The sequence below is a fragment of the Neolamprologus brichardi genome, chromosome 7 (assembly GCF_056152115.1).
Source record: "Neolamprologus brichardi isolate AB-2024 chromosome 7, ASM5615211v1, whole genome shotgun sequence".
Classification (NCBI taxonomy): Eukaryota; Metazoa; Chordata; class Actinopteri; order Cichliformes; family Cichlidae; genus Neolamprologus; species Neolamprologus brichardi.
In genome coordinates this window covers 14,802,776-14,859,180 of record NC_142110.1, presented here as the reverse complement: position 1 = coordinate 14,859,180, position 56,405 = coordinate 14,802,776, and the positions used below count along the sequence as shown (strand labels likewise).

General features: G+C 42.0%; 4 protein-coding genes across 12 annotated transcripts; 2 read left to right on the top strand and 2 right to left on the bottom strand.

Annotated features, from left to right (window-relative positions):
* Window positions 1-825: 825 nt before the first annotated feature.
* Window positions 826-21,330, bottom strand: zmp:0000001167 (protein phosphatase 1 regulatory subunit 12A). Of its 7 annotated transcripts, none has more exons than XM_006789210.3 (25): window positions 20,980-21,329; window positions 15,283-15,413; window positions 14,805-14,923; window positions 13,510-13,666; window positions 13,211-13,355; window positions 13,041-13,115; window positions 12,831-12,910; window positions 9,950-10,158; window positions 9,692-9,801; window positions 9,400-9,597; window positions 9,155-9,237; window positions 8,957-9,046; window positions 8,708-8,809; window positions 8,516-8,617; window positions 8,350-8,440; window positions 8,147-8,266; window positions 7,956-8,058; window positions 7,726-7,829; window positions 6,370-6,429; window positions 6,257-6,279; window positions 6,116-6,179; window positions 5,873-5,977; window positions 4,691-4,741; window positions 4,421-4,471; window positions 826-2,107 (listed from the first exon to the last, which is right to left on the bottom strand). In XM_006789210.3, exons 1-25 carry the CDS (start codon window positions 21,253-21,255, stop codon window positions 2,021-2,023), a joined length of 2,736 nt encoding a protein of 911 aa, XP_006789273.2. In that variant the 5' UTR covers window positions 21,256-21,329; the 3' UTR covers window positions 826-2,020. The 7 variants fall into 7 exon arrangements, with proteins under 7 accessions (XP_006789273.2, XP_006789274.2, XP_006789276.2 ...); XM_006789211.3 differs by having other exon boundaries at window positions 9,400-9,594; XM_035907122.2 differs by lacking the exon at window positions 826-2,107 and adding an exon at window positions 2,145-2,621 and having other exon boundaries at window positions 20,980-21,330.
* A 1,679-nt stretch (window positions 21,331-23,009) lies between these two features.
* On the bottom strand, window positions 23,010-30,483 carry pnpla2 (patatin-like phospholipase domain containing 2). The gene is made up of 9 exons (XM_006789216.3): window positions 29,853-30,483; window positions 28,787-29,019; window positions 28,278-28,343; window positions 27,252-27,461; window positions 27,047-27,107; window positions 26,469-26,672; window positions 25,317-25,449; window positions 24,903-25,025; window positions 23,010-24,357 (listed from the first exon to the last, which is right to left on the bottom strand). Exons 1-9 carry the CDS (start codon window positions 30,037-30,039, stop codon window positions 24,024-24,026), a joined length of 1,551 nt encoding a protein of 516 aa, XP_006789279.2. The 5' UTR covers window positions 30,040-30,483; the 3' UTR covers window positions 23,010-24,023.
* A 2,054-nt stretch (window positions 30,484-32,537) lies between these two features.
* Window positions 32,538-43,010, top strand: pidd1 (p53-induced death domain protein 1). The gene is made up of 15 exons (XM_006789220.3): window positions 32,538-33,517; window positions 33,659-34,072; window positions 34,183-34,335; window positions 34,451-34,502; window positions 34,619-34,820; window positions 36,018-36,167; window positions 36,279-36,452; window positions 36,536-36,683; window positions 36,769-36,904; window positions 36,987-37,137; window positions 37,277-37,400; window positions 38,326-38,441; window positions 40,322-40,429; window positions 40,625-40,821; window positions 41,766-43,010. Exons 1-15 carry the CDS (start codon window positions 32,941-32,943, stop codon window positions 41,998-42,000), a joined length of 2,937 nt encoding a protein of 978 aa, XP_006789283.2. The 5' UTR covers window positions 32,538-32,940; the 3' UTR covers window positions 42,001-43,010.
* Window positions 43,011-43,228: 218 nt separating this feature from the next.
* slc25a22a (solute carrier family 25 member 22a) lies at window positions 43,229-55,691 on the top strand. Of its 3 annotated transcripts, XM_035907228.2 has the most exons (12): window positions 43,229-43,474; window positions 44,774-44,960; window positions 49,547-49,724; window positions 49,825-49,950; window positions 50,076-50,131; window positions 51,089-51,179; window positions 51,796-51,850; window positions 52,535-52,595; window positions 52,787-52,931; window positions 53,019-53,173; window positions 53,259-53,334; window positions 53,451-55,691. In XM_035907228.2, the coding sequence occupies exons 3-12, from the start codon at window positions 49,705-49,707 to the stop codon at window positions 53,602-53,604; spliced, it is 939 nt and encodes a 312-aa protein (XP_035763121.1). In that variant the 5' UTR covers window positions 43,229-43,474; window positions 44,774-44,960; window positions 49,547-49,704; the 3' UTR covers window positions 53,605-55,691. The 3 variants fall into 3 exon arrangements, with proteins under 3 accessions (XP_035763121.1, XP_006789280.1, XP_006789281.1); XM_006789217.3 differs by lacking the exon at window positions 44,774-44,960; XM_006789218.3 differs by lacking the exons at window positions 43,229-43,474; window positions 44,774-44,960 and adding an exon at window positions 43,484-44,359.
* The last annotated feature ends 714 nt before the right edge of the window (window positions 55,692-56,405 follow it).

Below are 56,405 nucleotides of genomic sequence, written 5' to 3'. Positions count from 1 at the left end.
ACCGTCAGCTGACATGCAGCATTGCATTACTCGCACCTCTCGGTGGCGCCAGGGAGCTGCCCGTGCAGCATCTGGCATCATGCCGGGGGTCAGAGCCACAAACCCTGGGAAAAGCAGTGCTTTGTCCATATAAGGCTGCAATCCATCCGCTTCCCTCTTCCTCCCCAGCTCCCTTCCTCTCTCTTTCTCAGACCTGAGGGATATTTAGAGAGAGCGCCTCAGCCAGCCTGCCCTTCCTTATTAGGAGCTCAGCTTGTTGTCAGAGGTTCTAGCCTGCAGGACAGTGGTCCATCTTTCTACTCTCAGATGAGACAAACAGATGGATGGCTCGTGTTAACTACACTTTACTGTAAGTGGGAAAGAAACACTGGGACTCGCACAGCTTCACCCATATGTCTGAGCACTCCAGCATATGTAATGACACCAGCTTCTATCATGTCAAGTAGCTCTTGATGTATTGTCCACCTGGGAGCAGAAGCAGATTAATGCAGCAGCACAAACATACTTTAAATACATCTGTGTTGGACTGTTTCCTCTTTTAGGCCTCTTGGTGTGTTCCAGCTGTTCAGTTTCTCTCTTTTTCCCCCTAGTGACAGAGGACATCTGGCTACCAGCAGACAGACTAACAGACACCGTGCACATGGATGATACAGTATAGTGTGGGAAAACAGAGCTAAACGCAAACAAACAGGTGACCGCAAAACATAAAAGTGAGCCACTCAATGACTAGAGTTACAAAAGAGGCAGGAATCCATCTGGGAACTGAGTGTTGTGTACACTGATAAGACAGAGTCTGCTTGAACCGAGGTGGATAATAACCAAGCATTTGCTACAAACACACTTTTATTAGGGTGCAGACATCCATTTAATATATTAGAAAACCAACATGTGAAGCAAGGCTACATGGAATTTTACTTCAAAGGGGTATTGTTCAAGGCTAACATTTATACACAGATTGTACATAACCATGCTCCTGTGTCAGAGGAATTGACGCCGAAAAATTATGAAAATATTTAATCCGATGATAACCAAAAACCACTCATAGCATAACAGGATGTGCAATGACCTCTGATATTCACCCATTGGTACTTTCTAACTCTACTTGCTTAAAGGCAAGCAGTCGTGAGGTGGTAAACTGAAACGTTTTCTGTCTGGAGGACGGGCAAAGCCTCGCAGATCTTTATCGCTTTGCAGAGAATAAAGTGCTGCGGTCGACTGACCAGTCAGTTTTTGTGTGTGTGCGCTTTTCTTTTTTTGTTTTTAAGAGCATGGAGTGTATCTGTGGTCACAAAAATATAAAAATGATGTGGGGAAGTGCATTGGTGGAGAGGTAGGTGGCTTCAAACACTTGCACATGGAAAGACAACAACCCAACAGACCTTCATGGATGACTCCCGTTGTCAGGATGATGCTGAATGTTTAAAAAAAGAAAGAAAAAAAAAAAGAAAGAAAAAAAAAAAAAAGTAGGATGCACTGAAATCTTTCCTGCCTGACAACACATTACATTTAGACTGTGAGTAGGATGAGGGGATTGGGGGGGATGGAAAAAAAAAAAAATTGTGAATGTGTGTTGTGAGATGTGTTCGCAAAAATAAATACTAAGTGGGAACTTTAAGGCCCAGACTGTCTTGTGTACGGATAGGAGTGCACAGGAGTGCGTTGGCGCTCACCATGACGCACAGTTTTGCGTGTTGCACCAGACACAGAGTGTTCTGGCTGTTGTCGGGTCTCATGATGCTACTGTGCAAGCCTCTGGCCGCAGCCACGGGGTCTTTGCTGTGACTATCCGGCGTTAAGGCACACAAAAGACACTCCAGCTGTTCGCATAGAAGCAACACAATCCAAGTCATGCTGTAGTGCTCATGTACGAAGGACTTTCTGCTGCTTCTCTCCCCTTCTCTCTCTCTCTCTCGCTCTCTTTGGCACTGGGAGGAATGTACGGCAGGGAGGGATGGATGGATAGGTGGGTGGAGGGAGGCGGCGGGATCCCTGCTCTTCATGTCACTCTCTCTCCCTGCATCTATTTGGAGAGTTTGCTGATGACACGGATGAGTGCTCCATTTTCATCTTTAAGACGCTGGTTGTCTGCCTTCAGGTCAACCAAAACCTGGTGGTAAAGATTAAACTCACTTTAAAACAAATTCTTTACACAATATAAATGCAGCTTTTATTTTACATTTGTCGTGGTCACATTACTGGATCAATGAGTTGTTGGATGTTAAGAGATTAATGTAGTCAACAGGTTTGTGACTCTGAAGCAAAACCCATAAAGCTTCTTTCCCAGGAGTCGCAGCGGCAGATAGATCTGCACAGATTTGACGTCGGATGCCCTTCCTTCCTTCCTGGCACAACCTTCCCAGGGTTTTCCATCTCCTCCCAGTCTTGAACCGCAGATTCGCATTAGGCGAATGTGTTAATCTGCACTGTAGAGCCAAAAACTATGCACAATATAAATTTGTCCAATCTCCCCTACAAGGTCATCTCCATCTCACCGTCCTGCTATTTTTACATCTCTCTCTCGCTCCCTCTCTGGAAGTCAAGCTGACCTCACTTTCACGTCGAAGGATCGGAACTGGGTCTCTGGCTCTGAAGTCCACAGTGTCTAAGCCCAAAGGCAATGCCTGAGGTCAGGAGCACAAACAGAAGAAAGCTAGTGGTTTATTTTTTGACATTCATGGGCTGAGCAGTGAATTTGTCCCCCATGGTCGGGTTGTCAGCATAAAGTTCCGCTGTAACATCCTGAGGTGTTGGAGAGAGGACCTCTGGCCTCGTGTGCTGCCTCACAGTGCATTGAAGGCTTATTTATTTTGGCCTCTGCTCAACAACCAGCCCAACTTGCCAGATTTTTGCTTTCTGCAGCTTCATCCTCTTCCCATAAAATGAATTTAAAGTTGTAGGATTGCCATTTTGTCAAGGCTTTCCATCACAGATGAAAACGTGGTTGAAATGAGATATCCAAGAAGTGATTTTGATTTTGAAAAACAAAAAAAAGCAAACAACAACAACAAAAAAAAAAGGCCCTCGGAGCTGTTTGGACGTACACAACACAGTGACCTTGAAGAGGAGAGGAGCCTAAATTTATTCGAGTATAGCTTTTGCAGTTTTTTCCAGCAGGCACTGTGACCCGCTGTAGCAAAATCAACACATGAAACTAAACCACATCGTTAATGACTTTGCCATTAACTTGTAAATCAGCAAGCTCAATATAAAGAACCAGTAAACAGCACTTCCTAAAGTAAAGTAACAGCTATCAGTGTAGTTATGTGTGCTTTGTTTGTCTGATTAACTACAGGGAACAAAAAGGCTGATATAGATAACAGTGCCATTTAGTATTTCTACTTTTACATTAACAGTACAGAGAATCGACATCCTGTTGATAGGCTGGTTATTAATAAGTCAGCAACTCCTTTTAAACCAAAGGGTTGATTAGAAATTGCTGCCTTAGCCTCCAAGCCATCAGATGTGTGATATATACATCAGGTGTGGATAAACTAAGCATTTACATGTTACATGTTGCTCCTTCTACAGTTCACTGAGGCTTTGAATATCAGAAGTGGAACTAATAAACCAACTTGATAGCAGAAAACAAAAAAAAAAGAAGAAGACAAGAATAGATTCAAACCTGGATCTAAAGAGCTCATTGAATTTGAGTGTGATACTGTAATAAGATGTAACTGTTGCAACAGTCACTTGTGCCCCTTCTTCCTTTCTAAATATTCCACAGTAACCTGTAAGTGGAATTACTAGAAAGTGGAAGTTTTAGCCACAAAGTTGCCAAGTCATAAACCCGTCTGCAGACTAAATAACTGCAGAGCTCCAAACCTCCGCTGGCATTAACATCAGCACAAAAAACTGTGCTTTCATGGCCCAGCAGCTATGTAGGTGACGTGTAGGTGGCCCAGTACTTTTTTATATATTGCACATAACTAAACACTGGATATACAGGGAAGCAGCGAGCCTGCCTCAGTCAGGTTACAAAACGAAATATCATCTTGTTAATTTGACGTTTTAGAGTGGGTGACACGATGAGCTTTGTGTAGTTTTTACCTTACTGAACTGAACCATTTAGCTTTTATCATTTTTAGTTATTGATCTACAAATAGAACTATTCTGTTAAAAGCCATGCTTAATCATTTGTTTGCTGTTACACAGAAGTTTATTATCTTTCGAGAAGGCAACAAAATAACTCATTCTGTTCAGAGGCACAATGGAGACCGCAGAGACATAAGATGCCTCAAGTTGCTAAGCAACTAAATGAAGAAATTGGCTCCAACCCTCGTCACACCACCTGGACACGGTGCAAAACAGCTCTCTACCTTGTGCTCTCACCACACTGCTGGACAGCACAAGCGAAAGCCAAGCTAATCGAGCAGAAGCATGCAAAAGTGTCCGTGGGCATGATAAGATTCGTTCTTCTCACCTTTAGCTCCTCCTCCAGCTCCGCCATTCGCCGCTCCAACATCCTTCGATCCTGGCACCGGGGAAAATACGACGTGGGAGGGTGGGGAGCAGGTAGAGAGAGAAAAAGAGAGAGTGACGTAGAAGGAGCACAAAAGTTGAGCGAAAACAAGTGAGGAAGTGGTTTGAGTGAGTAGAGAATAGAAAGCGTCAATAGGCAGCAAGAGTGGCTGTAGTGTAGCAGATGAAGCAAAAACACAACAAGTAACATCATCAGCAGGGGATGCATTACCTTCCTCTCCCGCTCCAGCAGGGCTGAACAGTCGGTCAGACGCTCCTGTCTCTGTTGAATACAATAAACCACGTTTACATAACCCGCAATGGTATTTTTACATGATCACATGCAGGCCTGTATGCAAAAAGACATCAAAAAGGTACACCCTGGAACCATGGACACAATAAGCCTGCATGTAAAACTGGGAGCTCACTGCTAGTGGTAGCAATCCAGAATTGTATTTGAATTCTGCCTCCTTACACGTCCTGAGGATCCAGCCCCGTACACAGCATTTAACTCTCACAGTGCAGGCTTACAAGTGATTTACTAGAGTTTTCAAAAGTAGAATAAGAGGCAGGGCCTTCAGCGTTCAGGCACCGCACCTGTGGAACCAGCTCCCCGTTTAAGTTCAGGAGACAGATTACTTTTTTTCAGAAAACTTAAAGTTGCGACAGGATTAGGTGAACATGAACAGAACTCACTCGTAGGTTCAGGCTGCTGGACTACACATCACTACTGCCATTAACATTTGTCTTCTCTCTCCTGTAGTTTGTGCTTTGCACTGTTTTTCCCCCTCTATGCTCTCCTTTCATCGACCAGTCATGGTAGACTGATACTGTTGGACTTCTCTTGCTGCTAAAAGGAAGTTCTTCCATCCCACTGTTGCCAAGACCCTAATCACAAGGGCTCATCAATGGGGGCTCTCTGTTGAATATTTTAAGGACTTTAAATTTACAAAACAAAAACCATAGTTGTCAATTGGTGCTATATAGATCAATTTTAATTAGGGGGAAAAAAAAGTAAAAAATAACTAAATAAATAAAAATTAAAAAATCCAAATACTAAAAACCTTTTTAATCTAGTAGCGGTCTCACTTTTCCCTCATCTGGATAGAGCATTTGAAGGGTTGCTTACGGATCACTGACTGTACAATACACTCCCATTGGAGAATACAAAAAAAAAATGCAGAAGGTATGAAACCAGGATTCAAATGCAGTCGAATGCTTAAAACAAAGGGAACATTATATGGGTTTCTATATTTAGCAATAGTATTTGAAATGAGGTTGAAAAAAAATCATAAGCAGTAACAAAGAACCTGCCCTACTAGTTCCACCACTATGAGTTTCTTGCTTTGACTCTGCGTGGTGAAAGACGACAAGAACAGTTTCTGTTTGACTTTTTGTGCGTATTTGTCATCACCTGCGTGGCCTTTTCCAGATCCAACCTGGTCTGAGTGACACTCCTCTGAGTGTCCTGGAGCTGTGACTGGAGCTGGCTGTTTTCTCTGGAAACCTCCTCAAACAACTGACAAACACCACACACACACACACACACACACACACACACACACACACACACACACACACACACAATGACAAGTTAGGACAAATAAGGTAAATGTATCGCATGATCTCAACAGCGATACATTTGCTGTCGGTTCACCTTCTTAAAGTCCTTCGTCTCAGATCCTCCTCCTCGTGTACGGTCGCTATAGGATGAGTCTGACCTGGTTATATGAAAACAAAAAGGTCATCCACACTGTGAATGGAGAAAATTCAGATCAATCAAAAGTGGAATTCATACCTGGAACTCAAACGTTGGTCTGTCTGTAAACAAGAGGGGGGGAAAGCAAATACCTTACAGCTCTTTTCTTAAGTTACAGTCTAATGAGATCACAAACAAGAGTTCACGCAGACCTGTGAATTGAGCCCACTGGTGGAAAACTCTTCCTCTCCACTGGGATCATTGTCTTCACCCTGCAGACGACACAGACAGAACAATAGGTTCTTACAGGCATTGGCCCACAACAATCTACTAACTTTGTGTTGCACTCTGTCTCCATTTTTTTGCAAAACACGGAAATGCCTAAAGGCTGCCGTGTGGTGGGAGATACTACTGGAGTACAGAACCAACACTTATGCAAGCTCCCGAACCAAAAAACAGAGACAGACGGGAGTTAAAGGTGGTTAAGATGAGATGCATGAGCAGAAATATTACAGTACTGTGCAGAAGTCTTAAGCCACCCCAGATTTCTTTATATGTTGGTAGGAAAATGGTAAATAAATGGCATCAATTTACTGTCCAATTTCTGCTATTTTTTTTTTTTTTTTTTTTAAAAGAACACACTTCACACAGTACTGACATAGGCCAAGGTTTGAACCAGTAGCTCTTTTGGAAATCAACAAACAATAACATTCCTTTCAACATGGTCAGGTACAAGGACTGGACTGGACTTGAATGAGTGAAAAATAAGCCAATGTCCAAAGCAAAACTTTGAAAGACTTTCAGAAAGTCTGGAGGACTATTGGATGGCTCATTGGAAGCGAAACCCAAAAGAGTTAGGGGTGGCTCAAGACTTATGCACAGTACTGTATGTTTAGCTGCAATGCAAGCATTTTGTCGTTGAGCAGTCCAATAATCAGATATAAATTTGTGTCTACTACATTTCTGTGAGTTAACTCTTTTCCTACAAAGACGACCTCCCTGTATCCTTAATGGCTTCTGATGCAAACCCAGTCATTTTGTTACATAAGCTGAAGTATGACGACCTGCTCGGTTCAGAGAAGAGCTTCGAGAGTTATCTCTAGTAGGCTTTCAAGGGGTAAACAGTTAAGCTAAATCAATTTGATAGTCTGCAGTTTTTATTAGACTTGAATGTGAATAATTCACAAAGCCAGGAGTAACGTTACCATGTTTGTAACTTGTTTAGCCAAATGCAATAACAAACTAATGCAAAGCTAACATTAGATTCTTACCAGAAAAATAAACAGAGCGCCAAAAAAAATCTTTTCACTTGAAAACTAAAAGGTTTTTGGCCAGCTAAAGGCACTTTAAGAGTTTTAGCTCTCTAGTGAATATTAGAGTGCCTGACTGTTTTTCCCTTCAGTGTGACGCGTTGTGCTCCTTCTTCATAAAACCCTAAAGTCGAGTTTTCCCCTTATTCCACCTCACTGTACACATCTTCGTTTTCTATTTTCTCTCGCCAAATTTGTCTCTTCTTATGAGCATATCTATCCTGCATTTCATTTTTCAGATTAATAAGCAGAATTTACCTCCCCGGTCCTCTGTGCCTTCCTCCTGGCTCGAATTTGCCTCCTCTCATTGCGCTCCCTGGCCCATCGCTCTGTCTCGCTCTCCCCTGTGTTGGCCTCCACATCTGGAACAAAGCCAGACAGCAGCCTTTTAAGACCAAACTAATGTTTGCGAGCAAAAACCACACGCTGATGAGCGAAGGAAATGTGAAAACAAAAACCCAAACAAGCAAACAAGGGAGGCAGCCTACCTCTTCTGTCAGAGGTCTGAGGTCTAGGTGTGCCAGCAGGTTGTGTGAGGCCCAGCAGGTCTGACTTCTGCAGGCTGGCAATACGAGACCTCCAGCTCAATTCCTGTAAACACAGCATCCCCTGCTTTGTGACGTCACATGGTATTACATAAGGACAGCAGTCAACAGGCCTCTAAAGTGCCAGCTCTCACCCCTTCCTCGCCCTTCTTCTGCTTTGCTTCCTTCTCCTCTTCCTTTTCTCTCCCTTTGTTGTCCGTCTTCATGGTCTGTATGGTCTTCTCTGCCTCCTGCAGATCTGTTAGCGTTACCCCCTTGAGGTGAAAGAAAACACAGTCAAGCGCCAAACTGACACAGCCTCTATCAGTAGGGCGAACATCTGAGCAAGTATCCCCACCTGAGTGGAGCGGCGGGATTGCCGTGCATGTCGGGAGCGAGCTTTCCTCTGCGCCTCTGCCTCCTCATCCCGCACTGGTGTCAGGTAGGACCTACATTAGCCGAAACGCGAGTTTAGGAACAAAGTGGCGCCCTTCGACATCCTCAAAGACACGCTTATCACTCACTTGCGCCTCTGCTTGGCTTCCTGTTCGCCTGCGGTCGTGCTCTGAGAGTTGGAGGTGGTAATTGCTGGTTGATCCTTCTTTTCCGTCTGTTCCTGAGGAAGTCTTTTCGTAGAAAGAAAGATGAAAGGTGACTCATATTGATCCAGAGGAAGAAAAAAAAAAATCGTACATGCAGTGTAAAATGAAAAATACCTCTGAGCCAAGACACTATTAAGGCGGCCGAGTCCAGCAGAGCTCGTTCCTGTGCTAGCTGAGGTCACGGTGGGGTCATCCAGTCTCTTTCCATAAGATGAGCTGGAAACAAGACAGAACCCATTGGAAACTCAAAGGCACCTTTCACAGCCGCGCACAAATTAGCATTTGCCGTTAGGGGACAGCAATAAGCTGTGACAATTACACACAAATAGCAGAGTTAGACGGGCAGTGAGCAGCATGACTGACCTGTGAAGCAAAGACGGGGTGGAGCTAGTGAGATCATTTCCTGACTGACTATTGAAGCGTCGGGTGTAAGAGGAGCTACGGCTTAGCCAACTGAGAGAGACACACACACACACAGACACACAGGGTGACAAGGGGACATATGCAGGGATTCGGATTCTGGCTTCACAAACGCAGACGCGTATGAGAGTTGAGGCCCACCTGTTGGAGTTGTCAGCAGTGTTATCTGGAATACTGAAGAGTCTCCGTGTTGGATTGGGCGGCACTCGAGCAAGCCTTGGCTCCTGAGCGCGAGGGGGAAGAGATCAGTTTGTCATTTATTTATGTGACTCAGTGAATGGAGGCAGTAAAGAAGCCTTTATTTGGCCTGTCAAGCTAGATTTATAGAAGTACGACTGTGGTTTCATGAGTGTATAAACCTATGAATCACGCGAGCGCCTGCGTACCTTGGTGTCAGCCTCAGAGCTGAGGCGGGGGCTGGAGGCAGAGCGGCTCATGCCGAGGCCGGACTCTGGAGGTCTGCTGGTGTCCTGGCTGGGGTCGGATAGCCCAGCTGAGCCCAGAGTCACAGAGCTGCCCGCCTTCCTCAGAGATGTTCTCCATGACCCCGGGGCTTCAGTGACTGGAGGCTTGCTTAATTCCTGCTACACACACACAGTCAACATTTTTATTATCCTGCCTTGCTGTCACACAGTCGTACATGCATCTCATGTTCTCCAAGTCTTTTTTCCCGTTTACCCTTTTCACTTGGCTCGCAGTGGTGCTTGTTGACATGGAGGTAGGAAGCAGATTGGTGGTGTTGCGCTTGTTGTTCAAGTTGTTTATGATTTCTCGCTTTTTCGCTTTCTCTGCAAGAGTGCAAAGGTTATTAAAAACGCTCTTTTGCCTTCTTTGTATGAGCGCAAAGGTCATTAGGATTAATCAATAACAATAACTCTGAACTATAAAAACAGCCAGCAGGTACTTCAAAGCAGAAACAACCACAGCTTCTCTCACCTGACTCTGCATCGCTCTCAGACTCGCTCTCCTCCTCTGAGCTGGAGCTGCTCGAGGCTTTCGCCTGGCCCTGAGACTGGTTCTGTCCCGCCTGGCCTTCCTCCTCCTCGTCCTCAGCCGGACTGCTCTGCAGGGCAGGAGGAGGAGGGTGCTTCTCCCGCTCGTGGAGGCAGATCTTCTCCTTGCTGCTCATACGAGAGATAGAAGTCCTGCAGGGGCGGGGCCAAGGTGGGGGTGGGGGGAGGGGGGGGGTGGAACAACAGGTGGCATGCAGGGAGCTGATCAGTGAGGGTAATCATTCCATGTGCAGCCAATTAGAGCGAGCATGCATCAATCAAGACCTCAGCAGGTGAAACAGTGGGTCATTTTCTGTGCCGCCGTTTCTGCTTCGTTTGTATTTGTGGCCAATTGCTTTGCACCAATTCGAGCCGTTTCCTTAAAGTGAAACGTTGAATTCATTCACACAGATTAAGGAGCAGCCACAGAATGAAAAAAACAAAAGACAAATGCTGTCTCTCAATGCCACACTACATATTAATGGTAAATAATATGATTTACATGCACATTTGGCCCTATTAACAAAGACATCAACAGCAAAGCACCCATCCTCTGAAAAGAATTATACTTGTTTTTACTCGAGAAGGAGAAACAGTGAAAAATGGCATTCAAAGATAAAAGAAGACATCTTTTCATGGAGAAACAAAGTATGCATTTAGATCTTCTATATCTTATATGTCAACAACACTTAGAGGGCAATCATTTTATACTACCTGAAAACTTAAAACATCCTTGCTTAGTTCTACATGACTTTTCAATTCAACATTACAGAGAAATATTTATGCTTTAGTCAGTTTCTGTTTGTTTTACCCGGCTTGGCCAACTTCTACCGGTTTTTGCAAAGTTTTGAAAAAATCCTTTATTTCTACTGTCTACTGCATATTGTTAGCTCACAAAGAAACATGCTGGGATAACAACAGGACACCTTGGGACACTCTCCAAAGACACATTGTTAACCTTTAGAGTTTCCTCGTTAAATTAATGTTTAAAAAAAAAGGTGTGGAGTAAGAATAACTTTTAAGTCTTTATAAAAAATTTATATATTTTTTCTTTTTTTGTGCAGCTTTTAATCAACTGCTTGCAAACGCTTGCACTGCTGCATGAGAAGTCACAAATTTGAAAACCTTTTTCTGACATTACATCATATCCTGTGCATCTACTGCTCTTCTATTCAACTCCACCCTTTTGGCCTGGGAGGCCCTTCGTACTAAGAGCAAAGAGGATCCTACAAATTTAAGACTGTTTAGTCTTTAATATCTAACGTGAAGGAATATGACAGCATTATTTGAATGTCTTTAAGTCACATGTTTTCAGTCACTGGCATTTTTTCATCTGTAATTTTGTTTGTTTTTGTTCTTGGAATCTTTCATGTACAGAAAAAAAAAGAACCCATCTACCTAACCATCTCAACCATCTTTAAATGTATGAAATACATCTTTAACACTGTTTTCTTAATCCCCTGTTTACATGAGCACATCGGATGTTCTGTGAGCGAGCACACCAACCTTCACTGTAGTTTTTATGCTGCATATACTGCGATGTTGGAATTTACTTGTATCACCCACCATTTTATTTTACTGCTAATATTTTTTTTCCTTCTAGTGTTTGATGGCAAATATAGTCTCGCTAGGGGGACTTAATTATTTGTTGTAAGCAGTGTTGGGTAAGTTACTTTAAAAAAGTAATTAATTACTAATTACTTAGTCAATATTGTATTTAAAATACTTATCTAATTACTGAGTCAGAAAAGTAACTTAATTACTAAATAAGTAATTTAACTAAATACTTCTTAAAATCCCTATAAACCTTGAGTGGACAAACAATAGAAATTAAACTCTTTAAATAATAAATACATTTTTTTAAAGACGGAGACTCTACAGTACGCAGCGGTAGCATCTCTTCCACAATGTAGCCTGCAATCATTTTTTAAGATCTGTGCTGCTGAAGTAAAATCAAGTTTTGCCTGCTTAGCAGGAGTTGCCGCGGTGTTATCCATGGATGATGAACAAGGATCACTCAGAAGTGTTCGTCTATGCTCTCGTGTCAGGCGCTTCAGTAGATTACTCGTGCTATTAACAGCAGCCGATAGTTTTTTCTCCCCAGGACATAGCTTACATATTACTGTAATATTCTTGTCTGCTTGTTTCAGAAAGGTGAAGAGAATCGGAAGGGAAGGGAATATGTCGATTTCATAAAACAGCCACTCGCTTCAGCGGAGTCCGACATCTTCTGCTTTAGAATACGACTGTGCAGCAAACTGGCGCGAAATGACGTGCACCTGCACTGCAACGATGTTAAAGCGGCAGAGTTTACTTCTACGTTTAGAAGGCAAATTGTTGAAATTAAATAATGATATTCAGCCAGTTTAATTATTTTACAATGTAACGCAAGTACATTGTAAGTAACTGTAATTAAAATACCTAAAAATGAACAGTAATTAGTTACTCTACTTTTTCAGTCGAAAAGTAATTTAATCACAGTAACGCGTTACTTAGTAACGCATTACACCCAACACTGGTTGGAAGCTGCCATTTGCAACAGGCTGGATTTAGCATTTACAATGTGATCAGATGCAGACTGGAAAAAAAAGCATTAATATTCAGTATGAAACTGAGAGACAGACTGCTACATCTACCCAGGTTGGTGGGTAGAAGTAACACAGCTGAAGGGATGGGAACACTGGGACTGTCACACCTGCATGCAGACAACAGCTGGATCAAGGATTACTGGGATTGGGCTGAGGAACAGCATAGCGTGTACACACTCTCACACACACACACAGATATACACAAACATACGGACGCACCAACACACTGGCACTGACCTGCGTGGGCGGACTGGTACCATGGGGATATGCGAAATGGGCTCAATAACAGGAGTCTGTTTCTCTTTCTCGCTACGTAACTGAAGAGGAATATAAACAGACATAAACACAGAGAGCACTCGCCGCTGGAACGCCATCAATCAGCACAGGTCTGTCCGAGCAAGTGAGATAGTCACAGCGCCTTGTGTGTGTGTGTGAAGACAGACTCACAGCGTTCTGCTTCTTCTGCAGCTCCTCCAGAACGTCCACGAGGTTCTCGTCTGCAACATCAAAAGGTGTTTGTCCCTACAAGGACAGCCACAGTGATCAGTGATGGCACATGCTAAAGCTCCAATCACAGACTGAACTGCAGAGGGAAAGCTTGTCCGCCGTGCCCTCACCACATTGTTGACGGCACCCATATCGCACATGTTGTCAACCAGCAGGCCGCACACCTCCTCCTGCCCCCAGTGAGCTGCTGCGTGCAGAGGCGTCCACCCGTCAGTGTCGCTGCAGTCCACATCCACCCTGCACTGTAACAGTACCCTGAGCGAGGTGAGGGAGTTGGGAGGAGAGGAAGGAGGGGAGGAGTGGAGGTGGGGGAGAGGACAAGGCTAAGAATAAAAGCCGTTTGACTTGGAGTGGTAACAAAATTAAACAAAAGTCAACAAGCTGCTCTTATGTGTGCACTTATGCTCACTTCAGGACTTCAATGTAGCCTTTGGCAGCGGCGACGTGTAGAGCCGTTGCCTTGGTGTTTGGGTGAGGTGTGAGTGTGCCGTCTCCTGCCAGCACCGCCATGGCATCCCGGAGCATGACCCTCTCCTCTTCCTTTCGGGCCGTATCCACGTCTATTCCTGTGACAAGCAGTGACAACCTCGAGTTAAGAAGCACTTCAAAGCATCTAAAACTCTCCTTCCATTTAGATCTATGACGAGTGATGACATCAGGGTTACAAGTCAGGTTTAATGTACTCTAACTTAAGTTTTGTTTATGAAAAGCTTACAAATATCAGGACAATTCTGTAAGTAAAGCATCCCACACACAAAAAAAATTAAAATACTTGTGCGTGTAAATTTATCTCATATATGTCATCTGTGCTCTCGGTTGTATTTGGATCTCAGCTAACACGCATTCGACAGAGATAAAAGCACAAGCCTGGAGTCCAGAACAATTAAGGTCACAGAACATTTGGTGCACGGCGGCTATCCTTGTTTCTTTGCCTCCTTTTGGAAGGAACAGGAAAAAGGGGAAAAAAAACTTGAAGCCTGAGCTCTGTATGATTTCCTGATTATTGCTGCTTGTGAAAAACTAACGCAACTGGCACCAAAGCTGTGGAGGCTCATCAGTATAGTAAATTCCTTGAAAATACTCCCAACATCATCGCTTCGGTTAACTAGCTGAAGTTTGTTTTCAGTCTTCTAACTTCAGTAAGATTACTGACTGTACATAAAAGTTCTCTTTTAATTTGGCATCATCGCTCATCACACTGAAAATTTGATTTTCGGTTACAGGATTGCAGGTTTGGCTGATTAAAGGACCTAAAAATACAGATAACACGGAAACGCACAATATCCGATTACAAGCAACCTTGCATTTGTGTTGATTCTACACAAAAGTAGGGTTTATATTGCCTTTTAATTATTAAGATGGATGTGCACATCCCAACAGAACTGACAACCTGAATCAAGCCCCCGTGCGCTCGCATTGGGAGCAGTTATCTTGCACAATTGCCCATATTTCTCGTGTGCTTTACTAATTTACTATACCTCAAAACTGAAGAAGCGTTTCAAGGCTCGGATCTCAATCGATACTGCGCCCAAGTCCAGCTGAGCTGTACCTGGAGCCACATCCTAAAGTGCACTAGAGTACGACACCCAGCAATCACAATAGTCAAACAAGCTAATGTGACTGCATGTTATGAGTCACTTAGAGGGAGGACACCATAAAGGTGGAGAGGTGGTGTTCCAATTCTCCCGTTTTTGTTGCTTTTACCTTGTTTTTTAATTTCGGCTTTCAGGAGCCTTTCCATTGCATCTTCTGTGGCAACATCCAGAGGAAGCTCTCCCTCGCTGTTCACTGCTCCAACATGAGCACCGTGTTCTATCAGATACCTTAAAAAAAATAAAGATACGTTTGTCAGATAGCAACGGTAAAACCTGAATGGAGGATAAACAAGTTTTCTTGGCACCCTCCGATGAGCTTTTGGCCTTCAGTCAAAAGGAAGATCACTGGTTCACTGAGTTTAAAATACATTTTTATTCAAGTCAAGTAACACCGACTGTTAGCCTTAAATGTATGTCGACCAATTGTGCAGTCAACCTCCTCTCCAGAAGGCCAACCGCGAGCCTGGGAAAACCCCTGAATATGTGTGAGTTTTATGTGTGTTATCTAACACTGATTTAAGTCTGTTTTCTAATCCCTCAGCACCACTCGGCTGTGATGTGACAAAGTGATGGTGGTTGACACTCACTTAGCAATCTGGATGAAACCGCAGGAGGCTGCAGCATGCAGAGGAGTCCAGCCCTCGTTGTCTCCTCTGTTGACGTCGCTCCCGTTCTCCACCAGGAACTGCACCATCTCAGCGTTTTCATCAATGCAGGCCTGCCAGAGGACAAACGTCCGCATGATGGATTGCCGTGTACAACTGTTTGCTGTTTATTCTGACATTAACAAATGGATGCCAGTCTGAGTACAGTTTCAGTACAGTAGAGGAGGTCTCTGACCCACTTCACCATGGTTCGTTGCTAAAGGCAAAACTCCAGACTCTTCGAAAATCTGTTAAACTCAACCAAAGCAGCGAGGCTAAAACAATGACTACTGTGTCTCCTTGCTGTAATGACTTTCTGCTAAGTGGGTTGCTAAAAGCCCTCAAGTACTTTCCAAAACAGTCATTTTGCAGCACAAGTGAAACAGCGATTCTATTTAGCAGCTTTTCCTCAAGCTAGGTCGAGCAAAGAATCTAAGTGTGATCAAATGCAAGTCCCGGGATAAATCCCACGAGGACCTCATGGGACTTTGCTATGATAGGTTACTTTGATTTAAGTTAATATTTATTAAAAAGAGCCAGATGGAAGGTTCTTGTACTGAGTGGGGGTTTTTTGGCTGCTTTTTCACTGATTTTCAGCTGATGGTTTTCAGAGAAATGTTTTTATTTGGTTTTTTAAGCCACTTAACTCTGACCTATGAATCATTTAAAAACTAACTCAAGAGATAAACCAGTTTGGAATCTAAACGTAACAGTCAACTTCACCAATATCCACTTTTAATTGGCAGCTATTAGCTAACGACAACATTTCCCGGCATTGTGTGCAGTGTGTCCTTAAACACTGAGGAAACAGAACAAGTGGATGACAAAAGGAGATGTGGGTAGCTTTAAAAAAAAAAAAAAAAAAAAAAAAAAGACAAATGGACAGCCTCTTAAAGTCATGGCCTTAAGAAATAAGGGGAAAAAAAGAATCCAGCCGAGACCAGAAAGATGGATCTGGCCTTTCATCCATCTACTGTTTGTTCCGGTCTCATCAGAACGGTGGCTGTCAATAAGCCATTTTTAATTAAGGGAAACAGGGAGAAAAGCCTGAGGTATGCGCCAAATTACACAGGAACTGGACTGAAAATCAGTGGCAGCACCGATTCCTCACGCCTGATGGATTGACGGATCCAAATTTGAAGCTTTGAGCTCAAAAAGGCAGCCAACATCCAAAGAAGAGCATCGAATGTCTTTCAAAAAGCCTGGAGAACAATTCCTGAAGAGTACTCAAAGAAATTACAAGAAAGCTTGCCTAGGAGCGTTTAGGCTGTGTTGAAGAACAAAAGATGGTCATACCAAATACTGACTTTCAAAAGCTTCATTTTTAGCTTGTATAATGTATTTCCATGCATGTTTGCAAATGTTTCTGTATCTACCACTACACCAATTTCCCATTTTCCTATCAAAATATAAAGAAATGAGCCATAGCTCAGAGTCTGCGCAAAGACCAAATAAATAAAATGTTAATAACACAAAAAACTAAAAATATATTACTAGCGTCTGTGCCTATTTTTAAAAAATAATCCCGTCCACACGTAAACGCAGAAATGAAGGAAAACGCTGCTAACAACATGCCAAAGCAACAAGTGGCGATATATTCCTAACCATGTAGAAATGTTGGCCAATCAGAAGTCTATAAGCCTCGGTGGGAAATAGTAAACAAGGATGGGGCATAGAAGCAGAACCGAGCTGTATGTGTGGAGGGACAGTAACTGTGTGTGTATATGTAAGCATTTAAACACTGCAGAGAGTACAATTAACAGTAACAGTATTGTAGAAATTCATTTCACCGAAACAATAACGTGGCGCACAATGTGACGTCAAAAAAGGCACCTTTGACGCTGCGTTTTCTGCGTTTTCTCCGTTTTTCTAGTCCACACGTAAATGCAAAAACTGAGTTTTCAAAAATATCCACCCTGGCCGGAGTTTTTTAAAAATCTCCGTTTTCAGTGACCGAAAACGCCGTTTACGTATGGACGAAAGGTGCAAACGCATAGAAAAATCTGCGTTTTCAAAAATACCCGGGTACGTGTGGATGTAGCCTGACTTTATAAATAGCATTATTAGTTAATTTACAAATGTCTTTTAATTACAGGGATGCACTGATATATTAGCTCACATTCACTAATGTTTAACTGTCAACTTAGAGCAGGGTAAATGTTCACTGACACAGAGTTTAAACTTAAAAATACTTTAACAATGAACATATCTTTGTTTCTCTGGCACAAGGGAGGAATAAGTAGCACAATATACAAAATATACAAGTAAAACAACAACAACTGGTTAGAGGCATCAGCTATTGTTAAACTGCTATTTTAAACACTTTTAGAAAATCAGCCAGGAATTTCAACATCGGAGCATCTTTGGTTGATTATATTTATGTTCACTGACTGAACTTTGCAGCACTCCATAATTCCATTCACCTGTCTATGAAATATTAGTAATGCTCTGGGTTTGTGAGTCTCTACTTCAAAAGTAAGATAATAAGTATGACAATAGTTTACTCAATATGTGATATTATGGCAATTTTGAACATTTTCCTATATTCTGAGTATTTTTTATTTAATATTTGCAGAAAGTTTGCCTCCTATCAGGTGACCTATGCAATCGTCTCCTAATCAAAAGCGGTGAGAGCATGCAACGCCCTCCAGCTCTGAGCAAACATTTAGTCACCACAAGTTGCAGAATGTGAAAAAATGATTTTCTAGTTGCAAGGAGGTTTCTTTCCTATTTTAACTTGTGTAACTTTGAATTAGGATGCAGTTTTGTCATGCTGAGTGCCTCCAGTGTTGGATGATTTTTTCAGTAAAGTCGCTTTAATGCAGGTTTGCTCGGCTAACACTAAGGCGATGCATGAGATGAGCATTTTCATTGATTTGATAATATCGATATTTGGTGTCCCGGCATCGGTACGATATGAACAATATCATGACATTATGCTGCCCCAAGGCTATTATAGCCTACGACTAAAACTAGGCGAGAAATAAATATTTTAAGTAACAAAATAAAATCAAAAACTACACTTTTGAAGTTTTTGTCTTATTTACCTTCGTCAACAAAATCAGCACGAAGAGGCTTTGGTAAATACTTTTGTGTTTACTGGAAAAACCACATGTGTGGCTGTGAATCAGGTGTTTGCATTGTGATCGCCGCCCTGAGCTTCTGAATAATTAAAGAACACTAAAACTAAAACTGGCACCCTCTCTGAAAACTAGCTAAATTGAACAGAAGAGAACGTTTTCAATCGTAAACAATGAAACCAGGCTTTATTAAAAGAGGGATCATGGTGTGCCATCTTTTTAGTGGGTACCTGTTGGCAATGAAGCTATTCCTCTGTATTTTATCTCATGTATGCATGTATGCAAAGACAAGCTGCTGCAAACTCACTTTGGAGGAGTTTTTGACGATGCTGCTTCTCCAAAACGACAGCGATTCTGAGTAATCAATAAGTGAAACCAAAAGTGACGGTCCACATTTTAGATACAGTGCCAACGCAGTTTCTCCTGCTCTCTCAGAGTTTGCATATATGTAAACATCTATAATACTTTGAAATACAAATAAAGTTTAAAAAAAATCTTTTTTTTTTACATTTTTTTTAAATAGCTGTCAAGACATTTCACTAAAAACTACAAATGTTAACTACATGAAGGAGGTTGCAAAGTCATACGGATTCCTCCTCTGGGGACTACAGTGTTTATTTAAACATAATAATAAATTTAGTGGCAATCTACAGGGTAGTTGCCGAGATCGGCCTGGGCTAATGCGGCACATAGCCAGTGTCATGACTATAAATACTTGATAAAGGTGGAGATTTATCTTTTTGTGACTCTGAAGCAAAGCGGAACTGAATACTAACAACAAAATGGTTAGTTTAATCTGCACTGGTGTCTCATTTCACTGATGTAAGCAAGTGAGATGATATTTACTCAAAAAATGTGACGTTACTGAAGCAGTTCTTCTGTGGGACGTCACAGCGCCAAGTGTCTGTAACACGTACAGAAACGTCTCCATCAGGCCTGTCTTAAGCCACCTAAGAGGCTTTTCTTTTAGGCTAAATCAACTAATCACAAAGCTGGGGAAAGCCTCCTCCTTCCCTTTTATAATATGAGATATTTGGGCAGGTAATGCATGGGAAAAACAAAAATGTGATTATTGTAAGAGCTGAAAATGGGGCTCAGCAACAGCCGGAGCGCGGGGGGGCAGGAGGGGCGGGGGTCGCCCACTAATGGAGTGGGTGCTCTGAGCTGAATGAATGAACAGTGGGTACTTCTGGCACCCTGCGTGTTACGACGGTCCATACACACACATACACACACTCTCAGCAGACTCCTTCACTGGGTCATCAAGTGACTCATTGTGAAAATCGCCTTTGACAACAGCAGTTTGTGCTGTTTGAGGCATGTTTTCCATTTCTTCATCCGAAATCCCTAAAGTCCCCTCCATGGGGAACTGGCAAAGGGAAGGAGAAAGAGAAAGCAAGAAGAGAAGGAGGAGGAGGGAGACTGTAGCGGAGAAGACAGAAAAGGCTTTGGATGAAGAGGATGGAAAGTTTGGAGAGTGCGGGCCCTATATTTAATTCGAGTTGCCAGGCAACCGATGAGCAATAGGGGGGGAGAGGGATGGAGGGCAAGGAGGGAGACCACACTGGGTGACCGGGCGGACATGTGGAGCCACCAGAAGACTCATCTGAACCAGCCGTGGTGGGGCAAATTCACTAAACTGCCTCAAAATTGGGAGGGAAAAACCACATCTGCATGAGCACGCAGGCCAGAAGACTTCGAAGCAGATCTTTTCTGTATGTTCTCAGGAATCCTGGTTAAAACTCATCTGACCCTGCTTTCACTTTATGAGATGAGACAGCAATGTGTTTACCACACAGTGCCATTAAAGTGGAGGAAATGCTGCATCACCGAGGGCCTGTGTGACAGTGATGGTGTCCAGAGTGAGCCTGGGTGTTATGACTTAAGTCAAGAGCAGGGACAAGAGGAGGACTTGAACATGCACCGAACAAGTCCAGCCTATCTTCCACTCATGAACGCAACAATCACGCAAACTGCAATAATAAATGTAAGGGTGAAAACTTTAGTTATAACGCCCTCCTTTTCTTTTCTTTTTTGCTTTAAGACCTTTAGATAGGACGGTGAAACTCTCTCTCCCACTACTTTCCTGACTCTTCGGCAGTGACTGTATGCCACAAGCCTGCCCATAACTGTCTAAAAATGGTCCACCAGGCTCTTTGGTGACCTGTTTTTTTTTTTTTTACCGTCTGCTGCCCTCTCGTTCGCTTTTTTTTACGCCACAAAAAGAAGCCTGTAATTTACTAAATGCAACAGTGCGGATCAGACAGCCTCCCAACGGGCTAATAAACCAAGTTTGCTAGTGTTAAACAGGCCAGAAACTCTTCCCGGACTTTATAAAACAAACGCACGGAGGAATGAGTGATGGATTACAGGAGCTGCTGGGCTGGAAGTACGTTAGTGGTCCATTTTACCTGTGAGTCCTCTTCGCTGTGAGGATCATTAAGGGATCAACGCTGAGCCCTTTTCCCTTTAGTTGAGCGACAGTTGTAGCAACTGTAGCGATTAGCTCGGGCAGAAAGGAAAACTAGCTGCTGACAGTTAGAGGGGCAAAACTTCCTACCTGGTGAAGCGCTGTCAGTCCGTCTACGTTAGCGTGGTTGATGTCAGCTCCCTGTCGGAGCAGCGCTGCCACCTCCTCCCGGTCTCCGGCGGAGCAAGCAGCCATAAATACGGCTCCTTGGGCGAACCGAACTTTCGCCCGGCGCGTTCCGGAACCGCTTGAGATTTCCCGGGACTCCGAACCCGTCTGATCCGTCTCTGAGCCCAGCCATCGCTGCAGCTGATCCTGCCGTCGCTGCTTGGCAGCTTCGGACCGGGAATGGTCAGTGGCCGCCATCTTCCCTGGTCTGTCCCGGACAGATTCAGCTCATGGTACGAGGAGAGAAGCGGAGTGCCGTGTTTGGATTCCGCCCCCCCGCCCTCAACACACCTCCCGGACTGCGCCCCCTGGCGGACAACACGACATAGCGAACTTCTGCGACTGAGTGGGAGTTCTGCGCTGCCTTCAGGAACTACTCGGAAATTTCCTTGTTGTTTTTTTTTTTTTACCACATCAATTTAAGGGGAAAAAAAGTTCAGACAGTTAAGATGACAATAATTAAGATGACAATTAAGATGACAACCACACAATCAAAGAAATATCACAGATTCCCTTTTAATATTTGTTATATTATATATTGCAACACAAACACAAAATTATATAAGTAAATACAACAGTTCATGCTGGAACCGGAAACATTTTGGGATTTTATATTTTTCTGTCATATTATTTTAATGTTCGTTTTTTTTCTTGTTTTTTTCTTGTTTTGATCTTTATGAATAGAATAGAATGCCTTCATTGTCACTATACAGATGCATCTCCTACTCAGTGCAAACATGGGGGGTGCACAGTTCTGCAGCACTATATACATATGAACAGTATTTAGACAATATATATACATATATATATAATGTACAAATATACAATCCGGTGTAAAAAAAAAAAAGAAAGAAAAGAAAAAAGAAAAGAGAGAGAGAGACAGAAAAGTAAATATGTAAATAAACAGCGTTTTGTATTGTTTGGGTTATTGCACATAGAATGTAGTTTTGCACAGTGGTGTGTTTACCAGTGCATGTGCATGTGTAAGTTAAGGGTAGTTATGGCTAATAACTGGATGATACCAAGTTCACCAGCTTTCTTAAAAGGCCAGAAGTGATGAGACTTATGTGTGACACGTTTTGCTATTATATGTAAACAGAAGGGGGGGGGGGGGATATTCAAATACTCCTCTAACCAAAACAACAATAAAAGATTGGCAATTAAGATACAACAGAGCTGCGTGACGTTAAAGATAAGGACAGGGCATAAACAGGCAATAAGAATGAGTTGATAAATACACAGAATATACAGTATATACACAGTTTTAGAATTAAAGTGACTGAATAAGTGAATGCACTGCTGTGTTATGTTAGTAACTTAAAAAGAGCTCAAGAGTCATGCACATTCATGCAAATATAATGGAAAAGGGGGATAAAAAGTAAAATATATACACTCCACTCCTGATCTCATCTGAGATTGTCTTATAAGTCTTGTTTTTTTTTTCCTTTCAGATACAAATGTCATGTTCCTTTTAGAGAGAAGAGCATTTCTCCTGAGAAAACACGTCATACTTATTTAGTCTTTTTTAATTGTTCTGTCATGAACTTTAACATTTAACATGCTAACTGAGGTCTGTCTAGTCTGAGATGTAGCTCTTAGTTTTTCATAGTTTCTCTGAGCACTTCACAGTCTGATGTTGGGGTGAATTTGCTTGAGTTTCTCAATAGCTACAAGCAAACAGGGAAATTGTGGCAGCTTTTCTTTTGTCCTAACATGGCATTGTCCATGTTAGGACACTATTTATGTTACCCTTTTAGTTGCTGTCCAACTGTATCCTGCTGTGTTATGTTGTCCTTGTTCATTTCACTGAGGTATTTTTCAAAGTCTGCCATGATCCCTGAGTCATCATTTGGTCACTGCCTGGCATGTGTTACGTTTTTCTTCTTTTCATTGTCAGCTACAGGTTTACAGGCTAATGTGAGAACAGGAATATGAAGACACAAATATTGATCATCACTTTATTTCACAATAAAATGCATATTTTTCTCTGAAACATTTTTTTTTTTTACATCATTTGGCACTCATTTTGCAATTATTTCATTGAAGGTTAAGGCACAGCATGGGAGTAGATCACACAGTTAAAGATGCAGCACACAGTGCAAGAAGAATTTTAACAAGTAGGTTGTAACCTACAAACAAAAGGCACAGTCAGATTAATGGGGCTTAAAAAAATCACGTTTTCACATTTTTGATTTACTACATATGCACTAAACATGTAGCAACAAATCAAATCTGTCAACATTCAATGCTAAATATTTAAAATCATTTATAAAAAGCTTCAACTTACATCTAAATAAATCGAGATGATCAAAAAATATATACATGATTTGGAAAAAGTAAAGCACTTGTATTTTTCATATAAATAATTGTTAATACATAAGGCATTGCCATTAAAATGAACCAAGAAACATAAAGTGTTGTCTTTCACACTATGCATTGACACTTGCATCACGTAAATGGAGTAGGTACGTGTACTAAACAGACTGGTTCATCAGTCGTTTTGCCCTCTGTGTAGCAAAAGTTACTTAAAGCTCATGACTGGATACAGAAGGAAAACTCTGATTAACTACTGGTCAGCACTCCACCAAAAACATAAACACACACCTATTTTAACCGTGCAACCTCAAGTGCTCATTCTTTGTTTCCAACATCCTGTAATTCAAGTCTGTACATGACTGAGCACATGTGCTAAGTTTAAATGCACTTCTGTAGACACACGATCATGATGTGTGTATGGCCTTACAATAGTTGAGCAAACACCTCAGTTCAGCGTCATGCACTGGTCCAAAGGCATTTAAAACAAAGTTAAGTGTAAATATGTGAAACAATTAAAATTTCCAACCATTAGAAAATGGGGACGATCATATTACAAATATCTTCTTTCAGCCAAAAATACCTTAACATGAGGAAGAAGACAGAGCTTTAAATCTGATTTGATGTTGTCTCTCTATCAGCACTCTTAAGAGCTACTGGTAGTTTCCAGAGTTAGCATCTTTTGGAAGTTTAAGACAACCTGTGTGCATTGTGAGACCTTCAGAGGAAAGGTCAGAGGAAAGGTCAGAGGAAAGGTCAGTAGCAGAGCTGTTATTTGGTGACATCATTCCAGTTTTGAAGGAGCCTTGCAGATCCATGTTGATACAGAGCACATCTGAAAGCAGCTGCCTCTTGTAGTTTTCCAGACGCGTGAAGACATCCTGGACTGAAGAGCTCCTCCCATTCACCCAAGTGGGAAACAGGCTTGGGGAGCTGAAGTGGGATGGGATGGACTTGTAGTGGTGCATCTCCAGTTGGCAGAACAACCTAGTATTCATGAGAAGTATTTACCAGCATGAATATGGAGTACGCTGTAACTGTTTGATTTTGTGTTATTAAATCAGGTTTAGATACAAAAAAACACAACATTTTTATGACAACGAATCAAATGCAGATGTGTGAACGAGGAGAGGGAATCTGCAGTTAGCGGCTCTGCTTCACTTTCAAATTATCATATAGATCCTAAAACCTCCCTGTAGATCATCTTCTGTGAACTACACGGCAGATAGCTACAGCAACCAAATGATACTGTTGCTCTGTAACTGCTGGATGTGTCTACACGGTCAATTTATCAGACAGAACAGGGATTTTTAGTCGCTACTTGTTTCTGCTGCCCCCAACAGGATCACATAACCAGTTACTGTAGCTTTAACCAAGTTGAAATTAAGCACTGTTCATTCACTGTATGAGGCAGATCCAGTTTTGGGGTTTATCAACATGGCATCATAATGACAGGCGTTGTAACTATGTGGCATAAATGGATGGCAGAAACAGTAAGTTAAAGTTTTGTGTAACTGCAGAGCTAAACCTACCTGGCAGATACACTGTGGGACAAGCTTCTGGAGGTCTGGCGAAGAAAACGCTGTAGGATTTTCAATAACTGTTCTTGAATCCACACCACATCTTCCTGCACATCTGGCAGCCACTCCAAAAGTCTACACAAGGGACACACGATTATTAGTCAGAGGACATAGTCGCCAGAATCAAAATCAGAATACTTTATTAATCCCTGAGGAAATTATAAGGTTACAGTTGCTCCCAGACAGTAAGAACAGTAACTGACTGAACCAACTTAAATAATACTATATATATTGCAGTAATAGTAAAATGGTGCTAAGACAGATTTTCACTGTATGCACTCTAAGTGAAATACAGTTTAAAGGTAATTCGTTCAATAAAAGGGACTACATGTACAAACAGACAGACGTAATGAAGTCCTATAGCACCTGAGAGTCAAGGACATAGCAGACTCCAGGGTGAGAGTGTAGGGAAGCATCATGGCTGTGGCCATCCTGACAGGAAGCAGGTTGCTTAGCGACTGCGCCAGGCTCCTCCTCTCCATGCAGGCCTCGACCAGAGCTGCAGAGGGAGGCAGAGAGACAGAATTACCCTCCTCTGTGCAAAACTACAAAGAAACTGTACACAAGTTCTATCTTATGACATATCAAAGGCATTTTTCCAGTACAGAAGAGATTGTGTACTTTATTTTCCCACAAGACTTGCAGTGACGTAAAGGTTTGAGCACTTTTACTCAAAATCTGTGCTGTGACTATTATAGTTAGCAGACAATTTGCTGATTTCCAAAAGATGAACCAAGCTTGACATTTAAACCAAGATAAGGGTTTTATAAAACAACTGGCACTAGAATAATCACATCTTAATTTTATGCCTTTACCCACGGGGTAGAGGTGCAGTTCATATCCAAGTCTGCCCTGATTTGACTTTTAGCAATTTTATCATTTTAGACATTTGTATAAATGTTGTACGAATTCTTCATTAACAAAAAAATGCAAAAAACCCAAATGTTTGTTGTGAGGTCACAGTATACATTTAAACACAGAGAGTTCCTCCATAAGTTCAATTTAAAGAATTCACTTCAGGTATTCCTGAGATATGACACAAGACGTCCAGTCACAAAAACATAAAGATCTTGGCCATTGCTGCCTGTGTTCTTAAAAAAGAGTAGCAGGCAAAATGTTTACAAAGGTCTCAGGACTTTAGTTAGATTTATAAGGCTTCACAAGGATTGAAAAACTCAGCTGGCTACATAAAGGCTTACAAGCTGTGATTTCTCCTAAAGAGAGTTTTAATATGAACCAACTGTGCAAGATGCTAAAAACTTTGTTTGAAACTGGGAGAAATGGAACAAAAAAGCAACATTGCTTAACATTTTAAACGTTAGGTCCTTGCATTATTGTTCACAGTGACAAATATTTTAAAGATTATGAAAGGAGTTTTAAATTGTTTTTAATCTCTAGATATGTTTATCCACTACCCAGGCAGATGCTGCTTTCAATTTACACTAAAAGGTTCCATTTCTTGCTTTGTCACAGTGTACCAACTTTTCAACTCAGTCTGTACCTTCGGCATCATGTTACCTTTGTGCAGCGCGGGAGGAAGGTACTCAATGATCTGCTCGTCGAAAGAGGCGCAGGCATAAACCTCCAATGCTGTCTCTTCCACCTGTGGCTTTTCTTTGTCTTCACTTTTATTTGCGTCCTCCTCTTCACTGACTTCCTCATTTTCTTCTTTGTTAGTTAGTAGTGATCTGTCTGTATAAATTCGGTGGAGGTTAAGCAATCCTGAAAAGAAGAGAAAATACCAGAGTAACTCATTTAATCTGGAACCATCAGTCAGAGCCATTTCTTAATAAAATAAATAACTTAACGAGTTCATAATGTTTAAAATACTTCTGTTGCTAAGTGTCGCCTTAGTAAACTCATGCTTTGAGTTACATAAAGCTAACGACTAACGATAACGGCTAAGAGACGCCAAATCACAGGAAAAATCAGTCTATTGATTTGATGACATAGTCATAGGAAGCACAAGCAGTGATAGTATATCTGGCTGATAATGTTTGTACATATCTCAGAGCCAGGGGACAAAAGATCGATTCGACTTGTCAGTACCAATCAGAAGAAGCTTTGAAGTAAGTTGGCAGATCAACAACCCTTACCATTTCTCTTTAAAAAATGCAGCGCATCCGTGTATCCCTGTTTACACATGGCCTTCATTACCTGCACTCAAAACAAACACATAGAGTTATCTCACATGAGTCAGAGAGGCCCACTGAGTTCACTCACTGAGCCAATCAATTTGTCGGCAGCTGTGTGTGTATCTCTATGTGCATAGATCCGGAAGGCTGTAATCAAGCTGCATACCATTGGATCTGGAGGAAAAAGTGCTCTGGAGACTCTGTAGAGGTTTTTAAGAGTGAACTTGATGCTTGTGTTAGTGAAGCGAAGCTCGTGCATGTTGGTCGAGGTGTCTCGGGGGCAGATGTCGCTCTCTCCTGAGAACGGGGACACGGTGATGGTGTTTTTTAGCTCGTACTGAGGGAGGTTGTCTGAGATTCCTCCATCAACGTATCGCTGCACAAATAAAGAAAAAAAAACCCATCAGAAAATCTACAGAAAATAACACGTGACTGACTTTAAATGACCTGTGTCCTTACAGCATTTTCTAAACAGGATGATGATAGCAATGACATAATATCCCGTGTATTGACTAATCTGTGTTTTTATTGAAGTGGAGGAATGGCAGAGGTTTCACACTGTGTCAACAGATAAGATGTGGATGACATCAGCAATCTGAACTTGAGCCACTGAGGGTTAAGAGAGCGAGAACAGACTAACTTTGAAAGCCTGTGCACCATCACATTTGGCTCTGCTACTCTCTAATTTTGGTCACAAGCTCTGCATACAAACAAGAGCACGTGAGCTCCAAAAAAACCATCACAAAGGCCACGGCGAGCAGTTGGGAACGCTGGTATTGCTCAACGATGTTTCCCAGAAAAAAACATTTGTTCTAGAAACATGGCCAGCAAAACTTCCCCCTTTAGTGTGACACTAAAACACTAACTCTGCAGGAATTTTATAATCATTGTTTCCAAGCACATGCCATTCAGAGCAAACACATTCTCAGGGAAGGGAGGGCCCTGACGGGTGCACTTACAGAAAGAAGAAAAAGTGCCAAAAGTCACAGCAAAGCACAATAGAAGGAAACACAATGTGTAATTCAAGCAAAGCAGCAAAGCGGACTCGCCATGACATGTTTTAAACATTTGTGCTTCTATTGTCCAACATTTAATATCTTCTTAGGGAAAGATTTAATTAAATATTCCCAAAGCAGGAACGTGAGATTAAAAGAAAGGTGCACGGATGCCAGATAAGAGTACATTTACTTACTACTCCTTGCAGTGTGGGAGGAATGATGCCACAGTACACTGGGATGTAGGCACTGCAGACACACGCCTGATTTGGAAAAGAAATAATAAGAAACAACGTCTGATTAATAATTGTAAATGGAAATACAGTTCTTTGACCGCTGGAGATTTTCTGATTGATTTAAATCAAATCAAGCAGACTGCAGCTAAATAATACTCACAGCACATAAACACTGTGATATCAGAAATTATTATTATTGTTTTTCTGGTCTTAAAGCATATTTTATAATAACATTAACTGAAATTTAAAAAAAAAAACTAGGGCTGCAGCTTGTAACTTTTATTATTACAATATAACAACCTGCACAACAATTCAAGCACAACATATCAGAAAATGGTGAAAAAATTGTGTGTCATAGTCCAATGTAGCATCTGCATATAATTTGTTTTGCCTCAATAACAAAGGAGTTGCAGTGGAGATGAATATTATGTTGCAGCAAGCCTGCTGATCAAAGTATTAACACTGCATACCTGCACCACTTCCTCCTTGTTGTTGAACTGGGTCACCAAGACGTTTTCTCCATCTGTAACTCGGGTGAGAGAGATTCCCAGCCTCCCACTGGCTCGATGGTGGCAATCAGCTGGCAGAGTGCGTCGCAGCATGTGTCGCACGATCTTCACCAGGTTAAAGGAAGGATGCATCGGTCCGAGGAATCGCTTTCTCGCGTCTTTGGCAACCTCAATGATGCTTGCACCAGCCTCTCCTGTGAAACAGGGAAACAGACATTGGCGTCTGGGAACTGTTGTGCACTTTATGACAGAAAGTTTTGGTGCTTTTGTTGCAGTGAATAAGAACTAGATAAAGCATTTTAAGGGGACAGGTTACGTTATTGTATTTTTGCACAACTCTGTTTCTTGTGAAGGTCTCACACAAGAATTTCACTCACATGTACTCTACCAGTGTACCTGCACATGTGATGTGACAATAAAGGTGATTTGATTTGACATATACATATACATAATTATGCTTTTAATATATATATAATTAAGAGCATGCCAAATTTTAGCAATACTCCAATATTACATTCATAGTCCTTGGGAAGGTCGTGTAGTATACAACAAAACAGACACAAATACATTCACAATCGGTTTTTACATGCACAGCATCAGATAAGGGGACTTGCTTGGGTAACAGGCGATACATTTAAAGCAAGAATTAGAAGACTGATGACAATCCTGTTACAAAACATCCTCTCTTCCTCAGAAGATGGTTATCACTTTTGAGTTGCACCTCTGAGCTGATGAGCGTGAGGATGGCCTCAATGCCACTCTGTTTCCATTTCATGCTACATCTGTCTGTGAAGGTTCTCAGTTACCCAGGTCATCGTAGTCAAAGGAGCTTGCAAAGAAAAGCGTCTGGACTTCTTAAGTCCAGGCGCAACTTAAAGAAGTCCAGACGCTTTTCTTTGCAAGCTCCTTTGACTTCATGCTACATCATTTTCTTATCCCGCTCATTTCAAGCTATAACGCATAGTTACATGCAATAACTCCTACATAGTACTCGAGCTTAGTAATCTAAGACCCAAAAGATACTTGCCGAGACATACTCCAGTGACCAGAGCAGTGGCGGTGAGAGCTCCAGCAGATGCACCGTATATGTGCCGGGCGTTCTGGACCAGAAAGGGAGCCTGCTCCTGCAGGCAGCTAGCCACGCCAATGTGGTAGATACCAAGGAAGCCGCAGCCGGCGAAAGAGATGTTCCACGGGGAGTCCAGTGGAAACATCCTGCCAGGGCGGTCCACAGCTGTGGACTCCAGTGGGGCTAAGGTCGCTGGAACACGATACGACTGAGTTTACGCAGATACCAACTTATAAAAGCTAGCTAACAGTCTCCTTCTAGAGCCTGTTCATAACTTATATCTACTGTTAATCTGTTAATCTACTGTCTACTGTTTTCGTTAAGCCTAAGTCAGATTTTCCGTTGCAGGTAGCGCCTAAACAGTCAGACTGTTTAAAAATGCCTTCACGGTAAAAAGTAAGAAAGCTGTAATTACAAGCAGCCCTGGACTGGTTAATATACCGACGCAGTAGACCACGGGGACTTGTTGTGATTTCATGAAGTACTGGCGGAAGGAGGGCGTAGAGCGAACCCGGCTGGCCAATCATCAACGACACCGCAAATTCTAGTTCACCAATCACAATCGAGAAAGATACTAAAGTGACCAATCACACTCTGCGTCGTTGAAACACCCGGAAAGTCACAGAGCGGTCACACGCGTCTTCTCTGACAGCTGTCAAAAGTTCGTCCCCAGACGGAGCAAGGAGTTTTGTTTTGTCCTTTCTATATTTGTCTATCTGTTTATGTTTTTTCGTTGTCAGGAAAAAATGTCCAGTCTAGGATCTATGAGGATTTTCTTCAATGATAGATGTTATCGCTCGGAAGGTGTATTGATTTCCTGTTATGCAATATTGGCAAAATAAGACAGATTATCACCCCCCACCACCACCACCACCCATCCACACACACACACACAAACACACGCAGGGAGGCATCGCCACAAAATAGTAAACATTGGTACAAGTTGAAATGGTAGTAGGGTTTCACAACATACAGTAATGAAGTCCCAAATCTCTTGCGCCTGAAGTACACCCAGCAATAACACTGAAATGTTTTTCTGCTAAACTTCACAGAAATAGATTGCACATAGTCACTGCTGTGGGAACTGATTCAGGTTCTGTTCGGGACACCATGATTTCTCCGGGGAGCATGCCCTATTATGAGCTAGAGTTGATTCTTTTAAAAAATGATAACTGGATCACAAATTGTTCTTGGGCAGTCCAGACCTTCTGGGGCACGCTTGGACTCACAAAAAATGGACTGAACTCCAAGAAAGCCACTAAAAAAACCAACAAAAGAATACAGGAGGTGACACTTTTTTTCTGACGGAGTATTATGTTCTGATCACTCTGACTCTACCACCTTTGACCTTCGGCATAATTTATCTTAGTCAAACAAATACTTTTACACTTTAAAGCAAATTTTCCACAATGACCTTTTGACATAATTTCCTCATCGACATATTGATTTCTGGACTTATCACTGAACAAATGGACAACACAGTTAAAAACAAGTAGCACATTTGAGGACGAATGATGACAGTATAGAAGCTAAAGGTCTTCTAGAGCTATTTTCTATATAAAAAATATATTTATTTATAAACATACATATATATTAAATATCATATGTTATGGCTGTTTTGTGTATGCCAGAATAACTGCAGGCTGAAAATATTACTTTTAAGTAACATTTGTCAGTAAGTTAAAAGTAACAATTTTGGCATATGTATAATTTATATGAACATGTTAACTGTAAGTTAATGCAAATATTAAATCAGGAACTCAATGCATTAGGCATGTATACATGGTCAAGACAACATGCTCTTCAAACCAAGCATGAGAATTAGGAATAAAGGTGATTTAAATATCTTCAAAAGCGGCACGGTTGTTGGGGCCAGACAGGCATGCCTGAGTAGTCAGAAACTGTTGATCTGCTGGGTCTTTCCCACAGGCTGGGGGTTAGGAACCGCATCTGTAACCGGAAGGTTGCCGGTTCGATCCCCGGGCTCTTTGTCCTGGTCGTTGTGTCCTTAGGGAAGAAACTTTACCCTACTGCATACTGGTGTTGGCCAGAGGGGCCGATGGCGCGATATGGCAGCCTCGCTTCTGTCAGTCTGCCCCAGGGCAGCTGTGGCTACAACTGTAGCTTGCCTCCACCAGTGTGTGAATGTGAATGTGAGAGTGAATGAATAATGGAATTGTAAAGCGCTTTGGGTGCCTTGAAAAGCGCTATATAAATCCAATCCATTATTATTATTACAGTCACTGGTAATTTTACTAAATTAAAAAAATAATTTTACAATTATTTCATTAATCGTATCATTACGTTCGCGTTTAAAATTGTTCACAGCATGAAACATCTGAAAATAGTGTTTATGGGTGGACATCATCACACTAACGCCTACAGCAATAAAATGATCTCAACAGCGCCGCCCGATGGCCAAAGGGGGACTAACATCACTGCACACGTTGCTAAAACGACGGTCCCGCCCTCTGCTGAAAATTTGGCGGCGCCACCATCAAGGCGCTCGTTGTGATACACAACAGCTACCGAAGGGGCGGGCTTCTAGAATTAAACGGAAAATGTCGATTTGACTCCTCCTATCTTCCGTCGCCAGATCTTGTGAACAAAACAAACGAACAACAGTGACGCAGAGCCCTCTTTTTAAAAAACAATCTGGTTTCCGGAAGTAGCGATAAAGAGTTAAGAAACCAGACTCCTTTGTTACACGTTAGTAATCTAATAACGTTGCGTTAAGTCGTAAACAGCTCTGGTTAATTAAAGCGAATACTAAGAGCTCCACCGTAGTGAGCGGATATTTTTTTAATTAGCATTTTTGTTCTTAATTATAGCTATGGCCATAACCAATAACGTTTAGCTTCGTAGTGGTTAGATTAAACTAATTCAGAACATGTGTCACACATAAACTGTTCGACCCTTCTCATGGCAGCCTCTTAGCTCCGTCTGGGTGTAATGACATGACCTGTACATAACAAATGTTAAGCGGGGAGAAAGTCTCAGGAAAGTACTGGGCGAGGGGCAAGTTAGCTAACAGACTGTGTGTTCAATGGACAGAGGCAGCGAAGACGACGCGCCTCCCGATGAAGATTGTGGATGCCATGCAGCCAGCACGGAAGACGGAGAGGTGGAGGTTACACCTGCATGCAGCCTTTCAGGTGGAGTTGCAGAAATTTTGGCCCACGGAATCTGGGGACTTTTGAATCAGGAACAGGAGAGGATGACTGGTCCCACTATGTTTGGAGAGCAGGGAGATGTTGTTGATCCCCCCTCTGTGTCTCCCATCAGCCTTATGGATACCTGTGCTCCCTCCATATCCACCCTTCCCTCCTGCTCATACTCCTCCAGCCGTCACGCCGACTTTTCCTCCTCATCTTCTTCTCCCTTGTCCTTGTCTCCACCCTTGCCTCCTTCCGTGGAGCTTTCAGCTGTGTTGACTGATACAAGATTGACCCTGGATGTGTACCGGGGAGGTGCAGCTGCATTGCCCCTCCTTTGGGAATCCATCCCGGAGCAGCTGAAGGGCCTTCAGTACCTGAGGCTGGGCTCTGAGGAAAAAGCAGGGCTGGATGGTGCACTGGATGTCCTGTCCCATCTGACAAAGCTACGATCACTGGCTATTCGGGGTACTTTTTTTGTTTCATTGCATTTTAGTTGTTACCTTTAGTTAAGTTAAACTATGTAATACTGTGTCATAGAATGATAATTCTTCTGTGATTCTCTGTCTTTTTCTTCTGCTCTAATTGCATTTTTCTTTCTAACTAAAGGACACTGTTTACACGACTCAAGAGGTGACCCCCTGCCTGGCCTCCTCACCACCTTACCAGCATCTGTTTCCTCACTTTCCCATCTGGTGCACCTGGATCTCTCCTTCAACCAGCTCTCCTGTTTGCCATCCTGTCTGCTTAGCCTTCCCATGTTGTCCTCGTTGCTCCTCTGTCACAACCACCTCTCGGCTTTGCCCTCTGATATAAGCCAGCTTTCCTCCCTCACCTACCTCTCCCTCCTGGGGAATGAGCTGGTGTCTCTCCCCCCGGGTCTGGGTCAACTGAAAGCACTACAGACTCTGGATGTGTCAAATAACCTCCTCCAGGAGCTACCTGACGAAATTGGTTCACTGGAGGAGCTTGTTAAGCTGGAATTGTCCCAGAACAAGCTAAAGCAGCTACCAGAGAGCATGGGTAAGGGCATAAGGGTGAGTGGGTGTGTCCAGTGAAAAATCACTTAATGTAAGATAAATTGGTCCCGGAGCAATTCAAAAAGAATAACATTCTCTTTTTTTGTTACACAGGCTCTCTCCTTTCACTCAGGGAACTTGTCATCTACAGCAATGACCTCCGTCTGATCCCACTCTGTCTGAACAAACTGCCTCTGCTTAAAATAGACGTCCGTGACAATCCCCTGGGACGACCTCCAACTCCTCCTCCTCTCTCTCCTACACCTGGTGAACAGAGAAAAACAGGAGCTTAAAATCGATTAGAGCTCAATGTATTTTGATCCTGAACATGCAGTGCTGAACTTTGTTTTTAGCATATTAACTGTGTATTTTTTCTCACCAGATGAAGCAGAAACAAAACTCCCAGAACTGCACATTGGGTTTAATCAGCACAGGTACAGTGTCACTCATAGCAGGCTCATATTTTCTCATTCTTTGAAATAATACCGTTAGTTAAATTGACACAAGCTATATTAAAAAAAAAAGGTTTGATGCTCCTTTTGCTCTTTAGTTTCTGCATTTCGTCTGCCGGGTGTCATGTGTTCCTCCCAGGGGGGGCTGAGCTGGTGTTCCCCCCAGGATGCATAGTGACAGCCACAAAACTGGCCTGGGCCGAGAAGAGGCCACAGCGAAAGTGGGTACAGCTGGAGGAGCATGAAATCCTTCTTAGTCGTCCGCTGGAACTTCGTCCTCATGGAGTCACATTTTTAAAGGTATTTTAAAGCGTATAGGAACACTCCATAACTATTTAGTTATCATGATTTGGTAGTTTGTGATTTGCGGCTGTGGAGAAACTAAACTTTACCTCTGTTTACATATTTGTTTAGAAGCTTAGTTATTTACGCACTCGGGTAAACATGACCAACCTAGTTCTTTTGTAATATTAGTTATACAGTCATCAGCCACTTTATTCGTTTCACCTTGTTAGTACCAGGTTTGACCACCTGCCTTAATTCTTCATGGCATACATTCAGCACAGTGTTATACATTTTGGTACAAATTGACACAATAGCATCACACAGTTGCTGCAGATTTGTTGGCTGCACATCAATGATTCGAATCTCCCGCTCCACCACATCCTAAAGATGCTCTACTGGATTTAGATCCGGTGATTGTGGAGGCCATTTGAGTATAGTGAGTTCTTTGTCATATCCAATAAACCCGTTGCTGGTAGCAGGAATCAGAAAATTGGTACACTGTGTTCATAAAGAGATTAGTCAGCAGTAACACTTATGTAGGCTGTGGTGTTCAAATGATGCTTACTTGGTAGTAAGTTGCCCAAAGTTGACCAAGAAAAGAATTCCCAAAAAACAAAAACTCATCAGACCAGGCAATGTTTTTCCAGTCTTCCACTGTCCAATTTTGGTGAGCTGGTACAAATTGTATTCTCAGTTTCCTGTTCTTAGCTGTGAGATGTGGCACCCGATGTGGTCTTCCACTGCTGCTAACCATCTGCTTCAAGGTTTAATGTGTTGTTCATTCAGAGATGCTCTTCTGCATACTTGATTGTAATAAGCAGATATTTGAATTACTGTTTCCTTCATATCAGCTCAAAGGAGTGTGGCCGTTCTCCTCTGGCCTCTGATATCAGTAAGGAATTGAGCAGGTGTACCTAATGAAGTGGCTGGTGAATGTATGTATCAAACGCTTTTCTGGTGCCAAAAAAAAGCTCTAGGTTTGAGGCTTCCTGGGCCATTTCTGTATGTTTGTTTGCACGTTAGGTTAGCAGGTGCCACAGGTGTGGATGTGAGATAGATAATGGGCTTAAAATGCACAAAATATAGCACTGTATGAATGTGTGAATGTGACTAGTAACTTGAGTGGTTTCCATTAAATATTTGCTATTTCCTATCTGTTTCTTTCTTGCACTTGCATGAGATAAATGCATCTCACCTCTAAAATGCTTACAGCCTGTGGAGGTATGTGTGCCATATCACCGGACAAAAAGAAAGGAGGTGGTGGTGCGGACGTTTGATGGACAGTCATGGAGTACTTTGCCCACTGAGCTAAGGAGAGGAAGCGAGAGCCATAGCAGTTGCCCTGGGGGACGTCCAGCCAGGGTAACCCATAAAACATGCTACTGCAAATGGATATTATTACAATTATTTTTTGTCTTGGACAAACAGTATTACTATATTAGTGGTGAAACTGGCTTCTTTTTGTACCTTTAGCTGGCATGCTGCTCAGTGAACCACTTTTCTTGGTTCATGGCCGTGTCTCGCCCAGTAAAGGACAGCTGCTCTGTCACACCAGCCGGAGGCTTACTGGTGTCAAGTGCTGATCCTGGAGTAAAGCTTCACTTTCCTCCGGATTCCACAGTGGAGACTCGCACCATCACTTTACAGGTCAGCTAGCAGCAGTACCTACACATGATTGATATCACTGTTCTTGTCTGGTCTGCAAGACTTTGGTGTTTCCTGATTTGCAGGTGTTGCAGGTGTCTATGTCAGATGTGCAGGCGCTGTGCGGTGATCCTCAGGCCAGAGTCAGCCCCCTACTTTGTCTCTCCCAGACTCCCAGCATGCATTTTCTACAGCCAATCAAAGTTCAGATTCCCCTGCCATCTGGTGTCACCGGTACATTAGGCCCTCCTGATGCTCACACATGTGTAATAACACATTACATTAGTGTGTATTAATGTTTTTCTCCCTTTCTTTGCAGGCCATACAGTTGATATGTCCTGTTTGCATCTGCTCCATGGAGATCCCACTGCCCAAACCTGGACTGACATCACAGCACAAGTCTCTCTCTATGTTACCCATTTGTATGCCATTTTCTACATTACGCATTTCTCCTGGTAAGGGTCAGCTCTATATCACCATAAAGCACTTTTGAAATGTAATTTACAGTGTAGGATTATAATGTGTGTACCACTACAGGTACTGGCTCTGGTATACTACACAGCACTGCGTCAGTGGGGTGGTCAGGAAGATCTACCAGAGGTTAAAACAGTTCAAAGTCCAGTTCCTGGTCCTCCAGAGGAAGACTGATCCTTCTCAGGTTCTGCTGCAGTGCTTACCTTCTAACAAGGTTTGTGGTGATTTTTTTTCCTGTGTTGTCACTGTGCATGGTGTCATAGCCTTAGTAGTGTATGACTTTGAACTGATCTGTTTCTGGTGTAAACTGCATGCTCAGGTGCTAAGCAATGGTTGTGGTGTTTCCTGCACAGGTAGAGAGCAGAATGCAGTCTTTGTCAGAACAATATGATGGACCCCAGCCTTCAGACCTGTGTGACCTGCTGGAAGGAGAGCAGTTCTTTGCTGGCTTTGAAAGAGGCTTAGAAATCAGCACAGGTATGAAGCCTTAGAGAAACTTGTTTGATTTGAGTTTTTATCAAATCTACTGTACTGATCACATGGTTGCCACTGCTTACACAGTGAGCTAAACTGGCAACCCTGATACAGATAAGTGGAATTAGATGGATGGATGGTGTTTTTACATCATTAGTGAACAGAGCAGACTATACCATTATGGCATTTTCTCCTCTGAACTGTATTGTCAGCCAGGGTAACCAATCCAAGGGAGAAATCCCGTCGTCCTTCAGCACGTGTGGGGTGAAGTTGTCAGATATAGGAATCACAACCAAGATTTACATAATATTTGCAGCACATTCATAGATAACCGTAATCAGATCAAAAAGCTTCATTTCTATGTTGCAATGGTTTCAGACTCAATATTTCATAGTTTGCTTTGGGTTTGATCCTCTGTTTCACCTTCTGTGTGCATTTATTCTTCTCCTCTGCTCCCGTACCTGCTTGTCACAGTGAAACAGACACATAGGAGCAAAGAACTGGAGAAGAGGAACAGTTAAAACATGGCTCAAAATAACACAACCTATTTTGTTGCTGTAAAAAATTTTTACGACCACAGCGCTAAACTTTTTTAAATGTTTTGTTTGTGATGACATTTTCATTGACTTAAAGGTTACTTTTTCCCAGGAATACAATGTCGCTGTGTTTTGGAAATCGCGATTTGAAAATTAACTACTAGATTTGCACACGATAAACAGAACAAAGGTCATTTTAAAGGAGAATCAATTATCTTTTTGGACAAAAATTAAATATGTGTTTAAACCTATACAGATGATTCTTTTAAGGATTTAATCAATGCCAGGAGAAGGACTTTAGCTTGTTTGTCTTTTCTTCCGAGGTCTTATGATGTGCGGTTGTGTAATGATTGCTTTTTGTCTCACACTGATATTTCCCTGTTTTTTTCCAGATAGACCAGACTGTGTGGGGGGAAGACTCTGTTTCGAGTTTTACTCCAGCCTGAAGAATCTGAAGGAAGTGTATATCTGTTCAGCACAGGGTCAGAAGGGACCAGTGAGGGGGCAGGTAAGTCATAGACCCCCACCCCCCCACCACCACGCACACACTGTCTGCTTTATATTTAACTAGGAAAGCACATTTTTTAAACTCACAGGTTTGCATGCAAATATAGTATATAAGAAAAAAACAGACTTTTCACAGTATAAACGAGCTTGAAGGTGCCATCATGCACTTTATCCTTTAACAAGCTTGTGCAGCAATTTCTACATGATGGGACTAGATGTGACCTACACTATTTTACAGGTTAAAACAATTCTATAATATTTACTGCTGTGATTTTTGTGATCCTGTCTTAGTGGTGTTGATTCAGTCCTGTGGTTTATTTTTTATGGTATTTTAGCTCATCATTTTCCTGTATGCTACATATATTGGAGCTGGAAAAAATATTAGTTGCACCTTTCAAAACACTGCAGGTCCAGTCCTGGTAGCTCAGAACTGAATCAAAACTTGTGGTCAAGAGTTTCAGTCTATAGCAAAAGCTGAACACTTACTGTGAGGTATGCATTTTTAAGATAGCACAACATTGCATACATACACCCCACATACCTTTAAATCTGTTGGTTTAAAAAAATGTGTGGAAGCACATGGGAATTGATATAATTTCTCTATGAATGGCCTCAGAAGACCCCACTCTGTTAAAAGTAGACAGCTGAGTGACCTTACCTTTGGGGAGACGAAGGTAAAGTAAATACTAAAAAGATACACATTCTCTTGAGGCATATATCATCTTCTCAGTACTTCTCAGATGTCCCATGGCTTAGTTCAGAGATAATAAATCTCTTTTCACATGTTTTCTTTAGAGCAACATGAAGCCAAAGATAGCAAGAAAGTAGTTATCCTCAAATGTGTGTGGGAGGTGAGGTGTGCCTGATTTGCTTCACTGATATCTATCTGTGTGTCCTTTGTGCCAGGTACCTATTTGGGTGGACCTATAAATTCAAATTTTAAGCCTGACAGCTGAGATTTGTCAGAAGACTACACTTTCTTTAAAAATGGTTCTTTTACAGCTTGTACCTTCCTAGGATACCTAAAACAGTTGATTGAAAACTAATGAAATTCTCTGTTGCAATTACTCACCATTAGAATATTACATATTGCTGGTCTCTTTCCCATTATTTCCTAATGGATGTAGTGCAGTTGTTATGGAAAGGGGAATAAAAAGGAAAAAATCTTCTGTTTTAGTTCCTTCTAGTAAACTCACTGGTGCTTCCTGTGTGCTTGTATATGTCTGGATAATGTCTGTTATGAGTAAGATATCCAAGGAGAAGACTTGTGCTCCTCGCATGGTGAATAAGAGAACATTTTAACAGAGGCATCTATGTGGAGAACTGGTTTATTGACAAAGATCTGTCCTCATCAGTTTTACTCTGTGGAGCTCACATGGGAATGCTATAGTACCCTACTTAATCTTTACTGGCAACCCAATGAACATCAGTCTGGAACTGCAAACGTGTTAGACAGAGAATTACACACTTCACCCACTTCACAATGATAATAAAGAATCGCATCAGTTTCGGCGTGGCAATAAAGAAACTCTTCCTCTCTGCCCTGCGGTGTGCTTGCTCCATTATTTGAGGGCAATTTTGGTTTAACTCAATAAACCGTGGACCCTGTGCTATCAATTTAAAGGAATTGTTATTCTAAACTGTAATCCAGCCTGTTTTTCCAAGGAACCACAGAGCGACCAACAACATAAAACTGTTCTCAGGGGCTGATATATAATACTTCTTGCGCAATGGAGTTTGGGTCTAAAGGAGATTAATTCCTAATAAATGTTCTTGTTGATTATAATGAATCACATTTAAAAAGGTAAATGTGCTTTATGTGTTTTATGGTTAAACAGGTTTTGGACAACACTGATAATATGCTGTGCACCTCTGTTACAGGTGTCCTTTTATAGAGGGGAGATTCCCAGCAACCTGCCAGAGGAAGTAGCCAGAAAGAGGAAAGGACTCGACAGCCAGTGGCTTACAACTTTACCTCTAAGACTTCCTGTCAGTTGAAGAGATGGATCCTATTTTATTCTTATCTTAAAAGATGTTATTGCACGTAAAATGTTGTCTATATACATTATTATTAGTTTCTAAACTAGACTCTTGTTAGTACAGAAAAACGTTTTCTAAGCATTATTTCTGAGGAGGCTTTCTCCCTATGCTCTAAAGGGACCACTTTCTTTATTGTTCTTGTAGGCTTTAACCTCAGAGAACACTTTCATCATGGAGGAGGTCGAGTATCCTCCTCTGAACCTGGGTGACCCTGAGAGTGGCTACCTGACAGAAGCCAACCTGCTGTCCATCTCTCTTCAGATAGCACAAGACTGGCGTGTTATTGGCCTCAATCTGGGCTTGAGCTACCAAGAACTGGAACGCATCCAGTACAAGAACAGGTAGGACTGAACAATCATGTTCACTTAGAATTACTGAAGTGAACAAGCCTTTTACATGAAACACATTTTCAATTCTAATAGAACACTCAACGGAAGAGAGTGACGTGTAGTAGATTCGTCTACAAATAACAAAAACACTCAAACATATCTCTTGCCATTGTGACCAAATAGCTCAAAACTTTTCTCCAGAAGACATTTGGCTTTTCCACGTGGAAGCTGCAAATTTCAGTCGAGCTTGAACGTGTTGATTTTAAAGCAGTAAGAAGTGTGTGTGACAACATTACCCTATCTATCTATCTATCTATCTATCTATCTATCTATCTATCTATCTATCTATCTATCTATCTATCTATCTATCTATCTATCTATCTATCTATCTATCTATGAATAATTTGGTAATGGGTGCCATATAAAAAATAAATATGTCAAACTAAGCCATTTACATTTTTAGCCAAGAGAGAGGTAAAAAAAAGAAAAGGAGAAAAGTACATTTGTTGAGTGAGAGATCACACATCATGGCACAGTCAAAGCTTTGCCAGGAACAAGATGGCGTGAGATGTATGTAACAGGAGGAAAATTCCTGCAATGGGAGAGACATGCTAGTGAATTTTGATTGTTTTAATCTGCACTGCCATCACGAAGCCATCTGGGACACTGCAGGAGATTACACACAGGCTGATACTCATCTGGCCCTCCCCCTTCTCCTCGTGTTCAGAAACCCTCTATTGATTCATCCTGGAGGTGGAAGAAAAATGCATTATGTATATGTATGTGTGTGTGTGTGTCTGTGTTTTTGCATTTGTGTGTAGGATTTTAATGTAAGAATGTATTCACATTTTAATACTAATGTGCATTAGATATAACAGGTATAACAGTAGGAGATTACAGAGTTTACTGTGGGATTTGAACATATATTTCAGTGGTGTGTTTTCCTTCGCTACCAGGGACAATCTGGGTGCCTTGGTCCTGGACATGCTGTTTCACTGGGCTCGGGCGCAGAAGAACGAAGCACCCGGGGCAGTATCTCGGCTGGTGGCTGCTATGATCGAGAGCGGCAGGAGAGACCTGGCCGAAGAGATCGAGGACATTGTCAACATAGGAAAGAGAAAGTACACAGAGTCTTTGAGGAGAGTAGGTCTGGAAGCAGAGAGCTCCTCTATGGGTGAAAAACAGCAGTAGATGAGCCCATGCTGGACACAGATGGCTGACTTACACTTGAGTGACCTGCTTGTTTACCGTGGGCCTCCACTATCTTGTTCTGCTGTCATCAACTGCAGAAGTGCACAATCATGATAACCGGCTATGTGCTGGTGGCACCTTTCATAAGCTCAACAGAGGAACAGGTGAAATGGATTTACTGTGCAATGGCCTATACCTTGTTTTTAACAAACTGACCCCCCAAGTATCTAAGCATCTAAAGCAGGGATGTTTAACTCATTGTACATGATGGACATGTACAATCGACTTTGATCTTCATTTAAGTCATTTAATTATTTAATTTATTTTATTTAATGAATCTATTACCTTGGTGTAAAATGAAGGAACATGTGTTAGGAATAGTAGGAAGAGATGCTCAAAACGTAATAAAATGCAGTTAAAAGTCATAATTTTATGACCTCCTTAACATTTTCCAAAGCTGTCCAGCGGGTTGGATTGGAGTCTTTGCTGGGTAGATTTTGCCCCCTAGGCCTTATGTTTGACAGTCCTGAACAAAATCATCTTAAACATTTGACTCCATATCTCAAATCTTTAACTTTTTATATATTTGTTTTCTTTAGCACTTTATAAATGTGTCTCATTCATTAAAAAAAAACCCCATCTCATTATTTCAAACCATAATTTCACTATAATTTTGAAAGAGCATTTCATGTTTTTGATTCAGAATCAAATTATAACAACAAACTATAATTATTTTTTAAATATAACAATGACTGGATCTATTAATGTTGTTTTTTAATTTCTGGTACCTGTTCAGACAGCAAACAGCTCTGAGACCCATGAGAGCATGTTACAGGACTGCACTAAAACTGCAAACATAAGCCATTTTTACAGCTGATTACATTTCCTCCTTGTGTGCCTTTGGTCACTGAGTAATCAGTTTAGCTGCAGCACAATCTCAGTATGATATGAGGACGTCAGATCTTTGTAATGTATGAATGTACACTTTTTTAATATGTCTTATAAGTAAAACTGGGATATAATTTTTTGTACTTGTCAGCTGTTTTTCTTTCTTTGGTCGTGACTCACTCCTTTATTGCTGCACGCTCAGCCCCAATATTTCAGCTCCTGCCATTTTTTTTTCTATTTCGGTATTCAAGGTCACTGTGATGTGATGAAGCGTCACCATGACGCCGACTCCCATCCCCCATTGCTACAACTTTACCTCCTGCACTTCCACTACACGCCACTAGAGGCCCCCATTTTTAAAAAATCCTCTTTTCTGTTTTTTTCCTATTTCACTCCATCGCTTTCCCTCCCTCCCTCCCTCCCTCCCTGCCTTCACTCCCACCTCCTCTACCTCCCTCCACCGGACTGAACCGCTAGTAACGCCGGTAGGTAAGCCACTGTGGAAGCTGAAGATACAGAGAGTAAAGGCTTTGATTTCATACCGCAGCACCACCGAGGAGACAGCGGAAGCGGCTCTGTGTGTCTGGTACGTACATAACGGGATGCAGGCAAAGCCTTGCGCTTCTCACCGTCTGGTATCTGACTCACAAAATGTGCCTGTTTGCCTAGAGCCGTTGAAATCTCACCTGGGAATAGGGTAAAAGGCGGCACGTTGAGCTTTAATGTGTAAAACGACACAGGAGAGATGGGGTATTAGCTTGCTTGAATGGTAGTTTGTCGCGTATTCATGGTCAGCAAATAATTTTCCGTTATGTGGTAAACCGAGGATTTTGGTTTTTTTTTTTTGTTATCCTGTGCTGGTTTTAAAGATGTGTAGTTCATAGCCGAGCCTATTACAGACTAACGTTAACGTGTCTGGCCCACCGTTATGAAACAGCGGAATAACCGTTACACCGGTGGTCGGTAATATGCCTTCTCATATGTGGCCCACAAACCGCGCACACAGGTGCAACCGGGGTACGTGCAGTGCTGCAGACAAATGATGGGGTTTGTTTAAATTTTAATGCCTTCAGCGCAAATATTAGCTTCTTTGATATTTGGTTATTACGGTTAGAAACGGGTCAGAGTCCGTCTTCTGCCGGCTTCTCCTCCATAGTGACGGTGTTATCATGTGGGCTGGGATTGTAGTAGTGAACCCATTTAAACCCACCTACCCTTTTTTTAACTGGCAGAGAAAAGTAAAAGCTGCTCCTCTTTGACTCTGACAAGGCACACGTTGCATCTGGTTAAACGCTAACTTAGGACCACTTCTAGAAAGATCCAGCATTTTTAAGAATTTGCAAAATTAGGTAATGGCATTATTGCTGAAAAGGATACATAACGGAGGCCATTCCCATGGTACCCACTCACTTTACTGTGACTCCTCGCTCTTCCATCTGGAGCCCCAAACTCCCTTCAGTGCACACATAAGGTAACATTTAGCTGCTGAGTGTGCTGACATGTACATGAAAAACCAGCACGTTTTTCAGATGAACAGCGTTTATAGTGGAGAAGTAGTCCAAATAAAGCATCTGTACTGCTTGAAATAATTCATGAGGTGAGCCACTCTTGAGTATAGGGTGTCATCCTGTGCTTTCCTCTGGATCTATCACACCTGTGTGACTGTGATACTCATGACTTGGCATTTCATTCATTCAGAAAACAGCCTTCCCTGAAAGTACGCTAAAATGTCTAGGCAAGGACCGATAAATATCACTAATGTATGTGCACCGAATGGAGAATGAAGTGTAGTGGTACTGATGGTGGGGGACAGTACTGTAAATTGTAAGCAGATACTTTAAAGCTGAATCTGAACCAACAATAGTATGATTATTCCTTTATCGAGGCTGTAGGAAAGGTGAGATGTAACTGAACTGAAGAGACGGGAGAGAAAAGCCCCGTGTGACTGGAAACTGGGCCACGAGGGAGACGGTTGGTGCCAGAGGAGGGACTAAACAACACCATTCGTTTGCACAGAAGCGGGTATTTTTTGCAGCCTGAAACCTGTGGACTCTGGTTCCCATCTCCAGCAGGTGTTTCCAACAATGCATGCTCTGTGTGTCTGTTTTAATGGCCGCAAAGAGCACTGCCACTGGCAGAGATGCTTTGTGCCAAGATCACAACTCCTACCCCTCCTTTTTGTAAATGGAGATTGCGAGAGAGCTTTCATAAGTAGGCATTAGATTTATAATCCCGATGCAGTAGGGAAGAGCGAGTAGCAATCAGATTTATCTGTGACACCACAAATTTCATCCCTTGTTTCTGCACTGTGGTCCAAAAATAGCCAAAATACAAGCAGCTGATGCTTCATGGTGAAAACAGTAGATGTTGCTTTTAGTGTAGTAAGGAAATTTAAACTCAGTCATCAAATATGCTCTAATATCTATATAGAAGTCAGCCGAATAATAATATGTTGAAGCAGCTTTGCAGTAAACTTAACTGAATTCATAAATTAAAAATGAGGAATATCTTGTCCCTGGAAGAAACTGGACAGATTGAGTTTATATTAGGCGTGACCTCTGTGCTCTTGCAGCTCAGAAAAGTACTCGACATCTGATAGAGAATTGCAGAAATCCCCTTGTCCCCTTCCTCTCTCCTTGGATGCCTCAGAGTGTGCATCTGATTCATCAGATCATTTCTTGTGAGACAGATGGATCGGTAACAACAGCCTGCGCTGAGCTAATGACGATGGCCTGTTTGACTTTCGTGCGTTTCTGTCTTTTCATCCAACCATAGTCACGTTAGCTGAGGACTTACTACCACTGCACTTTGTCATTGTTGCTGCTTACTTCCTTTTATGCTTCCCCAAACTCATTGCTGCTCAGTCAGCAAGACCTCTATCCTGCTGCCACTTGGGAGAGGAGAAGTAGCCCAGGCTCTGTGGCAGATGAGGGAATTATACTTGTAGCTGATTTAAATGATAGGAATATCATTTGCATTCTACTTATCTGACATTACTAATGTCACTTGCATAATGATCCAATGTCTTTTCTGTGCTTGCTGCATTATTATTTGAAATATTTGTATTAGATTTAAAAAAAAGGCTTCAGTATGGCACACCTTTGTTAGGATTACGTGGATGGAAGCACTAAATTTCACACATATTTCTTAGGTAGGTTGTTCCCATGTTCTTGTTTCTCTATGGCAGCATTTTTTGTGCCGTTCCTGAAATGAGAATAGGGGTCAGAAACGCAACTGTTATCTGTCTCAGTCTGAGCCTTGACTCTCTTCGAGGCTGTTAATCAGAAACGTTTAGCAGGTGGTTTTATGGGGCTGGCTTAAGTTGTTCAGCTCAAGGTTCTGCTTGAGTTGCATAATCATGTATTGTTTACTTATGAGTGCTTATCAGTTTCAGTAGTCCAAACTCAAAATATGACCTCAGTGTGAACACTCTCTGTGTGAGTGTGTGTGTGTGTGTCTGCGTCAGAGAGATGCTTCGAGTCTTTTACTTGGCTGATTGGATTAAGTTTTCACTTTTGTCTAATTTTTTGCTTTTAAGTTGTTTTCCAGAAGTAATTCACCTCCTTGATCGATAAATCAACATCTTGCCTGCCTGTAAAAGATTTTGTTGGCCACCAAAGAGGAAACCCTGGATTGTAAATGTCTTTTGTTTTTTTAAGTGGGGTTTCATTTACTCAAGCTTAAAATGTAGTTTTGTTTTTCAAATGGCAAATGTTGGAAAATGTTGCTGTGAAGTAAGGTAACACAGACGCTTTGCTTGAACTGTATGTGGATTAAAAGTACTTGTGTGCACAGTGAGCATGAAAAATCCCTGGTTATGTGAACTACAAATGAAGCACCGCTTTGTTATTTTCCTCTTATGCTGTGCAAAGAACTTAGCGGATGAGCAGTGTCTCTTGCTGTGGACACTGCACACTGGTCCTAGTTGTTTCCACACAGACTCCAATTGTCATGACAAGACAGCGCAGCCACGCTATGGCTAGGGGTCAGATAGATCCTGGAGCAGACATAGCTGTGGCGTGTGGCTGAAGTGAAGTCGACAAAAAAAGCTGCAGACAGTGTAGAGAAGGAGGAAGATGTCAGTTTTGTGGCTTTCATTTAATATTCAGTCCTGTTACTAACCAAATGTATAGCCACTTTTAAATTCAGCTTATATCCCCACTGCTGGCCATGGCCTTAATATGCCTATGTTCGCGAGGAAGTCAGCAAGAGCAAAACAAAAGGAGCATGCAGCACAGTGGAAATGTGGGCGCAGTGTCGCTGCTCGGCGAGAAAACAGTTAAAGGAAGATGAGCGATGGAGGTGGGTTGTGAAGTTGCCTGTGTTTGGCTCCAAGGAGCAGTGAGGAGAACGCCCAGGCAACAGACACCAGAGACAGCTCGCTGACCTGCTCTAAACCAATCCCCCCCTTTCTTCCCTCTTCCACCTCTGGAGCAGCTAGCAGGGGCCTCAAGTCCACATCCAAACTAAACACACCAGACTGCAGCTGCATTCATGTCCTCTGTAAACCGAAACATCACCTCGTGCTGCGAAATGTCTCTGAAAGCGGATCCGAGGAATTAGTGATATTGGTGTTGTGCAACTGTAAGCATTTGTACTTCACTAAGAAGCCCACAAGTCAGCAAAGATCTGAGACGGAAAAGCTGCGTTTGAGAGTCGTGACTCGTGACTGAGGGAAGTGATGGGGGAGGGTTGGTGAGAGGGAGAGGGAGAGAGCAGGAGAGGGAGAGAAGGCAGCAGAGTGCACATGTAGAAGCAGGTTGTGATTGGTGGATGAAGGGGGAGGAGAGAATGAAAGGGGAAATGGAAAGCATCCTTTTAAACCGAAGGCATTCTGTACCAAAAATAGGGCGCATCTTATCCACTGCAGACATATTTTATCTAGGTTTTTTTTTTTTCATAATTACTGTTTTAGCCTGCAGAGGGTTGAGCTTCCTCTATAGCACCTCAGGTTGACAATGAAAGCATGAAAAGCATGAAAAGGCATGAAAACATCAGCATTCAAGGACACACATGCTGCACAGATGTTTAGCAGTTAGTAATCAGTCTGCATTAATGGCTAAAGCTCTCTCAAATCTACATTTACATTTATGGGATTAGTCTTGCTTTTTCATAACATGTTGATAATTTTAAGTATTAATGGCACACATTGATTTATTGTCTTTCATCATGTAAAACTAAACACATTTAAGTTTGTCAACAGGACCTTCTTATGGCAATATAGCTATCAAAGTTGAGGAGACATTTTATCAAACCTCCACTTTTACCAAAGACCTACATTGCTGTGCTAAAGTCTCGAGCCACCCCTCAGGAAATTGGAAATAGATGCAATGATTTGTGCAGCACAAATGGAAATACAGTATATTAGGCAAAAACAATTCTAATGAGCCCGAAGGACAATATTTGAGACAAGCAAATCTATTCTTTAATGTAACCTGAACTCAGTCAAGCTTTCTCGTAATGTATTTAAGTAGACTTCAGGAATAGTTCTCCAGGCTTCCTGAAGGACATTCAGAGCTCTTCTTTGGATGTTGGCTGCTTTTGTTACAATCTCAGTTAAAATGATCCCACACTGCTACGATAATGTTGAAGTCCAGACTCTGGGGAGGCCAGTTAATGACTGATAGTGGTTCATTGTGTGTTTTCGACCCAGTTGTGCTTTTACTCCATTGTGATGCTAATTGTGTTCGATCAAAATCTGTCAGTATTTTTCTGTATTAATAATTGTATAATTACCCAACACCACTGGCTGAAATGCAGTTCCGAACTATGGCAGAGCCTCCACCATGTTTTATAGATGACTCCCTGCTCCAACTCTCTCCTAACTTCCTCCGTACATTTTGATGGTGATTTGAACAAAAACTGTAAATATGGATTCCTCACACCATAAGACCTGTTGCTACTAATTTTCAGTCCAGCTCTTGAGTCATTTTGTCATGTTCACCCTGTTTTCCTTCCTTAAGAAGGCCTTGTTAACAGCCACCAGTCCACTGACACCATTTCTCATGAGGCTTCAGTGATGCTTTGATAGATCAGCTGAGGGATGCATGCCACATGTCCTCTGTCAGGTCTTTGCTGGATTTTTTTCTAGTTCTTAAGGACATACCTTTTAGATACTGTTCATCTGCTGCAGATAGCTTTTTTTTCAGGCCTGCATCTTCTTCTTTCTTTCCCCACTTGAGATGTGCTTTTTTAAAAAGTGTATCTGGGTTAGAGTGGAAATATTTATGCTCGTCTGTGAACTGTGGGATATACAGAGCATAATGAAGTATCCACAGAAACTAGGACTGTAGAGTGTCACCGCCCATCTTTCACCAAAGCTTAAAAACCCATTTTTTGGTATATTGTCTTTCCATTGCAGGCATTTACATAATTTTCATCTCACTTTTGAAAGCACTAAACAATCAGAATAACCTTAATAGGGAGGTTTGCAAAACCTATGGCTGATTTTTAGTTTCAATGCATTTAATATAAGTTACTTTGAGCAGAAGCATGCATATATATTTATACTTGTTGCCGTAACTTGCTACCAAAGCAAGTCCATGTTGTAATATTTGTAGAGGTGACATTGCTTCATGGTAACCTTTGAAATGTTTCTCATTCGGGCGACTTCATGACAGTGCTAGATGTGAACAGATCCTTTTCTGTTTCTTTACAGATATCCCCTAGCTTGACCTGACAACAGCTGGAACAACTCAAGTGGACAGAAGATAGTCCCGCTACATAATCCCACCCGGACAGCCGAACACTACTCTTAACAACTAACCAGCCAGTTAGCAGACGCATTAAACTTTGACCAGTCAGGGCTTCAGATAAATGGCTGACAAGCAGATCAGGTAAGGTTACAGAGGTTTGGAGCTGTGGCTTTGTTTTTAATCTAGTGACATGACATTTGATATTTTTGTCTTTGTGTTTATGGTTGTTACCTTCATCCAGTTTGCCTGCCAAATTGATCAATGGGGGGATCGCTGGCCTAATCGGAGTGACCTGTGTGTTTCCCATTGACCTGGCCAAGACTCGGCTCCAAAACCAGCAAAATGGATCTCGCCTTTACACCAGCATGTATGACTTTCTTTTCTTTTTCCAGCTTTAATCCACAGTAGCCTTATGTAGAGTCACTCAGCCTCACTCAGTCACTCAGGCAGCTCTTCATCTGACATACCACAACTGTTGTGCTTGTGTTACAGGTCAGATTGCCTTATTAAGACCATTCGGTCAGAGGGATATTTTGGGATGTACAGAGGTAACGTGAAGATTTTTGACTTTGTATGTGATTAATGTGTAAACTCATTTAAATATAAGGTAATCATTTTTCTAACCTGTGTAGGCTTGTGTGCTTGAAGCACCTCCTGTTATGCGCGTATCAAGTCTGTTTGGTGTTCACTTAAACAATGTTTTAATAGTTGATGCTTTTTAGTGTAGTTGGCAGGGACATGGATATCTGCACAGAGCACAGAGCCTCACATTCACCCTCTGATGATGAAATTTATGTCACTCAGACCTAAGTGTATCTTTGCATTCTGCAGATGTGGAAAGTCTAACATGAGATAACATGGGGAGTGGTGGTTTTTCATGTGTCTTTTTTAAGACACAGTTTTAAGAAACATAGATTTCCCTTTATTAGTTTTTACGTAGAAAATATAATAGTGTTTTTTTAGTGCTCCAAGAATATAAATCCCATGTGGCAAAATAAGAACGACACAACAACCAATGACAGTCACACACATGAGTGAATAACAGTCACTCTTACAAAGGACAAAGGGAAACTGAGGCTATAGATACACACATGAGGTAATCAGGGAAGTGGAAACACTAGGGTAACAAGAAACGGATAAAACTAATTAAGACAATAACAAAGGAAGTCAAACCTACAACAAGGCACAAGAGGAAATAACTAAGAAGGGAATCACCTGACAGAGATAAAGACTTAAAAAGTTACAGGAGGATGCTGGGGACGCTAGACTAAACAAGATCAAAATATAAACACTTTTAAATACCAGTGGAAACCAGGTTACAGTAGTAACATGTACTAAAGGCTAAACATACAGCCATTACAATAATCAAGAAAAACCTGGTACACAAAGTTAAACAACAACAAAACTCACAAACTGTAGAGAAAAAAGAGAGTACTTAAATACTTATTTTTTTCTTCTTCTTCTTTGTGTCTTACTTTCCTTCTCTTCTATTTTTATCCTCTCAGGAGCTGCCGTGAACTTAACGCTAGTCACACCGGAGAAAGCCATCAAATTGGCTGCAAACGACTTCTTCAGGCATCACTTCTCCAAGGATGGGTGAGAAATGAAAGTGCTGACAGGCAGATTGACACTTGCCCACTCCTCTAATTCCCACTGTAATTAACTGGCGTGTTTACTAGCATATAACCTGACATGTTAGCTGTCTTTAGTGTCACCAAGGCTCCAGCTAATCCCCCATTTTCTGTCATCTTCTCAGAGGCACCGAGCACTTCACACTGGCTTGTTAACTGTTTGGTTTCTAAATACAGAATTACATGTACGTGTGAAATATAATTGGCACACAGTGGAATCACATTACATACGCCAAAAACCGATCGCTGTGCGCTGCTGAATAAAAAGTACCTGTTATCCACCATGAGCACTGTCTGTGCAGACAACCCTGGAGCTCTCTGGGGCATCCGTCTCCATCGCTATGGAGACAAACATGTAGGCTGATGAATGATTGACTTGTCTGGCCCACCTGCTCGCCTTGTGAATTATTAATCTGCCCTTGTGCTTGACATGTTGATATGGAAGACAACGATTAGCATCACCAGCACTAGTGGTTACAACTCCTTTTTCGAGGACTGTGGAAATGAAGTTGTCTGGCTCTCACACTGTCAGTCTAGTGTCTGCTTTAATCTGATCGCGCTTTTACCTTTTGCTTCTCCAGAAAGATTACTCTGTTCAAAGAGATGTTGGCCGGTTGCGGTGCAGGTACATGCCAGGTGAGTGAGTGAGGCGCTTCTTTAATTGCATCCTCCTGTTCTCCATCTGGAACACCCAGCTTTAACACTGCCAGTGTCAGATCACATCCAAACTACTGGACCTCATTTGTCTCTGCCTACAGCTGGAATTAACCACAGCCACCTTTAAATGAGAAGTGGTAGTCATAAAACATACTTGGGAGTTTCTCACTGCAGATAGTGTTATCTGTGATCTGAATGTGACCTGTAATATTCCTTTTTAGTGAATGATTTCTAATCACTGAGATGCTGTCCCGTTAGCAGGCTATACTCTGGCAGCTAGACGTGAGTGATCAGATAAGACTCTGTGAGAGTGCTCAGCCATGTGCGCTGAGTGAGTGAGTCAGAAGGAAATGCCTGTTGTCAATGAGGCCAAAGGCTTCAAGCCCGAAGAATGTGATTAGATTAAGTGTAGCAGACCTTGGATTAAGATTGCAGCTGAGAACATGACCATCTCACCCTTAATCCAGTTAACTAGTTACTACTGTGTGGATTAGAGAGGAAAACAAGAGTTGGCATTTAACTAATGGATGAAATTAGATTTACACTGCACTTGTTTTGTTCCCCCCTCCACTCTCTGTATTAATCAGTCATTTCAGATTAATTTGTTCACAGTCTGTATATGTTGACAGTTCATGTGAAACCTTTATTTTGCTCTAATTGTAGGTTATTGTCACAACTCCTATGGAGATGTTGAAAATTCAGCTCCAAGATGCTGGGCGGATTGGTAAGAGGAGATCTAATCTAGCAAATACTGCGTTGTTTGTGACATTGTGTAGTAACAGTGGCCTCATGTGGTCACGTCAGAGATGACAACAGTCTTTTTTTCTGTTACAAATCCAAAATGTTTGTTCATGTATACCTGCTCTTAGCATCGAGTGCTTGAACTTTTCTTTTAATGTTCCCTGCAATTTGTAGCTGCTCAAAGGAAGCTGATGCCAGAGACAGTGGCACCAGGTACCGTGGAGACGAAATCCCCGACAGCCATGCAGATAACCAGACAGTTACTGAAGGAAAAGGGCATTGCTGGGCTGTATAAAGGCCTTGGTGCCACGCTGCTCAGGTAAAACAGATTTGGCAACTGTACTTTTGTAGTTTTAGTGAATTTCTCAGAACTTACTGTCGTGGTTTTATTTCTCTGATTTTATAGGGATGTTCCATTCTCTATTATCTATTTCCCCCTTTTCGCCAACTTGAATAACTTTGGAAAAAGAGGCGCAGAGGGCCCTGCTCCTTTCTATGTTTCGTTTATATCAGGCTGCGTTGCGGGAAGCACGGCAGCTGTGGCTGTAAACCCCGTTGATGGTGAGCAGTGGCACTGAGAACACTGTTTCCGCAGTCTTTGCACTGATGTTTGATGTTATACTCACCTGAACTCACTGTGTTGCAGTTATAAAGACTAGACTGCAGTCGCTGACCCGAGGAAACACAGAAGACACGTACGCTGGAGTGACTGACTGCATCAGGTGACCTAATTATGCTTTTACAGCACGTGCAAAGTGCTATGTACAGTCAGCCGCCATGTCTGCCGGTGCTGGATGTGTTTTTGGGTTAATCCAATGTTTTCCTGTTTGTTCCCCAGGAAAATTATGCGTAACGAGGGTCCATCAGCCTTCCTGAAGGGAGCCTACTGTCGAGCCTTGGTTATCGCTCCTCTGTTTGGCATTGCCCAGGTGGTCTACTTCCTGGGCGTGGGTGAATTTATCCTCAGCTTCTTGCCTAAAAAAGACAAATAAGGAGCACCTCCTTTCTGCCTTTCCCTCCCATAATGCATTACACCAACTTCGCGAAGATTCATCCCATACCGAGAGAAGTTTGTGATGGGTCCGAGCGTGACCACTAGTACAGATTGTTTTCAATTTTTTGTGTTGAATGTGTTCAAATCATTCAGGAGGGAGCCTTAGTTTGCCAAGCTGCCTATGGCGGCACAAAAACAAATCCAGTTGGCAGGTTTAGCCAGCTCTCTGGAAATAAAGCCACAAATATCAGCTTGTTTTAAGTTTTAAAAAGAATATCGCTTTATAATTACAACATTGTACTTATCTTTTTGAATATGATTGTTAACATTTTAAAGCAGATGTACTGCCCTCGGTTGCTGCAGTTCTGCCACCCTACAGTACCAAATTTTAGTCTTTAAGTGACAGATGAAATCTTACCAGTTGGTTTGAAACTATAAATTATAAATGATGATGATCAGATTAAAAATAAATGCACATTCCTTACTTACAAGTAGAAGAATATTAGTCCTGTAAAACAAAAAAAAACAAATCAAAAACACAACCTTCCCTTAACCTTATGTCTTAAAAGGTAACACACAACGAGTTACAGTAACACAGGCCTCTGTTTCAGACAAAGACCGAGGCAACGTGTTGATGTGATACCAGCACAATCGCTATGATCTTTCCATAAGAGCCACATCCCTTCCTGTAAGTGGTTGTAATGAACCCAGCCATTCAGCTCTGAGCACACTTTGATTGCCATGGCTTTTTAAGTAGATCAGGTTCCATCTGATGCGTTGCACTACCACAATGGTTCAACTGTTGCCCCCCCTCCACTACGACTATAGCTTTGTTTCGTGGATGCACACTGGACTGAAGCACCAGTGTGAGAATCGGTGCTCAACTACAAACTACATGCGTAAACTTTGTTTGAACTTTGACGGAATCACAAAACAGCTGCGCCCTCACGCCTTTTTATGGGTCAAGCGCATCGCACTCCTGCCCACACCCCAATCACTGATGTCACAGCGGGGGTTTAGTTAGCCTTTGTCAGGCGACCGAAAACACCTGCTGTGACATCACTGATTGGATTGCGACCTAAAGTGCTGCTTGCTGCACTTTAGGTCACGTGATGCACGGTGGATTCAGACGGACAGCATAGCTGTGAACACTAAATGAGCTGAAAGTAATTCTAATGGAAAGCTAACAATCGGTCAGAACTCACCTCCTGAGATTTATGAATACAGTCATCCATTGTGGAGCCAGTAAGTCCAGAGCATTTCATCCTCACATCAGATGCAGACCAAATTATTTTTGTTTACAGATGAGTTCATATTCAGTTTGAATTCTTTATCCAAACTTGAATTCAATGGCAGGACCCAAAGAGCTAAAAATCCTTTGGATATCAGAAAATCACACCAATGCGTTCTCAGTGCACTCGATGATTTTGTTTTTAACCAAACATCTGTTTATTTGCTTTAGAGGGTTTTGTTTGCTTTAAGCTGCGAGGGAAAGCAGCCCTGTTGTATCTTGTTTATGCATCATGACACTGAAGCGCTGCCATTGGTTTATCTCACCGGAGATCAAGGTGACTTTGAAGTGTATTATTCCAATCACATTCCCTCCTTGCTCCCACCGTTCAAGCAGCTCGTCAACTGCACTGTTGCACTGTAGATACACGATGCAACTTTTCAGTGTATTTAATTTGTGGGAGTGAGCTTTATTTATCGATATTCCTTTCTGTGGGCAGTATAGCACTATGTATTTGTGTGTTGTTTTTCTTTTCCTGTGTCAAAGTGTCCACCTTAACTATATTGTAAACATGCAGATGATATGAACTTGACGTTTTAGGATTTATTGTTTGTTTTGTAAATGATGGCTTTTTTGCACACCTACCTCTCCAGCTCCCCTGTCAATTCATGTTGTGGTGATTTTTATGTTTTATGATGATGTGGACATATCGAATGAAGGAATATTAACGCCGGACACATCATATGAACTTAAATGCAACATTTTAATGAGATTTTTTTCTTAAATGTTTGCAGTGGGGAACACTAGTGTAGTTTTTTTCTTTTTTCTTTTTTTTTTGGGGGGGGGGGGGGGGGGGGAGGCCTTTCTGCCTACTGTTATTGTTTAAGTGTGGGTCAGCCTGTTTCATCAACTAGGACCAAATGAAGCATCGGCGATAGAGGGAAGTGTCTTTCGTTTTAAGTTAACGACTCGCAGAAATGCTTAAAGAGTTCTAAAAATTAAATGTGAAAGCCGACAGAGACCTGCTGGCATCGGACGGTAAAGAAAATCTGTCTGTTTTGAATGGTGCTTCTTTCATGAGGTGGCTGCAATATGACAGTGGCTGCACTAACGACCAAGGCCACACTGACTGAATCACTACGAGCTAATCTCAGCGTTATCAATGTCTTAACTGAAAGCCATAGGTCAGTGAGGGACATCATCTGGCACCTCCAGCCATGTTGGCAGATAATAAGATGGCCCGTCTGCTCATGTGAGCTTGGCTTCATAAAGTACCGCTGTAATTTTTCTTTTTTTTTTCTTTTCCACATTCCAAGTTCATTTCGTATTTGCTGTTATTGTCATCATGTCATCAATGCCTACGTTTGTCTCGTCCAGATTTCCTTTAAAAGCCCACCCCTCCCTCGTTGTTCTCGGATTGTTCCCATCTGTTTTTTTGCCCAAACTTTGAACTCACTGCGCAAGCCAATTTTCTTTAACCCTGCTGTGAATTTAAACTGACCTTGTGCATTAGGTTTTTTGTGTGTATGTGCGTGCGTGTCTGACGGTGTAGTGGTGTAGTTGATGTG

Coding starts and splice junctions, on each gene's coding strand:
- pnpla2 (XM_006789216.3), bottom strand. CDS start 30,039: ATGTTTCCACTGGACTCCCCGTGGAACATCTCTTTCGCCGGCTGCGGC. Junction 27,462..28,277: donor CTCCCACACTGCAAGGAGTA/GTAAGTAAATGT, acceptor TTATTTGTGCAG/CGATACGTTGATGGAGGAAT. Junction 24,358..24,902: donor TCCCACAGTGTATCTGCCAG/GTAGGTTTAGCT, acceptor CATGAATACTAG/GTTGTTCTGCCAACTGGAGA.
- zmp:0000001167 (XM_035907122.2), bottom strand. CDS start 21,255: ATGGCGGCCACTGACCATTCCCGGTCCGAAGCTGCCAAGCAGCGACGG. Junction 8,441..8,515: donor GAAGCCAAGCAGAGGCGCAA/GTGAGTGATAAG, acceptor CGGCTAATGTAG/GTCCTACCTGACACCAGTGC. Junction 2,622..4,420: donor AGCTGGAGGAGGAGCTAAAG/GTGAGAAGAACG, acceptor TCCTGACCTCAG/GCATTGCCTTTGGGCTTAGA.
- slc25a22a (XM_006789217.3), top strand. CDS start 49,705: ATGGCTGACAAGCAGATCAG. Junction 51,180..51,795: donor CATCACTTCTCCAAGGATGG/GTGAGAAATGAA, acceptor TTGCTTCTCCAG/AAAGATTACTCTGTTCAAAG. Junction 53,335..53,450: donor GGAGTGACTGACTGCATCAG/GTGACCTAATTA, acceptor TTTGTTCCCCAG/GAAAATTATGCGTAACGAGG.
- pidd1 (XM_006789220.3), top strand. CDS start 32,941: ATGGACAGAGGCAGCGAAGACGACGCGCCTCCCGATGAAGATTGTGGA. Junction 34,336..34,450: donor TCCTCTCTCTCCTACACCTG/GTGAACAGAGAA, acceptor TTTTCTCACCAG/ATGAAGCAGAAACAAAACTC. Junction 34,821..36,017: donor ATGGAGTCACATTTTTAAAG/GTATTTTAAAGC, acceptor AAATGCTTACAG/CCTGTGGAGGTATGTGTGCC.